Consider the following 72089-nt stretch of genomic DNA (forward strand, 5'->3'; position numbering starts at 1 on the left):
CTTTGTGTTATACCACTTCAATAAACACTTATTTAGATAATAAATAAACAACTAAATTTAACTTAAAGTCCACTTCAATTGTATTCTTTCTCTCTTTCAAAATTTTATATTTGTATAAATGTCAGACTGAAATTATTTTATTTTAATGGCCTGATGATGGAATGATTACTCCAAAACTGGTAGTCATGGATAAATATTTATTAAAGTAGTATTACACAATGTGAACGATGAATGATAAGGAGAGTGTTATCATTATGTCGTCCGACTCCGTGGTGTAATGGTGAGCGTGTTCAGCTACCGTGCTGGAGGTCACGAGATCAATTCCCAGGGGGCATGAAAATAAATATTTTACGCTTTTATATTTATTTCAAATTTCCCTGGACTGGTCTCAGAAGCGCTAGAGTGATCTTCTTGCCTTCGTGTAAGTAACGATCAAGACAGCATTGCGTCAATACAATGCAGTGCCCTATGCACCATTGGGTGCGGAAAAGGGTAAGAAGAAGAATTAGAACATAACTTGGTAATTATATATACAAATTTTATTGTTTTATTATATTATAAGAACTCATAGTTATAAATCTCAAAGTATTAAATATGTAATGTACCTACTAATATATATATTTCATGTAATAAAACGAAATTAATGAAGAATGATATTTTTGCCCCGTTGTGGATAATTATATACTATATTTATTAGAAATATTATATTTGGTGTATATAATGAACTATTCACACATATTTAAACATAGAGTATATATTACAATGAAACAAATATATGGATAAAATGCATTTTATTTCATGTTTTTATATTTTAAATATTAAACCTTCCTCTCCCAAATCATCTGAAAATAACGAATGCTCCTAAGAGGGATATTTGAAAGATTCTAGTCGTATCCATAGAAATATTGCATGTTATAATAAAGGCAGTATTTGAAAGAACCCAGTCGTATTCATAGAAATATTGCATGTAATAATAACGCAGTATTTGAAAAAACCCAGTCGTATCCATAGAAATATTGCATGTAATAATAAAATGCAGTATTTGAAAGAACCCAGCCGCATTCATGGATATATTGTTTCATACTCGTATATTTAATAATAATAGGGGGTATTTGAAATAACCCAGTCGTATTTGAAAGACTTTAGTCGTATTCATGGAAACATTGCATGTATTAATAAAAGGCAGTATTTGAAAGAACCCAGTGGTATTCAAGGAAATATTTATGTTATATTAAATGGTAGTATTTGAAAGAAACCAGTCGCATTAAGAGAAATATTGTATGTAATAGTAATAGGGAATATTTGAAAGAACCCAGTCTTATTCATGGAAATATTGTATGTTATAATAAAGAGGATATTAGAAAGAACCTAGTCGTATTCATGGAAGCATTGTATGTAATAATAATAGGTGGTATTTTAATGAACCCAGTTGTATTTGAAAGACCCTAGCCGTATTTATAGAAATATTGTTTTACTATTGTAATTACGAGGGGGGGGGGGTATTAGAACCCAGTCGTATTTAAAAAAATTGGTATTCATGGAAACATTTTATGTAATAGTAATAAGCGGGTATGTGAATAGAATGAATGAGGAAAGAACGGTAATACTTGAAAATGGACAAGTCAGGAGTTTGGTCGGCAGGTATATATGAAGAGATTCTCATGCATGCAGAAGAGACGAATAATGTTTTCTAAGGTAGAGTGGATATTTTTTGTGTTTCATTATCATTTTGTGTTTCATTATTCAAGTGGATAATTAAAGCCTGAAAAATATTTTTAAAAAACGTTTACTCTCAACACATTATCGTAGACTTAAATCTGAACATTTGAAATCAACACAACTTTGCAACTGTGGATCAAATCGCATCTTATATAAACAAGTTTGCCTCGAGGGTACAGCATTCGAGGCGACACAATAGTTGTACGAGAGGCAGTTATCTTTAACGAAGAAATTCCCAGGTTTGGAGCATCTCCCAAAAGCGTTCAGTCCACTGTCGTATTTCGGAACACCACACGCGTTAGATGTAGTATTAAACTGTTGGTTATTGGCGCAAGCGTATATGTTTGGTATCAACACACTTGGGTCATCTTCATTTGAATACAGACAAATATAGTAAAGACTGTGATCATTATTGACCACACCCATTTCTCCTAATTTGCCACACTCTGAAACAGAACTACTGCAAGACGTATTGCTATCCAGAACGGTACTGCATTTCGCTGTTTTCGGATTGTAAGCGAATCCTTGATCACAGGTAAGAACGATCGGGTTTTTTTGAACTCCATCTGCGGGGTTCTCGTTGTCTGTCGGAATGCACATATGATACTTAATGCAGCTAAAGGGGTGAGGAAAAAGTCCGATTTGGTTGCAAGTGAATTTGTAGCCGGATTCTTTTTCGCATCCAGCGTTCGGTTTGGAAGTGCAGCTTCCCAATTCTGATGAGCAAGTCTCTCCTGACGAGCAGTTGTAAAGAGGTGTTTGCAACCACTTGTCACCGTTGAGTTGTACGCAGTAAGAAACCAAATGACAGTCAGAACAGATGAAGCCAGGCTTAGAGCAGTTTTTTTCGACAGCATCCCTCGCTTCGAATCCAAAAGGGTACATTTCGATGGGTCCAAAATCGCCACTGATTCTTTGAGGCTGTACAGGGAATGAGAGATCGTTTTCTCGCAAGCATTGTACCTGAAGAAACCAAAATACAGCTTGTTTAAAAAATGTTGATATAATAAAATATTTTGAGTATAAAATTGACAATATAACAAAGGAACACATTAAACAAAATTTATCACATAACTCTTTTTGATTCGGTAGTCAGTTTGTGGTAATATCCATCCATTTTAATTTTACTTGGCAAATAGCACTATTTCTAAAAATCTTTTCGTTTCGATGCATTTAGTATCATTTCCATACACCGATGTCACAATAGAATTTAAGACATAGTGCTATTTACGAAGTAAAATTTACATAAAAGTAAACACACTATTTTATTAATTAAATTATTTAAATAACACGTGGAAAACTAAATGATATTCAATAATGTTATATGCATATCAAATAATTATAAATATGAAATCATTTTAAAAATAATACTTTTTGATGGAATTTTACCTGCAGAAACAAAGATGACAGTAAAATATAAATTTTCTCAAACATTTTTCACTATTAGGTATGGAAAACCGTTCTTAAATGATGCTATTTTCTCGAGAATTGCATTCATATTTATAGTCATCTATAATCTGCATTCGTATTTGACCAAACATTAAGTTAAACAAGGAAATAAGTAAAATTTACAATTGTTTACTAATATAGTTTTATGACGTATGTACTAAAACTCGACTCGTATACGAACATATATATATTTTTTAGTTGCATTTTATTATAGTTATAAATCTTTCTAATCTAATGACAATTATGACACAACGTTATTAAAGTTTTAACCATTATTTGACAAACTATGACACTGTGAACCCAGTAAATACAGATTAATTCTCGTAAATTAATTGATTTACACAAATGAGAATCCTAAAATATGAATATTTGAAGAAGTGGGATGCAAAAAACTGGTGCAGTTGTACGTAAAATTCATAAAAGTGGAAATATCTCGAAAACAAAGACATCAAAATACGTGGAGTATTTTTTGATATATTATTTTAAGAAATGAAAATACTGTTTTTTGATTTAATAACATTTTTATTGAAAACCAACTAGTTTCGGCAACAACCCGATGCCCTCTTCAGGGTTTATTTAAGAATATGATCCACAATGTTAACGCTTTCAATATTAAAACTTTATTTTTTTATTGCTACATACATCTAATACAATTTACCATTGGTCTTTTAACAGTGAGCAAGGAATAAGTACACACGCTTGAGTTCTAATATCATAATATTGATCCGCAGCACAAGCAACATTAGAAGGAAGACTCCCTATAGAACTGCACTGTGTGTATGACATGCAATTGCTACCGTAAAACTTTCCACTGCCCAGGCATCTCCCGTCTGCTCCTACAGCCTTAGGGGGAGTGAAGTCAATACAGCTCTTGGAGGCTGTATCAAAGAACTCATTGTAAGGGCAAACCAAGATCTGAGGGAAGTATTTTTCGCCTTCCTTCAGGCAAAGGTAATAGAGACTGGGATTGTTTGGCACCGGTCCAGTTACTCCAGACGCTGTGCAGTTTGGCGAGAAGACGGGACAGACTCCGTTGACCATTTTCTTCCGGCATAAAGTGGTCAGAGTGTCGTAGTAAAATGCGTTGTCGCACTTTAGAGAAATTGGCTTCTTGACTACGTGGCCATCGCTATCGGGGATGCACACGTGGTACTTCTGACAGTTGAACGGATCCGGAAACGTACCAGTTTGGCGGCAGGAGAACTCGTATCCTGGTATGACGGAATCGCAGGATGGGTTATTTCCCGCAGTACACTTTCCGGTTTCCTCCAAGCACGTCTCTCCAGATGGACACGCTTCCATATCCTCTTTCAGCCACTCTCCTCCTGGCATCTGAATGCAGAACGTGACATTTTTGCAGTCTTCGCACATCAAACCGGGCTTCGTGCAACTCTTTCCCTCGCTTCTCACAAGCTTTCCCTCGGTTTTGTCAGCTCTGTACGTGTACACATCGAATGCGCCGAGATTATCACCGCCATCCTCACTAATCCCAAATACCTGCAAATGTATATAATATTGATATAATACGTGATAATGGATACTTACACCCTCTTCTAGACGAACGGAAGGTCTGTTAATGACAGTCAAAAGTTCGGCTTCCCCTGAGAAGTTTCTTAAGTGATTTCTTCCCAGCATCGAGAAAATGTTGAGAAATTTCTGATTGGCCCATTGGGGTTATAGAATCCTCGAAAGACATAAAATGGAAGACTAAAAAAATCACGTATGCTACAGATAGATGATTGGAAGTCATGGCCTAGGTGACGTTGTCCATGATAGAAGGACCTACAACCTGAGGACGAGGAGAGCTGACCCCAACAGTCTACAAAGACGATAATTTGGGATGGAGCCAAGAAGAAGGGGTTATAGAATGGTGAATATAACACTAGGTACTAGTACATATATCCAAACGACCTTGTACGTTTCTGTAGAACTTTTTCAAAATATTATTTTGAATATTTTTGACATCTTAACATAGATAAAGAAAGATATGGAAGTCTGGGTATTTCAAGGCTTATGAAAAAAAATTAAATCGCTCCTAAATGGAGAAAACCCAGATTTGTGAACAAGTATTTGGACACACTCAAAATGTTGTTATTTAGTATCAATTTGAAAAATGTACTAGATGCAGAAGATGTTGGTAATTAATTTCTTGAGGAATACTTACATTCAGTCCACATGAAATAAATGCTAATAAATAAAGTAAACACGCCATTTTAGACATCTTGATGTTTGTCTAAAATTACCTAATAAAATATTAAGCAAAAATGCTTCGCTTTATATACAGCAATGCTCAACAATATCTAAAGCCAGTTGTTTCAAATACATATGTTTTACATATATATATATATATATATATATATATATATATATATATATATATATATATATATATATATATATATATATATATATATATATATATATATATATATATATATATATATATATATATATATATATATATATATATATATATATATATATATATATATATATATATATATATATATATATATATATATATATATGTATAAATTTATTACAAAAAAACAAAAACAATAAATAATAAGTGTAAGTTTATGCTTATTACCTTATGTTTTCTCATTTATTTCTTTTAAATATGCTTCTTGTGCCTATTTATTATACCTGTTTATTGTTTTTATATTTTGCCATGTGTTAGTATTACTTTTGGTTATTTAAAAAAAACGTTACTTTATTATTTGTGTTCCAGTCTTGTTAACCTCAATCCCATGTCCCAAAATGAGAAATAGAAATTACTCATCGGGTATATTATATGCATATATGATTTATGTATGTAATGTGTTTTGAAATAATAAATAAGTCCCCCTCCAAGCACAAGAGCTTAGTCTCTTTATTGGAAAGAACTGCGTTATTAATTTTAATATTGTAAAAGTACAAATGTCGAGAAATTTCATTATAATTATTTTTTTAAAACTTTTGTTACATATTCAATAAAAAAAATATTTAAAAAAATTAATAGATGTGGAGCTAAGATAAGAATGTATGTCTGGACAGGCAAGTGTGCATCCTCTCTGCCTAACCCTTCAGAGAAGCGGTGTGATGTTGATGTTTGTAGATGAGTTGGGCTCCCCTGTGATAGACGAAAACAAAGAAAAAATAATTGTGATAATTTTTAAATTATCGTTCTTCAAAATCTGTTTTTATTAATCATAATTAAAATATAAAACTGATTAGCATTTCGAAAATTAATCTTTTTTATCATCACATCAGAATATAATGATGACAGATAAGTGCGGAGGATTTATTTTTACTAACCATCACGCCCCTTCCCCGCAGGGAGAGGCAGAGAAAATAGAACGCTACACAACCCTGACTTTTCAAACATTCTTCGCCTCTTCCACATTTATGCATCTCCTCATACATACTCGACGATTATTTCAACTCCTGATACAAACGCTTTCAAGTATTTGACCTAACTGATCGTTCCAAAGTTCCTACGTTTTCCACGGTCTTCCTCTGCTTCTTTTCCCAACTACATTTGCCTCATAATTTGTTTAACCGTTCTTTCCTCACTCATACGTTCCACATGTCCAAACCATCTCAACACACCTTTCTTAATTTTATCGATAATGCTTATCACAGCTTTGCATTCTTTCCTTAATTCAACATACGAATCTATCAAACATCACATTTTGCCGCACATTTATTTGATGGATCGCATTTGACTGTATTCAGTCTGCTTTCATCCTTCTTATGCCAATTCCATGCCTCGCTTTCATACATAAGGGTTGGAACCATTTTTTATTTAAAATTATTTTCAAATAAAAGTACCTACATTGGAGGGCTTGTTGGTGAAAAGCAACATATTCCAACCAACCAAAAACCGACAAGTAATACTGTTTAATAGCTTAAGGCTTATACAGTGGCTCAAAATTAATCATCGTACGTCAATCATATTTGAAATTTGTGAACTAGACAGCTGCAGTATACAAAAAAACTGGTAAAATGGGCACAAATGTGCATCAACACTGGCAGCAGACACTTGACGGATATCATATTTATCATAAAACAAAAAAAAATAAGGTCCAAATAAAGATTTTCATTATCAAAAACCTTTTTTTTAGTTCAATAAAAAAGTTTTTTATAAATGAAATTGGATGATAAATTTTGCGCCACTCTGAATCAGTTTGTATACTGCAGCTGTCTTGTTCACAAATGTCAAGTTTGATTGACGTACGATGCAGTTTTCAAAAATTATAACATCTTCCGATAGGATCATTAATTTTGTGCCACCCTGTTAATGCGTTTGTTATTAGAGGGCAAATCATGCTTATATATATACGAAAAAAACAACAAAAAAACATTTCAATACACATAGATGAAGAAGACTATTGTAGTGTGGGTATTTACAGGACTTATGACCTGTAATAGGCTGGTTAAGTGATCACTTTACATTCGGGTAACATTTACATCTTTTAGATATTTAAAAATGTTACAGCATAATTCAATGATTTTTTTTTTAAAGTAATAACCTGCAAGGCCTCTGTTTTTTTAGGCTTGCCTGCAGGTAGGATAGTAAGGATAGGGAAGGCAAATGTGAAAAATACCTCACAAACACCCAGGCCAACTGAATATAAATATTTCTTGAATTTATTTTGCAATTGGCGGGAATGGAACCCGTGACGCCATTTTCGCAGTCGAGCGTCTACCCACGCAACGGCGCCTGTCAATTTATTTTTAAAACCTTAGCCTGTGTAAAAAATCTTTTGAAAGCAATGAAAACACTGTTTGTTGCGATAATGTCCTTGCATCTCCTTTGAGCAGCAACCATCCGGAGAATGTGGAAAGAAGGGGAAGAGGCCTATTTCCAGCAGTGGAGGTCAGAGGGCTCATTAAGAAGAAGAAGATGAAGATCTCCCTTAAAAGTTTGATCGATCCAGGTTTATTTGTCGTTTATTTAAACATGTTTCCAGTTTCTCATCCTCTTATTGACGAGAATCTGGAATCGTCTCGTTGTGCAAGGATTTTATTTATTGATAAAAATTCTTTTAAAAAGTAAGGCATCCATAAGAATATTGCGTATAATTTCCTTGCATCTCTATTGAAAATTTGCTAAATTTTCTCATTTTCTTAGCGGTTATCAGAGTGAAAAAAGTGGTGATTTTTATCAGGTTGCATAATTCTTGGGTGTAATAATAACAAAACAAGTTAATTATTTATTTTTATTTTGTGTGCCATATATATATATATACCTATTATTACCTACAGAAAAAAGTACCTACCGTCTTTTTTTTTTAAATTTTTAAAGTACATATTTGCTTAACTTTTTTTTCATTTTCATGTTTTTGATTTTTTTGTTTTATGTTTAAATCAAATATTTGTGCTTTATATTAGCACTTTTAATGTATTTTATATCTGATATCTATTGTAACCTTGCCAGTGCCCTTTTTTATGACCTAAAATAAAATGTATACCCACACACAGGCAATGCTTTTGTGGGATTTTTTTTGTTATAGTAATATTATATATTTTTTTGTACTTGTAATTTTAATATATCGTGAAATGCAAAATAATTTACAATAAAGAAAAAAAATACCACTACCTATTAAATCTATTTTGACGCACGTTTCGATGCATTCTGCATCGTTTTTGAACACCGTATGCACATAAAATGACGCGCAACGTCAAACACGTGTTACAACGGATTTTAAGAAATAGTAATATTTACCAAGTGAAATTTAAATTAAATCAAATGGATCATAAAGTGACTGCCGAATCAATTTTAAAAAATTAATAGTCCAACAAACTGCAGTCAAACTGAGTGCACTTCTCTTCTTTGTGGTTGTAGTACGTGTTATTAGCGCATGTTTGGTTTGTAGGCGGTACACCGACATTCGTGCATAAGATGTAGCTGTGACAGTCTGCCGGGTCGTAGAAGGATCCGACCTTTGCGCATTTCCCTTCTGTGTCTACTCCCGTTTCTAATACGTCGATGCATTGTCTGCTAGAAATATCGTACTCCTTGTCATTTTCGCAGGCAAAAATATGCGGGAAGAGTGGAGCATTGGCAGGTTTGAAGCAGATATAGTAAAGCGACGGGTTGCCTTTGATCGCTCCTCTGTCTCCAACATCCTTGCACGCAGGGACCGGATCAGGGCAGTCGCCGTTAACCAGCTTCTTCCTGCACAGATTTGTTCTAACGTCGTAGTAGTAATTTCCTTGGCAGGTTAGTTCCTTTGGCTTGATTTCCATCCCGTCTCCCGGGTAGCACATGTGATATTTCTGGCAGTCGAACGGGTCGGGGAAGATGCCCAGCTGGTAACACGTGAACTCGTATTCCAGGGGTCCGTCACACGGGGGGTTGTGCGTGGTGACACATGTTCCGGTTGACATTTGGCAGGTTTCTCCAGTCTTGCAATCTGGCAGCTCGATAACTATGAATCCATCTCCTATCGGAACGCACTCGAACACCTTGAAGCAATCTCCACACACTGTTCCTTGTTTTGTACAGTTGACTTCAGCGGATGGGGTAACTCCTCCATAATAATAATCATATTCATATGTAGCTCCTCCTGTTATTTCATCGGGATTTATAAACTGATATAGTTCTTCCTTTTCTGACACCTAAAAAAAGAATTTTATTCATTGATAATTTTTTTTTAAGTTAAGGATCTCCTTTTTCTTCTTTTTATAGATCCTCAGGATCAGATCTGTCTGTGCTTCCGCCTGTCACTCTTGGGATATTGACTGTCAGCTATCTCTCTACCTTTTTGGAGGTCTGCCTGGGAGTCAACATCCTTCAGGGTTTCCTCGAAGGGTATGGTATCCATAAGATAAAACTATTTCAAACATTTTAAGTGTGTCCTAATACTTGTTCACAAAGCTAGATTATCTCAACTTTGGAGTTATTTTATACATTTATGACATCTCAACATAGATGAAGAAATATATGGATGTCTGTTATGAACTCATACGTAATGTGTCACGAGTTTAATCAACAAATATAGCAGTGTCGAAAATTTAGTAGTTTAGTTGTCAATTATGGGTAGAACTGATGAAAGTGATCATTTTACCAAGCCTATGATGGTCGTAAGCCCATTAGATGACCAGGCTTCCATATTTTTCTTCTATGTTGAGATGTCAAAAATGTAAAGTATGCATGTATTAATCAAATCAATACAAAAACCAGAAGTTTTTAAAATAAACTACCAATCAACTACTAGAGGTACTTACATTTAATGCGAAGGTAACTGATGCTATCAGTAAAAGCAAACACACGGGCTTGCACATTTTGATCAATTGTATAATTCTTCGACTTAGGAACACTTGAATGCTTATCGGAATGTTTTCCGTTTTATATTATATCGCACTCACATAGGTACATCAAATGTCTTTCATATATGCCAGGTATTTTAAATCTGACATATGGGACAGCAAAAAAATATACAGTTGTATGACAACTTATTATGGCCACCTTATGAAATTGACAATATTCAAGTATAATCCTCTTTTTTTTATTATGAAAAAATAAATTATTGTATTTAATTTATATGGAGGTGTAAAATACATTTTGGTCACGTAATAATCGGTGCATTTTTAAGCTGTTGGTAACACTGCCTTTCCTAAAAGCCAATTTATAAGCAATTTTTTCTCAGTGCTCATGTGGATTTTGCTCGAGAGTTTTTATACAATTGCTTAAGTTAAATTTGAAGTAAGTATTCAAATCAGTTGTTTTAATATTTTGTGAAAATTTTTCTAAATCTGATAAAGTATAGTTTAATAAATAATTATATTTTATATGATATTTGATTGAATATGTGTGTTTAAACAAATTGTCAACTATTGTACCAAAATATTTTCTTAATTTTTAGACTTGGGCAAGAAATAAGACTTTTCACCTCAAAAAAATTTTGAAATTCACTTATTGTCCACAACATTTTGAGTGTTTCCATATGTGGGATTATCCATTTAGGATTTATTTTTACAACGACACATCAACATAAAAAATATGAGTCATGGTATATACAGAGCTAATGGCTAGTCACAGTCGGGAGGCTTTTAGTATGTGAGATATTTCGGGTAGAATCCTACATACATTTAAAAAAGGGCAAGTGATTTGTGAATTTTTGCCATGTCAACCGCTGAGGTGTGAGAAACACAATGTTTTTCTTTTGCAAATGTGCTCATTTTCCGTAATTTATGTCTTCAACTTATCAACTAATGATGCGTAGCATGCTCCTCGAATAGTTTTTTTTATAAGTAATCTAAGAAAATAACTCAGTGTTTATCCCAAAAAAAAGTCGCCATCACTTTTTCAGTCGAAGGTCGAACAGTTTTGCCCTTTTTGGAGGCCAATTAATTCCCCCTTCGCAGTCCACTGTTTAAACTGTATTTTTGTTTCTGGAGTAGAATTGTGTATCCATGATTCATTTACAGTTATTTATTTATTAGATAAAAAAAACTAACTAACCATCACGCCGCTTCTCCGCAGGGGTAGGCAGAGAGAATAGAGCGCCACACCACTCTGTCCTTACAAACATTCTTCGCCTCTTCCACGTTCATGCATCTCCTCATACATACCCGCCGATTGTTACGATTGTTACTTTCAATTATTTGGCATACCTGATCGTGCCATGTTTTTCTCGGTCTTCCTCTGCTTCTTTTCCCGCTAACATTCGCCTCATAAATTTGTTTTACCGTTCTTTCGTCACTCATTCGTTCTACATGTCCAAACCATCTCAACACACCTTTCTTAATTTTATCGATAATGCTTATCTCAGCTTTGCATTTTTTCCTTATTTCACTATTCGTACATCTATCATACATCGTTTTGTCGCACATTCTTCTGAGAGATCGCATTTCGACTGCATTCAGTCTACTTTCATCCTTCTTTTGCTAACTCCATGTTTCACTTCCATACATAAGAGTTGGAACCAGGACTCCGTTGTGCACTGCCAGTTTAGCTTCCGTTTTTATTTGCTTTAACTGATTTCAGTGCACCATTAACTATAACATTAGATAATTATTAATATATATTAATAATCAAATCAATAAAGACCGGTGCAAATATTCGTTTGAACACGTTTTTTGAGTTAAGACAGCAGCAGGCACCTCGGTGGTTGAAGCGCTACGTGAGCGCAGTCAAGGGATAACTGGAAAAGAGTCATTGCTTCCACAAGGGTCATTGCTAAAACCCTCAGTAATGAGGAGTATTATTATTATTGTTAAGCAAATATAACGATTGCACTAATTATCGGTTCGCTTAAATCAACGGCTATCTTCCGTTTAGGATAAGCGTATAAATACGTGATTGAAATTGAATTTTTTTCTAACTTTTTACAATTTATATTTGAATCATTTTATGATTTTCCATTTTATAATTTAAATGTAACTTTGTTATAAACTTACTATTAACATATTTTACTATAACTTAAACTAACTAACTAACTAACAGAGGTACTAACCATCACGCCGCTTCCCCGCAGGGGTAGGCAGAGAGAATAGAGCGCCACACCACTCTGTCCTTGCAAACATTCTTCGCCTCTTCCACGTTCATGCATCTCCTCATACATACCCGCCGATTGTTACGACTCCTAACCTGACCACTTTCAAGTATTTGGCATACCTGATCGTGCCATGTTTAATACCATTATAACTTAATACTATCTAAAATATTTATGAAAGTATTAATCAGTCTTGATAAAGAAGTATATATATATATATACATATATATATATATATATATATATATATATATATATATATATATATATATATATATATATATATATATAAATATATATATTTATGTATATATATATGTATATATATATATATATATATATATATATATATATATATATATATATATATATATATATATATATATATATATATATATATATATATATATATATATGTATAAATTTATATATATTTTTTAATTATCTTCCTTAATATCTCTTTTGGTCGAATATAATTAAGATTATCAATCATTCAGATATCTCAACGTCAATCAAAACAGATAATATTGTAAAATATGTTTTTCTTCGTTAAATCCATAACTATAGTTTTTCATTATAATCTAAGTTGATATTTTTTTATTAATCGTTGATAACTTCATTGGGATTTCCGGAGTAGAGGCAAGTTAGAGAAAAAAATATGACTAACTTACCGTAACGCCGTTTCTCCGCAGGGATAGGCAGAGAGTATAGAATGCCACACCAATCTGTCATTGCAAACAATTATAACCTCTTCATCTTCATTCATGCATCTCCTCTTACATAATTGTCTATTATTGCAACCCCCTGACCTGACAACATTAAAATATTTAAAACACTTGATCATACCAAGTTTTCCTCGGTCTTCCTCAGCCTATATTACCAACCACATTTGCCTCATCAATTTGTTTTTACAAACTTTACAAAAAAATAGAAAACAAATATCAATTATGAAATTTGGAATGTGTCCAAATAAAATAATTTAATACAATATATAAAACACTTATCCGCACCCAAATAGTGCATAGAGCACTGCGCCATATACCGCATTGTTATCTTGATCGTATACACATGAAGGAAGGATGATCAGCCCTCCGCTTCAGGTACCAACCAGTCCAGGGTATTATTGAATAAATATTACAGTGAGAAAATCTCTTACATATATTTTAACCCCCCTGGGAATCGAACCTGGGACCTACAGAACGGTAGCCGAGCGTGCTGACCATTACACTACGGAGGCAAATGAAATAACTGGTCAAAATATACGCTGCATATAATTGAGAATTATGTGTCTTCCAATTTATAAAATAATCCGGTCAGGATATTGCATGCGTCTAAATAAAGGGTCTCTGCTTAATAAAAGCTTTCTCAAATCAACTAAAGATGGCTCTCGTCAAAAAGCGTCATAAGTTTTTTTAGGAGTTCCAAATACATTTAGGAGTTGTCAGAGAAATTTTGAGTAGTGTGGTTGTCAATCATAGGTAGAATGGTGAATGTTACACCTATGCAGCCTATGACAGGTAATAAGCCCTGTAAATACCCAAACATCCATATTCTTTTTCATCTGTGTTGTAATTTTAAAAAAACTATGATTTTTTACAAAAAAAATGTAGTGAACATGCATATATTATACATAGATAAAGTAACAAATATGTAAGTTTCTGCTAAATAAAAAGCTTACTTAAATTAACCACAGATGCTGCCCATAGCCAAAGATTTTACTCATGAAATGACGTGTACACTTGGCTTCTTCTACATCGATATTGAGATGATTTAAAAATGTGTTTAAAGAAAGTGTGCTAAAATTTTACTTCTTTATTAAAATTATTTAAAAAAACACTTATTTTTATACCACTAGAGTTTATTTATGACTACTATTTCGGAAGCTAAGCTTCCATCCTCAGGTCTAAATGTAAACTAAAATATAATTAATAAAAAACTGTTCTATAAATAAGAAGAGGGAAAAGTTAGGGGGAGGGGGGGTTAGTCAAGGGGGCGGAGTTTGAAAATAAAGGAAAAAAGGAAAGCAAAGGTGAATAATTTTGAAACAATATATTATTTGTTAAATTATTATTATTAGAATTTTGTTTTTTTGTTTTTTTTCAAAATTTTCTAAATAATTCATAATTTTGCCTTTGTGTGGTACAAGGTATAATAATTTAAGCTTATGAGGGTGGAATGAGTGTTTTCTTTAATAATTTAACGTGTCTTACCACAAAGTAAATGTCAAAACAATAAATAATAATATTTATTTATTGAGAATATACATTCATATAATATTTGTTTGACTAATCACTTGTCGATGAAAACAACTGTAGTTTTCGAAACTACATAGTCGTGTGTAATGAAATAAAAGTCATTATTTTTTGACATCTCATCAATGATGAGGAATAATATGGAAGTCTGGGCATTTACGGGGCTGACGACCGCCATAGGCTGGTTTAAGTGATCACTTTACACACGTGTAACATTCACCAATTCTACCCATTATTGACAACCACCTACTCAAATTCTTGGAAGTTCTATATTTATATAGTTCATATAAACCAATTCTTGTTCTTCTTGAACTTCACTTGAGACATCTATTGGTGTAATGTAAATTAATTGGAGATAATCCAGATTTGTGAACAAGTATTTAGACACACTCAAAATGATGGAAATAAAACTCAATAGGTGGTATTATACAAAAAATATATATTGGAAATGAATTAATTACAAACTTTGAGTGAAAGGGAAATGCAAGGGTAATATTGGGTGAAAAATAGAAACAAGTTATTAATATTAATATTCCAACAAACTGCAATTGAATTCCGCGCATAGGCGCGTTTTGTGGTTGAAATACATGTTATCGGGACATGTTTGCTTTTCGGGAGAGGCGCCTACTGAGGTACACGTGATGAAGTCGTGACAGTTCGTCGGGTCATAGAATGCCCCAGCCCCTGTACATTCCCCGCTGGAGTTGACACCTGGGTTTGGAGACACATCGATGCACTGCCTGCTGACAACGTCGTACTCCCTGTCATTTTCGCAAGCGAAAATGTGAGGGAAGAGAGGACTGCTCGTAGGTTTAATGCAGATATAGTAAAGCGACGGGTTTCCTTTGATCGCTCCTCTGTCTCCAACATCCTTGCACGCAGGGATCGGATCAGGGCAGTCGCCGTCGACCAGCTTCTTCCTGCACAGATTTGTCCTAACGTCATAGTAGTAATTTCCTTGGCAGGTTAGTTCCTTCGGCTTGATTTCCATCATTTCTCCCGGGTAGCACATGTGATATTTCTGGCAGTCGAACGGGTCGGGGAAGATGCCCAGCTGGTAACACGTGAACTCGTATTCCAGGGGTCCGTCACACGGGGGGTTGTGCGTGGTGACACAAGTTCCGGTTGACATTTGGCAGGTTTCTCCAGTCTTGCAATCTGGCAGCGCTATAACTAGGAACCCGTCTCCTATCGAAATACACTCGAATACCTTGAAGCAATCTCCACACATCGGTCCAGGTTTGGTGCAGTTTACATCAGCGGACGGTGATACTCCCCCGTAAAAATCGTCATACTCATAAGTACCTCCTCCCGTGATATCATCGGGATTTACAAACTGAAGCACATCTTCCTTTTCCGATATCTAAAAAAAAATCATCTTTAATAATAACCAATTCAACTGTATTGTAACATTTTGACAAACTGGCAGTGCACAACGAAGTCCTGGTATGGAAGAGAAACATGAAATTAGCAAAAGAAATATGTTAACTGAATACAGTTAAAAAGCGATCTCTATGTATGTTAGATGTTTGAATCGTAAAATAAGAAAAGAATGCAAGACTACAAGAAAATGCAAGAGATAAACATCATCGATAAGATTGAGATGAGAAATTTGTGTTGAAATGGTTTGGGCGTGTGAACGAATGAGTGAAGGAAAAACAGTAAAACAAATTTACAATGAGAATGTAGATGGAAATAGAAGTCAAGGTAGAACGAAGAAAACTTGACATGATCAAGTAATTCAAATAATTAAAAGTGATCCGGTATCATCCTTGTGGTAACTTATGGTCTGGAAACTTTATCCGCTAGGACTATAGTAAATCAAGATGTCCAACAATCCATACAGAGACAAATGCTACAAGGCATAAGAGAAGTTGAAAACAGGAGTAGTGGAAAACTTGGCATGACAAAGTATGTCAAATACTTGGGCATGATCAGGTCAGGTGTCGAAATAATCGTCGGTTATGTATGAGTAGATGCGTGAGTATAGGGGAGGAGATATATGTTTGCAAAGACAGAAATGATAGTTTTAAACTTATTCAAATATAGAAATAAGAAAGGTAAATGACTGTTTGATATATCGCTCAATCCTTTCAAGAACGTCATAAATAAAAAACTTCGTTTTTCAAGAGAACGTTTTTAAAGTCTAAAAATATAATACAATCTATTCAAAATAAATATCAAGCCACTTTTTGAACTTTTTACTGTGCAACAGATCTTTTTAAGTAAAATTTAAAGGTTTTTTCTCCGTTTCAAAAATATTTAGTGTATTTAAAAAAAATAATTAAATAACACCTTTTCTTCAAAATACAAAAACAACACTTTCTGCCCTGTAGCGGGTAAATATTATATAAAAAAATATGCCTCTTTTTCTGGGATATTACGTCATTTACAGGTACATTTTCTGGGCATTCCGAAAACATGCACAACTGAAAATTGACGATTTTTGATATATGAAAGGAGTGAGCGATATTATATTAATATACTAAGCAATACCAAACAATTCCAACAGAACTTCAAATATTTGGGAACAAAGTATTTATGACGTTCTTGAAAGGAGTGAGAGATATGTACAATCGCAATTTTGAAATGCACTTACACTCAGAGCAGAAGAAACTGATGCAATGAGCAAAAGTAAACACGCGGTTCTAACCATTTCGGTATTTTGTCTCATCGTTTCCTTAAAAGACACTACTTTGATGTTTTCAGGAAGCTTTATATATATACTAGTTTCATACAAACACTCGGGTACATCCAATGCATTACATTTATTCCAGGCGTTGTAAACCTGAAATTTTAAAGATATAAGAACGCACCATTTTGATTGTGTCCAAATACTTGTTAAAAAATCTGGATTAACTCCAATTATATGAGTTATTTATCCCTTATTTACAGGAGTGATCACATTGCCTTCACGTGAGTAACGATTAAGATAACACTGCGATAATACGATGCAGTGTCCGATGCAGAATGAAGGCAGAGAGGAATAAAGAGATAAGGCGTAGGACGCAGCAAATCTTGGTCACAACTGTCGTCAAGAAAGGCGATTGAGTTGGCTTGGCCTTTATTGATAGCTGTCATTTCGCAAAAAAATGCCTTTTCTGAAAACTTCGTGCTCTGGTCAAGGGCCAAAAGTAGTTTGGAATATATTTTTAAAAAAATTACTTCATGTGCAATCCAAAATACAACTTTTTAGACCCCTTTCATAGTTAAATTCACAAAAGGTTAAACAAAAAACTCATCACATGACACTCTTTACGTTCTAATAAACAAAGCTTTGAATTTTTATTAATATTTATAACACAAAAATGAATGTCTCCAAGATAAAATTATATTTATACACTTATCACTCACTCCTTTCAGGAACGTCCTAATTAAAAAAAAACTAGATTTTTCAGGAGAACGTTTTTAATGTTTAAAAATATAAAACAATGCATCAAAAATAAATGTCAAGCCACTTATTGAACTTTTTACTGCTCAACAGATCTTTTTAGGTAAAAAACCTGAAGGTTTTTTCTCCATTTTCAAAATATTCAGTTTATTAAAAAAAATTAAACAATACCTTTTCTTCAAAATGCAAACACTTTCTGCCCTGTAGCAGGTAAATATTAAGTTATAATATGCCTCTTTTGCTGGGATATAGTACATTTTCTAGGCATTCCGAAAACATGCACAACTGAAAATTGACGATTTTTGATTTATGACGTTCTTGAAAGGAGTGAACGATATATACAAAATAAGAAAAAAAGTATGTCTTGAATTTAAAAAAATATGATTGATCTTTCCTGGCTAATCTATGGAACAAGGTAAAATGTTGTTTTTTTTTATTATTTACCTTCCTTGAATTTTGATATCACTGATTATCATTAAGATTTGCTTTAAAAAATAACAGGAAGTACTTTATGAAATATTTTGTATTATTCTAACATTTTATTTGCATTAAAACCATATTATCAAATATAGTGTCGATGTTGGAAAATTGAAAAACATAATTCTCGGCTGATAAATTAGCGACATTGTGATTCATCGTTTTTAAGCCTCTGTTGGCAAAACGTCGTAGACGCCAATGTGATACATGATTTATTAATATTTATATGTATATATATATGTATATATATATATATATATATATATATATATATATATATATATATATATATTATTTATATATATATATATATATATATATATATATATATATATATATATATATATATATATATATATATATATATATATATATATATATATATATATATATATATTTATATATATATATATATTTATATATATATATATATATATATATATATATATATATATATATATATATATATATATATATATATATATATATATATATATATATATATATATATATATATATATATATATATATATATATATATATATATATATATATATTATTTAACCATATCTGCAAGTCCACAAACTGTCTCCAGGTTTTCTGTCAACTGCCAGCTCCCTTGCATCCTTCCAAGTCAGGAACGCGTCCCTAAGTTCAGACGAGAGCTGCCGACGAATTATCAGCAGTGGTCGTCCTGAGGCAAGCTTGATTAAGGCTTTTGAGAGGCATTCGGAGTACATGGCCAAGCCAACTGAATCGCCATTTCTTGACGACAGTTGTGACCAAGATTTGCTGCGTCTTACGCCTTATCTCTTCATTCCTCACAAAGTCAAACCACCGCATGCCTGAATTTATTCGCAGACACCTATTCTCAAAGTTAACTTTGTACTGCCGTGTACTTAATACACGGCTGGTCTGGGCATTTGTAAGGTGCCATGTTTCTCAGCCGTATAATAGGAGCAATGAAGGCATTGTATAGGCGGCATTTGGTCTTCACCGAGTATAAATCTGATCTCCAGACAGCCTTCATACTGTTAAATGCGGACTCTGCGAGCCCTAAGCCCACTTCCAGTTCCTTTTGAAGGCTGTCATTTTCAGTTTTGTATACTTCCGAGTACTTGAAACTCTCAACCCTTTCAATGCGCTGTTTACTCAACGATAAGGGTTGCTGGTTACATAACATATTCAAACTATTTTTTCTATATTTGATATACATATTTATTGAAACGGAACATTTTTTTATTATTTTTAACACAGATGAAGAAGAATATGGAGGTCTGGGTATTATCATAAGCTGGTATAACTGATCACTTTATATAGATGAAACATTCACCATTCTACCCACGATTGACGATCACACTACTCAAATTTTTAGTACTCTTAGATATATGACCAATAAAAGAATTCTCAATCCAACAGAGATGGCTGTTGTGAACTCATAATATGTCATGTCTATGTCATGAAATTATAGATACAACTAGGAGTTTCCAAAATTTGCGTATTGTTGTCGTCAATCATGGGTAGACTTGCACTTTTGTAAAGTGATCACCTGTAATTACCCAGATTTCCAATTTCATCTTTATGGCAGGCGTTGTGGCGAGTTGGGTAGACGCTCAACTGCGAAAATGGCGTCGCGGGTTCGATTCCCGCGACGCCAGTTTCTGGGAAGATTTATTTTTAATTGGTCTGTGTGTTTGTGATGTATTTTTCACATTTACCTTCCCTATCCTTACTATACTACCTGCAGACAAGCATCTAAAATAGACGCTTTGCGGGTTATTCCTTTAAAAAAATTGAGATGTCAATAAAATCTAAATATAACTCTTAAGTAGAGAAAATCCAGATGCTTAAACAAGTATTTAAACACACTTAAAAAGTTGTGGAAAAAAAAACATGTTAAATTTTAAGCTTAACGAAAATTTAAAATCTTGTTTTCATGCGTTTTTTAGTATGTAAAAATAAACTGGGGTTCGGATCTTAGATACATCAAAATAAAAAGGGTCTCTGCTAAATAAAAGCTTTTTCCATCTAACATAGATGGCTGTTGTGACCTTAATCAATTAATTATCATGAAATTAATTATAAATTTAGAAGTTCTAAAAGTTTAAGTAGTCTGGTTGTCAATCATGGGTAGAATGGTAAATGTTAGAGTTGACCAGCCTATGATTTATATCAAATAAAACAACTTTGTTTTTAACCACTTTTTGTTGGTACATTTTTTTCCGACCGGTTTTGACAAGAACCTTGTCATCATCAGGGTTAAACATGTACTAATTAACCCTGATGATTACAAGGTTCTTGTCGAAATCGGTTGGAGAAAAAATATACAATTAAAAAGTGGTTGAAAATAAGGTTGTTTTATTTTATAAGGTTTATAAAACGTGCCACAAAGTTGCGAACAAAATCTGCAAAAACATTAAAGAAAAAAAAAGTTCTAAAAATTGTTTGAAACAAAAATTGACATGTTACTAGAAATAAGGATATAATAAGACTGCCATTTATAAAAAAGAGTCGCAAAATTGTTTAATGTATAAGGGTTTGAAAATGTATGATGAGATGCCTGAATGTATGAAGAATGAAAAGGGTCTGAAAGAATTTAAAAATTAATGTTTTGTTTACTGTATGGAAATGCAAATATTTTTGTATGTAGATGTAGTAAATTAAGTGTAAATAATAGTTTTTATTAGTTGTAATACAAGCTAACTTAAGAAATAATAAAAAAAAAAACTGAGTAGTGTGGTTGTCAATCATGGGTTGACTCGTGAATGTTGCAGATTGTCTTGTAAATACTCAGACTTCCAAATTCTTCTTCATCTATGGTAAGACATTAAAAAATGTATGTATAATAATTACTCATATTATTTCGATTTCAAGGACACAATTTTATGCGTAATTGAATACATAATCCTTTTCGAATTGATTACATCTTTTTCTAAATAAAAGCATTTCCATGTACTGTTTAAAAGCATATTATATCGATATTATCTAAACTAGGAATTTTCGCTTTGGTGCTATGCTTTTGGAACTTGATAAAGGATGTATGAATTATTGCTAAGCACCTTTACACTTTTGATTGTAATCAATCACTTCGAGCACTTTGATTATTTTATCCTACATTATTTATTAATTAATTGTTTTTTTTTTTAAATGTTATTTTTTAAATCAGTATAATTATAATTTAAACTTTTTACGGCGAATCTATGAAATTGCTTAACACGTGAATAAGCAAATATGTTTTTGATTTTTCTCAGTTGCGACAGAAGTTTTCCTCTGATTGGACTGATGATGACACACACACACACGCTCACATTTATATATGTATGTGTGTATGTATATATATATATATATATATATATATATATATATATATATATATATATATATATATATATATATATATATATATATATATATATATATATATATATATATATATATATATATATATATATATATATATATATATATATATATATATATATATATGTATATATAAATATATACACACATATATATATATATATATATATATATATATATATATATATATATATATATATATATATATATATATATATATACATATTATTATTGACAACCACACTACTAACATTCTTGTAACTTCTATATACATTGTTTTGAATTCGAAACATTTTGCTTGAAATCTTTTTGTTTCTGTGTTTAACTATAATTGGCTTGTTTAATGTATTTCTTTTGATTGTTTTGTTTTACATATGTTGCTGTTGTCAACCCAAATAAAAAAAATAAAAAAGAGAAATTTGTGAGATTGGAGTTGTTGTTTGTTGGGGAAGGCAACGCAGACGACAATGGTATGCGCATGTGAGGAGAATGGAACCATCATATCTTCAAGGTAGATGACTCCCGGGCAGACCAGCAAAGAGATGGATTAACAGCTGGGAATCGACCTCGTAGGCTAATCCCCCTTAAAAACAGGCCACAAGGCCTATGCCAAGAAGAAGAAGACTTTTTTAAATTGATTTCTTATCGAGAACGTTTATTAAGTGCTTTATCTCGTACTTTTATGAAACATCCTTGTTAAGATACGAAACACTTATATCCTAATTATCAGAAATTTTAAAAAGGTAGATAATTAAAGATTTTATCATATATTTTCACTCCAGCTAAATCTATATAAGTCTGCTGGATTGTAAAAAAGTGAATACTCTTTTTTTATAATTAAAACTGACCGCGAACGAAGGAAAATGCTGAAGTTTATCTATTTATTGTTGGCATTATGTTCTCTTAGTACAGCAGTAAGTCTTTCATCTGCACATAATGTTCTCTTTTAAAAGTAATCTAACAACAAGTTAATAACTAATAACAAGTTCTCGAATTCTATGATTTATATTATCAATCTTCTTTATAATTGGTTTGTTTTATATTATTAAACTTTTATCCATGTTCACATCATTTTTATTGAATCCAAATAGTTCACAAATTTAGTAGTAGTTTTCACATTTTTGACATTTCAACATAGGTGAAAAAATATTGTTGAAGTCTGGGCATCAACATGGCATTTGACCTATCATAAGCTGATTACGTGATCACTTTACACATGGGCAATATTCACCATTTTACCCATGATTGACAGCCAAAGTACCTACTGAATTTTTTACATATATCATGACACTGTAAATGTGAAATTGTTCACTAGAACCAGTGTCATTAGGTTAATGATATACATGTGTAAATGATCCGAAAATTCGAGAAGCATGGTTGTCAACCCTGGTGAATGTTGCACGTGTGTAAAGTGATCATTTAACTGCTCTTTGACTGGTTTTAAGCCTTGTGAATACCAAAACTTTCATATTCTTCTTAATTTATCTTGTAAAATGTAAAAATAACTCCTAAATGGAAACCCAGATTTATGAACAAGTATTTGGAAACGCTCAAAAGCTTGTGGATATTGTATGTATTTTTATTTCATTTTAGGTATGCGGATATACTCCTGATTATCTGAAAGATATACCGGTGGAGGAAATCGAAGATGGCCTCACGTACGCTTTTGATTATGACACTGGTCTTACTCGTATAGATGAGACGAACTGCACCAAACCAGGTACAATTTGTGACGGCTGCTCTAAGGTATACGAATGTATCGAAGTAGGGGAAGGGTTCATCATCGTGTTCATCAACGACTGCCAAGCGGGAACCACGTGTCTCGACTCCATAGGAGACTGCACAACCAACTTTAACGAGAAATGCCAGGACGTCAGCTACGATTTCACCTGTCGCCAAGTCGGCGTCTTCCCGGACGCTTTCAATTGCAAAAAGTACCACATGTGCGTACCGAATCCAGAGACTAAAGTGGTCAACCCGATATCTATCCAGCACAGATGTAAGGACGACTTCTACTACGACCCTCTCACGACTCTTTGTCGCAACAAGATGCTGAGCAACAACTGTCCCAACGTCGCTACACCCTGTGTGACCGCCGGGCAAACTGGATTCGTTAAGTCCAACCCTTCTCTTTACTTCATTTGCCTCAGCTCTGGTCCTGGGATTTTCACCCCTCAGATGTTCTCTTGCCTGGAAAACAAAGTCTACGATTTGGAAGCTAGGATGTGCGTGGACCCTACCCCCGCTGCTGCTACGGACAGCGATGGACTCTGCATCAAGGCCGGGAACTTCTACGACCCGAGGAGTTGCCTGATAATTATTTCCAGTGCCTTGCGGTTGGCGCCGCGCCAATCAGGAAGGCGTGCCCAGATGAAAAACGATTCAATCACGCTGTCGGTGATTGCGTCGATATCACGTGGAATGATTTTGGGCTTTCTGTTTGATAAGTTTTCGACAGTATATTTTGATCCATTAAAAAACCTGTACCTATCATCATTACACTTGTGTGCATACCAATTTTAATAAGTTTTTTTTTATTAAATGAGTACTACTTAAAAATAAAACTGTTTCATTTATATCCTGGTAATAGTTAAATACATATAAATATAGGCCATGTTTATAAATATATATATATATATATATATATATATATATATATATATATATATATATATATATATATATATATATATATATATATATATATATATATATATATATATATATATATATATATTTATATATATATATATATATATATATATATATATATATATATATATATATATATATATATATATATAAATATATATATATATATATATATATATATATATATATATACATAATATTATATATATATATATATATATATATATATATATATTATATATATATATATAATATATATATATATCTATATATATATATATATATATATATATATATATATAAATATATATATATATATATATATATATATATATATATGTATATATATATATATATATATGTATATATATATATATATGTATATATATATATATATATATATATATATATTATATATATATATATATATATATATATATATAATATATATATATATATATGTATATATATATATATATATATAAATATATATATATATATATATAATATATATATATATATATATTATATATATATATATATATATATATATATATATATATATATATATATATAAATATAAATTTACATTTTAATTAACAAATGTAATATTTTGTATTTTTGACGATGTTACATTTACATTAATAAACTCAAATGTGGCGTGTGAACAGAACGAGGACGGCCGAAAAAAACTTGGCACGGCCAGATCAAACAGAACCAAAAACTGGGCTTTTCATAAGTCTACGTAATCGGAGGGCAAGTATGACTAGATGTATGGGCGAGAAGGAAGCTAGGAGTGTATGTCAGGACAGAAGAGTGTGGTGTTCCATCCTCTCTGCCTACCCCTACGGGGTGATGATAGTAGTGTAACTCAAAAGTGGTCCTACAAGTGATTTTTTCACACAATATTTTGTGTGTGTCCAAATCTTTGTTAACAAATCTGGGTTTGTCCATTATGAAGTTACTTTTACTAATATTTCAACATAGATGAAGAAGAATATGAAAGTGTAAGTATTTACAGGGATTACGACCTGTCATAGGCTGGTTTGAGTGTTACCATTATGCGCGTATAATGTTCACCAGACTGGCGCCGTGGCGTAGTTGTGTAGACGCTCGACTGCGAAACCGGCGTTGCGGGTTCGATTCCCGCCAATTGCCAAATAAAATCAAGAAAGATTTCTTTTTAATTGGTCTGAATATTAGTGATGTCTTTTTCACATTTACCTTCCCTGTCCTTACCATCCCATATGCAGACAAGCCTCTAAAAGTAGAAGCCTTGAGTTATTGACAACCACACTACTCATATTTTAAAACTCATATATTTTTTCTACAATTGACACTTTCTTTCATATGCGATTTCTGTATACCTCACTCTCTAACCCTTATCCGCACCCAATGGTGCATAGGGCACTGCATAATATTGACGCAATATTATCTTGATCGATAATTATATGAAGGCTAGGTGATCACTCCTGCGCTTCGGGGACCAGTCCAGAGTAATATTAAATAAGTATTAGTGAGTAAATTCGCTAATATTTATTCTCACCCCCCCTGGGATCGAACCTGGGACCTCCAACACGGTAGCTAAACACGCTGACCGTTACACCACGGAGGCGGACAAACCACTCAGCGCATTCCACGCACATTTTTTTTATGAATATACATGCAATATATTGGAACTAGATATAGTACAATATTGTATATTGTCTAGTATATTGGAATTTTTTTTTTTTTTTTTACTTATTTCCTTTGATAACTCTTTTCTCTTCAAATCCATATACATATATATAAATATGTATGCTGTTTTAGAGGTATACGATTTCAAATTACCCGCAGTAAATTGATGGTGGCACCCGTTGTGTAACATGTTGCACTATCTTGTTGAAACCACAGCTCTGTCACATCAATACCATTCAACTGAGGTACCAAGAAGTCTGTTTCATAGTTCTGTAGCGCTCTCCGTTGAGCGTAACATTCTGACCAGCATCGTCTTAAAATAATATGGGCCAATGATTCCACCTGCCCATAAAGCACACCAAACAGTGACTGTTTATGGATGTAAGGGCGTCTGACAAAGGCTTCTAGGTTTTCTCCACTCCGAATTCGGCGATTCTGCTTATGACGTACCCATTTGACAAAAAATGATATTCACCTCATCGGTGAAGAAAACCATGTTTCTTTAATGTTTTTCGTAGATACTTTGTGGCACATTTTATAAACTTTATAAAATAAAACAACTTTGTTTTAACCACTTTTTATTGGAACACGTTATCCAACCGGTTTCTACAAGAACCTTGTCATCATCAAGGTTTATTTACTAAATTCTAAAACATTGAAGTACTCATAGTTAATTACCCTTCCCTTACCTGATGATGACAAGGTTCTTGTCGAAACCGGTTGGATAAAGTGCACCAATAAAAAGTTTTAAACAAAGTTGTTTTATTTTATAAAGTTTAACAAGACTTTGCGTTGAAAAAAAAGATCAAGCTGAATATTATTTTCTGCCCATTCACTAAACTTACGATTTGCATGGTCGCTCAGTCTATTTGAAAATGGCAAAGCGTATCAACTGTCAACTGTCAAATTAACAGTTTTTCAAAACAATGCTGCCAGTTTAAAAACCAAACCTTTAAAAATACGCCCTTTACTTCAAAGAAAAAACTTTTTTGATAACGTCAAATGTTACCTGGGTTTGAATAAATTTAATTTGCGGGCTATCGATGATCCAACCTTAATTAAAATTCAATGTAACACCCAATATCGCAATCTTTCATATCTTTTAAGTAAGGAGTCGCGTTGTTACATCGTTTAAATCTATCCTAGAAATTTATCTTAGCCATCAAAAGATACTATCTGGATTTTTAACATCCTTTCCATTAGTTTATCTTGACTAAAAGTTATTGTGAAATATTATCTGAACGTGACACATTTAAAAAAAAACTTGTTTAAGATAAAAAAAAGATAAGATCTAATATTTTTTAGAACTATAAATAAAAGAACTTTTGACTTTGAGGGAAATAATTTTTTTCTTGTTTTACGGGGAGAGGCTGTCCAAAATGAACCGGTTAATTTCATTAATTTTGCTCATTTTGTCGGTTGCATTTGCCGTAAGTTTCAAATTTTTAGGTTTATTGAAATCAGAATTTAAAAAAAGCTTTATACCGACATTACCTGGTAGAACTGCATTTGTTATAATAAAACAACAATTTAATCGTTTCTTCGACTTTAATCAAACCAATCTGATGGTGTCGGTAACGACAAAACCTGGTCATTGGTCTAATGAAAGAAAAATGATAGATTAGTTGTTTCTTGAATGTTTTTTTAATGATACTTTGTGGTATTTTAAAAAAAAAACTTTTGTTTTTGATACTTTTCTATATCTCTAGGGATAATTTTACATGCGCATACCCGAAAATTATAAGGTTCTTGTCGAAACCGGTTGGAGAAAAGTACCAAAAATAAAAGTGGTTAAAAGCAAAATATAACTTTTATCTTTATTTTATAAAGTTGTGAAGATGTTGTTTTATTATTAAGGAAAACTTAAATAACAATCTGTTTCTTTTTCTTCAGGTTTTAGCGTCACCGAGTTATCTGAATGACGTTCCAGTGGAAGATATCGAAGAAGGTGCAACATATACGTTCGATTACGACGAAGGTCTGAAGCTGGTTGACTCTGACAACTGCACCAAACCTGGACCAATCTGCGATGGGTGCGACAAAGTGTACGAATGCATCGAGGTCGGAAGTGGCTTCATTCTAGAGTTCTTGAACAGCTGTCCGGCAGGAAGCGCTTGCTTGGCATCGACCGGAGCTTGCACAACCCAGCAGAACCCAAACTGCAGTCTTATTGACTACGAGTTCACGTGTCGCCAAATTGGCGTCTTTCCCGATTCGTTCAACTGTAGAAGGTATCACATGTGTGTGCCTCAGGGGAACACGACAATCGTCGAACCCAAGTCCATAGTCCAGAGCTGCACCGCCAATTATTACTTCGACCCGAAGACTACACTCTGCCGAAGGAAGGTGGTGGATAACATATGTCCCAGTGTGGCGATGCCATGCGCGTATGCGGGTGAGATGGGAGCCGTCGAAAGCAACCCTGCGTTGTACTATATTTGCCTTGGAACAGACACCGAGACCACATTCTCCCCTCAAATGTTCTCCTGCCTCGACGACAAGGTGTTTGACTTAAAGTCCAGGATGTGTATCGACCCTACACCTGTCTCTGCTACTGGATCCGATGGAAAATGCAGGACAGAAGGGCTATTCTACGACCCGACGAGCTGCTTCTACTACTTCCAATGCTCTGGTCAGGGCTTTGAACCAATAAGGAGGGCGTGCGTAAACAAACAGAGGTACAACTACATTTCTCAGAAATGTGTTGACATCACCTGGAACGATTTCGATTTTCATGCAGATGTTCTAAACAACCAGACTACAGTTGACAACCCTGTACTTACAAACGGCGAATTCGATAGGCTTATGAATGCGCTGTAGCGGGTACGCCGAGTTGAAGAGGCGAGCGGAGGATAGAGAAGGGGAGGGCCTGACCATTAAAGAAGCAAATCAATCATCACACATAATGTATGTAACCCCCGAAGAAGAATGAAAGAAATTATGATGTAGAAAAAACTTTTTTGTAAACAATAATAATTATATACTGATTAAAGTTATATGATAAGTTTAATTTGATTTTATTTACATTTTTAACAGCTCAACATAGATGAAGAAGAATATGTAAGTCTGGAATTTGAAGGGCTCACTGCTGTCATAGGCATGGTTAAGTGATCACTTTACACGTGTAACTTTCATCAATTCTACCCGTGATTGACAACCACATTATTAATTTTTTGGAACTCTTGCATATGTTGATCAAACTCGTGACAAAGAACATACATGTGAATTCACAACAGCCATCTTTGTTGGAAGAGGGAAAGCTTTTATTAGTCCAATTGTCTCATAACCATACAGTAAAACAAAATTACGTCATTATATAGAAAAATGTAGATATTCGTTTATACACACAGATATGTATATATATATATATATATATATATATATATATATATATATATATATATATATATATATATATATATATATATATATATATATATATATATATATATATATATATATATATATATATATATATATATATCAGTCCAGGGTACCAGTCTAGGGTAATATTGAATAAATATGACAGTGAAAAAATCACTTATATTTATTTTACCCCCCTTGAGAATCGAACCCGGGACCTCCAGAACGGTAGCCGAGCGTGCTGACCATTACACTACGGAGGCGGACCGTGTCCGCTAAAACTAAACTACTACTGAACTAAACACGTGTGGCAATAAATATGTATATATATATATATATATATATATATATATATATATATATATATATATATATATATATATATATATATATATATATATATATATATATATATATATATATATATATATATATATATATATATATATATATATATATATATATATATATATATATATATATATATATGTAATAAAATAACTAGGTACCTACCTATACATTTTATTAAGTACTTACAAAAAGTACCTACATAAAACAGTTCTACCACCAGATGCCGCATGCGTCGCTCAGAATAAAACAAAAGACTTCCGATAATATTATTAACTGTCAGAATCAGATAGATAGATAGATAGATAGATATAAAAATTATTATAAAGATAAATTAATTATAAACTTTAATTACAAAGCAACACATTGTTTATTTTATTATTATACACCCACTTTACATATTATTTACACTTAATTTTCAAAAGGAAAATATTACCACGTTATAAAACGACAATTTCGTTAATTGGAAATGGATTATGAAACATTAGATGTATTAAAACAATTACTACAATATGTTCGGAGTGAGAGAGAAAAATTAGAAGATGATCAAAGAAAACGATTAGAAGATGATCAAAGAAAACGATTAGAAGATAAACAAAGAAGTCGTAGAAATCTAAGAGCTAGTGATAAAATTAAAGATAAAAGTCCATGTAAGATTTGTGAAAATTTAAATAAGGGAACTCGATATCACCCTGAAGCAACGAGCTGGTTTAAAACAAAGGAGGATGATAAGATTAATAATAAAAATGAAGATTTACAAATTACACAGAAACAGTGCTTGAAGAATGAAAATAAAAATAATATGAAAAAAATTTCTACAAAATATAAAATAAAATATACTCCAGAAAAGAAGAATTTCGAAGCAGATTGTATGAGCAGGAATCCAGTATTAAAATCGAAGGAAAATGCAAATGAAAAATTAAAAGTTGTAAATTTGGTTAAAATAGAAGATATTTTAAAAGATCAGAATAAAAATGAAGACATACAAATAACACAGAAACAGTGCTTGAAAAATGAAAATAAAAATAAAGTAGAAAAAACCTCTACGAAAGATAAAATAAAATATACTCCAGGAAAGAAGAATTTAGAAGTAGATTGTCTAAGCAGGAATCCAGTATTAAAATCGAATGAAAATGCAGATGAACAATTAAAAGTTGTTAATTTGGTTAAATTAGAATATATTTTAAAAGATCAGAATAAAAATGAAGACATACAAATAACACAGAAACAGTGCTTGAAGAATGAAAATAAAAATAAAGTAGAAAAAAATACTACAAAATATAAAACAAAATATACTCCAGGAAAGAAGAATTTAGAAGTAGATTGTCTAAGCAGGAATCCAGTTTTAGAATCGAATGAAAATGCAGATGAACAATTAAAAGTTGTACATTTGGTTATATTAGAAGATACTTTAAGAGATCTGAATAAAAATGAAGGAATTCAAAAGAAAAAAACAAATGGACTGAAAAAAACTGTGTCTACTTTAAAAGGGTCAAGAAAAAAAAAAAAAAAAAAAAAGAAAGAAAGAATAAAGAACGGAAAGAAAAAGAAAGAAAGAAAAAAAACAAGAAAGAAAAAAAAAGAAAAAAAAGAAGGAAAAAAAAGAAAGAAAGACAAAAAAAAAAAAAAAAAAAAAAAAAAAACTTTACCATATCACTAAACTTATACCAGTCCCTTCACTACAAGAAGATGATCCGGAGGACGAGTGAAAATTTTACTATGAATTTTCATCCCCAAGGGGGGAGATGTAATAAAATAACTAGGTACCTACCTATACATTTTATTAAGTACTTACAAAAAGTACCTACATAAAACAGTTCTACCACCAGATGCCGCATGCGTCGCTCAGAATAAAACAAAAGACTTCCGATAATATTAGTGATATACCATATTATATAATATTAGATGGGACACAGTACTTTGGCAATTATCTGTTTCTGTTGATGCTTGTGGTTTCATCGAAAATGCAAAAAAAAAACAAAAAAATTTTCACATACCTAATATACAACCGGCAAATCTGTGTTCTTTATTATAATTATTTGTTTTTAAATTAAACACTTGTATAATACCCTCTTAATGAGTTTTATTTCACTATGCACGACAAACATGGAAAACTAACAATTTATTCATAATATGCTGTTTTAAAATTTTAAATCCCTTACCGCACCCCAATAGTGCATAGGGCACTGCTTCATATAAACGCAGTGTTATCTCGATCGATTACACATGACGGAAAGGTGATCAGCCCTCCACTTCAGGTACCAGTCCAGTGTAATTTTGAATAAATATTAGAGTGAAAAAATCACTTATATTTATTAAACCCCCCTGGGAATCGAACCCGGGACCTCCAGAACGGTAGCCGAGCATGCTGACCATTACGCTACGGAGGCGGACAAGAACAGACAGTTTTAAAATACGTTACCATTATTATTTATGTTTCCTTTTACGAAAAGTCACGTTCCTAAACCCCCCTCCCCTCTATTTATTACCCTAGCAACCTCTGCATATACCTAAATATGTTTTCTTGAATGTTTTACGCAGATACTTTGTGGCACATTTTATAAACTTTATAAAATCAAACAACTTTGTTTTAACCACTTTTTTATTAAAAGTACACTTTATCCTACCGGTTTCGACAAAAACCTTGTCATCATCAAGGTTTATTAAATTCGAAAACATTAAAATACTCATAATAAATTACATTCCCTTACCAAAAAGTTTTGGTAAGGGAATGTAATTAATTTGAGTATTTTAATGTTTTTAATGTTTTAGAATTTAACAAACCCAGTTAGATGACAAGGTTTTTATCAATACCGGTAGGTTAAAGTGTACTAATAATAAAAAAATGGTTCAATCAAAGTTGTTTATTACTAATAATAAATAAAAAAAAAGTGGTTAAAACCAAGTTAAAGGTTAATTTTATAAAACCTTAATATGTTTTACTCAATAGTTTTACTTTTCACTTGTAGATGAAAACATTTGTTAGTTTTCGAAACTAGTCATGTGTAATGAAATAAAAGTCATTAAGTGTATTGTGCAAGTGTTTATTTTTTTTCAATCAACATATATATATAACAATAAATCATATTTAAATGCAATCAAATTCGAGGCACCACGCTGCAGTAGGATTGAAATAAAAATCTTTGGGGCATGTCAAAGGAGAGGGCGTCGCCCCGATATACGCACACTCGAAATATTTCTTGCAGTCGGTAGAGTCGAAGAAGTACCCTCTGCTCTTGCATTTACCGTCTGGACCGGTCCCGCTTGGAGGGTAGGCAGACTCCTCACACATCGACGACGTGTTGTTGTATTGCTTCCCATCGGAGCAGGCCTGTATCCGGGGAAACAGCACATCGGAAACTCGTTCGCAGGTATAATACAGGCTGGGGTTCATCTGAACAGCTCCCGACTGGTTCGCGTAAACGCATTCGGGGATGAGGGTACAATTGGGGCTTCCGGAATCGATCGGCAGTCGGCAGAAAGTGCTCAAAGGGTCGAAGTGAAACCCCTGGTTTCTATTACACTCCCTTGCGATGGAAGGCTCTCCGATTTTGGGGCATATGTGGTAGCTGAAGCAGTCGAAAGGGTCGGGGAAGATACCGATTTGCTTGCAGTCGAAGAAGTACTGAGGGAGGCAGTAAGGATTTGCTTCCGACGTGCAGTTTCCTGTAGAGGGTGAACAGGAAGTTCCTTGTTTGCAATCGTAAAGGTCCTCTTTCAACCAGTCGTCATTGTTAATATTTATACAGTACGCTACGGTTGAGCAATTGCGACATACGATGCCAGGTTCAGTGCATGGGGAGTCTTCGATGTCGTATAAGGAACCCGCATATACCTGAAATAGATAAAAAAAAAAAAACAATATTGAGTTTTTTAGTACTACAAAGCTTTGAAACGGAATTAATTTTTTTTAATGTATTTTAAACCTTATTATTTTTTGACATCTCATCAAAGATGAAGAAGAATATGGATATCTGGGCATTTACGGGGCTGACAACCGTTATAGGCTGCTTTAAGTGATCAATATTGTTGATGTCTATTTGACTAGTCGATAAAGATAATTTATATTATTTGATTTAAAAAAATGTATTGTAAGTTTAATATATGGCTATAATTTAATGTCCATGACAGTTTATTTTTATTTTTAGATTAATTAAGTGAAAACCTCTAATAAGAATGCTATTTTTTTAATTTTATAATATTATGTTATTTTTGTTAAATATTCTGTTGGTTTTCCAATAAATAAAAAATAAATAAAAATGAAAATAAGTAAAAATGTTTTGTATGGGTTTTATAAACAAAAGAGGTCCCGAACTCACTTCACGTCAAGCTTTTACTAAAAAATATATTCAAATATCATTGAAATATAATTTAAAGCAACTTAACCTATCATTTTGACGAATTAGATAACTCACATCACTTTAAAATTCGTTTAATTTATTTTTTAGCATTTTAAAGTCTTCATTTTTTTTATGTCTGTAGGAAGGTTGTCCAAGTACCTACATATTTAGTTCCCAAATATTTGAAGTTCTGTTGGAATGGTTTGGTATTGCTTGGTATATTAATATAATATCGCTCACTCCTTTCAACGTCATACATCAAAAATCGTCAATTTTCAGTTGTGCATGTTTTCGGAATGCCTAGAAAATGTACTATATCCCAGCAAAGGCGGCATATTTTTAACTTAATATTTACCCGCTATAGGGCAGAAAGTGTTGTTTTTGCATTTTAAAAAAAAAGTATTGTTTAATAATTTTTAAATATACCAAATATTTTTCAAATGGAGAAAAAAACATTCAGGTTTTACCAAAAAAGATCTGTTGCACAGTAAAAAGTTCAATAAATGGCTTGATATTTATGTTTAATACATTTGATTATATTTTTAAACTTTAAAAACGATCTCCTGAAAAACCAAGTTCTTTTTTATATGTGACGTTGTTGAAAGGAGAGAGCGATATGTGTCTTTGATACTTACAATTTTCGATGAATAAGCAGATATAACAACCAAATATAATACGTTCCGCAGCATTCTCGCCCGATATGTGTATACTGATTGAAAGATTACACTCAAGTGCCAATTATTTTTAGTTTTCTTATTATTTATAAAGATCAATGTAACATTTTTATACCATAGATATATCATAATTTGATTATTGTAGCTAAGAGTTTGATGCGTGTCTTGAACATGATCCACAGTGTTGCCATTTGGTTGTATCTATTATTTTTTGTCATATCGCCCACTCCTTTCGAGAATGTCATAAATTAAATATAAAAATAAAAAATCAAGTCACTTATTAAACTTTTTAATACACAACATCTTTTTAGGTAAAACCTGAAGGTTTTTTTTTCATTCCAAAAATATTAAGTTTATTTTAAAAAAAAAGTTAAATAATACATTTTCTTCAAAATGCAAAAACAACACTTTCTGCCCTGTATCGGGTAAATATTAAGTAAAAAATATGCCTCTTTCGCTGGGATATAGTACATTTTCTAGGCATTCTGAAAACACGCACAACTGAATATTAACGATTTTTGATTTATGACGTTCTTGAAAGAAGTGAGCGATATCAACATAGATGAAGAAGATTTTTTTGTATAATTTATATTTGAAGCACTAACTGTGATTTTCCATTAAATAATTAAAATGTAACTTAATTTTGCGTCACCTGTATGATGAATTAATACTCAAGTCAGATGCAAAATGCATCGAAACACGTGCCACGATAGATGATTTTATACGTAGTGGTTATTACCACGTGCCACGATAGATGATTTTATACGTAGTGGTTATTGGATATTTCCAAGGGAAATTGAAAGTTAAATATGCCCAGACTTCATTATTCATCTCCATCCTTGTTGAGACGTCAAAAAATAATGTAAAAAAATACTCTATAATTTATATTTGTAGCACTAATTTTGTGATTTTACATTTTATAATTAAAATGTAACTTTGTTTTAAAATCACTATAAATATTTTGTCATTTATTAATTATAATGTCTACCGGGTGCGAAGCTAACCGCTTCTTTAAAAATCAGTATTGATGAAGAAGCGGTTAGCTTCGAAACCGGTGGACATTATAATTAAGTTATAATAAAATATTTATAGTGTTTTTAAAACAACGATACATTTTGATTATGTGATTATAAGATTTTTTTGAACTATCTAACGTGACTGTGAAATCTAGCTACGACTTATGCAACACCGCTAATCTTGGCCCTACTAAGGTTTCAACTTTTAAGTTTTTAGCCTATGCCTACTCGTGAGTGGATTTACTCTTTTTGTTTATATGTAGTTACTATAACTTCGTGTAATCCATGAGTGAAAATTCCAGGCAAAAACACTCGCAATGAAGAAGAAAATAGAAGTCTGGGCATTTACGGGGCTTACGACCATCATAGGCTGGTTTAAGTGATCACTTTACACACGTGTAACATACACCAATTCTACCCATTATTGACAACCACACTACTCTAATTCTTGGAAGTTCTATATACTTATATGAACCAATTTTGAAACATTTTTCTTGAATCACTAGAACTTAACTAGAGACATCTATTGTTGAGATGAAATGCAGCTTTATATCGATCGTATGTCTTTTCAATATAAGGGTGGCGATATAAGTATAAAAAAAACAATGAGTGTAAGTTCCTCTCCAAGCACAAGAGCTTAACCTCTTTTTTAGAGAGGATAGGTGTAACTAGTATTAAGATATATAAAAAGTAGAAATGTCTAGCAGATGAATATATATTATTTTTACATATATTATTATTCTTACACATATTGTATTATTTTTATTATATCAAATAGATAAATGAATAAAAAATACGATTGTTATATATTAAAATTTGAAAATTCTTTTTTAATAGATAACAATCATTTGAACAAATATTTTCTGATTCTTGTTTTGAATTTTCGGTAAGTCGAACTAATGTGAGCTTCTACCCTCTCTCCATTCTCCGTCCCAAAGGCACAAGTCTTAAATTAGACTAAGCTTTAAGTAACGTGTCTGATAAAGATGCGAAATGTGTCGAAACACGTGTCACGATAGATTTTTGTTAAAAGTGCTATTAACCAAATAAAATATATATTTAAATAAGTTGTTTCAAGTTTTGTACTGACATTTCTTGGTGTAACTGGATTTCATAAAATAAAATAACAATTCTATAGTTTTTTCCGCATTAATTTTATTTAACCAGCAATTGAGTTTCGTCGTAACTGACATCATCAGACAGGTGTTGTCGGTTACGACGAAACCCGGTTGCTGATCAAATAAAATTAATGTGGAAAAAACTACATGGTTGTTATTTTATTCTTTTAAATGGATGAATATACTAAGTGACTGTCGCATCAATAAATGTTTTTTTTTTACTAAAATATATAATTTTTACTCTTCACACCTTTTTTATTATAGATTAGAACTTAAAGTATGATTTGAGATAATTGATGACGCCAATACACTTGATACAAAACTAATTGGTTAATATCTTAATTATTTTTTGACATCTCATCAAAGATGAAGTCTGAAAATATCTTAATTGTTTCACCCATATTTCAAAGAGATGGCACATAGAAATAACGATGAAAAAAATGTGAAATATGTAACTCGAGGTATTAAAAATAAAAATAACACTTCCACAATATCAATTTTGTTTATTGTATTTTCGTTTAAGCTATTATATTTACATTGTGTTAATTTAAAAATCCAACGACGGTCTAAAACGGTTTCTCTATATCCTGGCAAGTAAACTCGACGCATTTCTTGAGTATGTGGTTGAAATGCATTTTAGATGCGCACAGTCTCCTGATTGCAGCCACGTCAGCGGCAGTACATTCGTAATAATATAAACAGCTCGCTGGATCGTAGAATAATCCGGCGGATTTGCATTTACCGCCAACTGTCGCCTCGACTGGAGTGGGATCCACACATATCTTCGTCTCTTCGTTGAACACAAAGTTGTCGGGACAGGAGAATATATGAGGATAGGAAGTATTTGATGCTGACGAGTCTTTGTAGCAAACGTAATACAAAGCCGGGTTACCTTTGATGGGTCCAGTTTCACCGGATCTATTACAAGGTGGAGCGATTTCGGGACAAAGATTATTCACAAGTTTCTTACTGCAAAGAGTGGTCTTGACGTCATAGTAAAATCCTGCGTTGCATTTTTGCGGAAGTGACTCGGGTTGAACTTGTTCGGGCTTTAGTGGATCCGGTATACACAGGTGGTAGAGTTGACACCCGAAAGGGTCTGGGAATAGTCCGACTTGGTTGCACACAAATTCGTAATTTGGGAGGCTGCAATCCAGGTTGGGACCAGAGGTACAAGCGCCTGTGGCTGCAAGGCATGTTTGGTCGCTCGGGCAATCTTCCTGGTGTTCTACAATCCAGCCGGACCCGATTTGAATGCAAATCCACACCTCTCTGCATTCGAAGCATATGGGTCCTGGTTTTGTGCAATTTGCAGCGCTCGGAGCACGGAAAAGTTGGTTTGTTTCAATGTTATACGTGTATGTATTCCCATCTTCAATATCCTCTGGAGAAATATACTTAGTGTAATCCGTCAATCCGGATACCTAAAAAAATATATGTTTCATTAATGGATTCGGCAGTCACTTTGTGGTAATATCAATCCATTAATTATTTGAATTTAATTTTAAAAATACCACCATTTCTTGAAGTATATTGTGACACGTGTTTTTAAGCGTTCCCCGTCATTTTCAAACATTTGAAAGAGATGCAGAATGCATCACGACGAGTCATTATACATTTTATTTTAATTTTGAAATTTGAAATAATAATGTTATTTATTATTAGATTAATATATTATTAAATTAAAACCAATATTTTTAGCTTTTCCACTTTATTTTTATTTGACCAGCGACCGGGTTTCGTCGTTACCGACATCATCAGACTTGATGTCGGTAACGACGAAACCCGGTCGCTGGTCAAATAAAAATAAAGTGGAAAAGTTAAAAATATTGGTTTTAATCTAATAATATATTAAAAATGCAATTCCATCACGAAGTGTCAGTGGATAATATAAATCTATAAAAAATGTTATTTTATTACTTACAATTGTTGTTGAAAATATCAGCAGAATCAAACAGATAATTCGGGCCATTTTTGGTGTCTTACTGAATAAAATTTTATCAAATTATTTCAGTATCACAATCATATCCTCTTTATATATATATAAAATCAGTAGATTTCGAAAACAATCAGATATTGTTAAAAGTTTTTCCTCTCATAATTATCGATAAGAGTATAAACGGACAAAAAAAATAAATACACACATAAATATATAAATATATATATATATATATATATATATATATATATATATATATATATATATATATATATATATATATATATATATATATATATATATTTATATATATATACATATATATATACATATATATTTATATATATATATATATATATATATATATATATATATATATATATATATATATATATATATATATATATATATATATATATATATATATATATATATATATATATATATATATATATATATATATATATATATATATATATATATATATATATATATATATATATATATATATATATATTTCTATATATATTTATGTATATTAATTTTAAAGCAGAAAAATATTTATGTTTTCATTATTCACACAAATATTTAATTTTCATACAATTTCTGTAAACCTGAGCGGCTCATTATTAGAAATAGGTATTAAATTGTGGTAGAGTGGGTTTGAACCAAGAAACTCTGACTTAAGAGTCCGCGACACTAACCACGGGACCACAAACCGACACATTTATGAATGTATATATTCATTATACAAATATATGAAAACATTTAAATTTATTCACATAATGTGGAAATATGTATTAATATATTTTTTTGATAACTCAATATAGAGAAAGAAGAAAATTTCTCGGCATTAACGGGGCTTACGACCATCATATGCTGGTTTAAGTGATCACTTAACACACGTGTAACATTCACCAATTCTACCCAAGATTACAGCCTATGACGGTCGTCAGCCCTGTAAATTCCTATTCTTCCATATTCTTCTTCATCTATGTTGAGATGTAAACAAAATAATGTAATTTTCTTTTATTTAGTTTTATAAATAGATATTGCAAGATTTGAAATAAATAAATAAATAAAAATTAATACCAATACAGTTTTAGAAACTGCTTTTTAATGATAAGTCGACTTAAATCATTCAATTATCAGTGTCGATAAAGCCTAAGTATCTAACGTAGACATGTTAAAACCTATTTTATTTGTGTGTGCTATGTAGACTCCATATGCTCCACCTAGGAAGCGGATATGGTTTAATATATATTTAAATATATTAAAATAATCTGTAGTCTATCCTCAAATACTGATTATACACAACGGAGTCCTGGTTCCAACCCTAATGTATGGAAGTGAAGCATGGAGTTGGCAAAAGCAAAATAAAGCATTTGTTTTATGACATCTCATCAAAGATGAAGAAGAATATGGAAGTCTAGGCATTTACGGGGCTGACGACCGTCATAGGCTGGTTTAAGTTATCGCTTAACACGCGTGTAACATTCACCAATTCTACCCATTATTGACAACCACACTACTCAATTTCTTGGAAGTTCTGTATATATGAACCAATTTTGAAATATCGTTCTTGATCACTAGAACTTCACTAGAGACATCTATAGGTGATATGAAAATAAGCTTTTTATTGAGCACAAAATCTTTTATTACTATGTGAGGTCAGAATCCTGGATTGTAATCACATACATGAAAAACGCCAGAAAATATTATTTTAATTTTTATTATTTTAGCTTATAATTTGACCAGTTAATTTATTTACAACATTTTGAGTGTGTTCTAATGCTTGTTCACAATTTCATGTATGAATAAAAAGAAGTATTTGGACACACTCAAAATTTTGTAAAATTAAAACAGATTGAATGCAGTCGAAATGCGATCTCTCTACAGCTATCTAGTTCACAAATCGCTCACTCCTTTCAAGAACGTCATAAATCAAAAATCGTCAATTTTCAGTTGTGCATATTTTCGGAATGTCCAGAAAATGTACTATATCCCAGCAAAAGCAGCATATTTTCAACATAACATTTACCCGCTACAGGCAGAAAGTGTTGTTTTCGCATTTTGAAGAAAAGGTATTGCTTAATAATTTTTTTAAATTTAATAAAAATAATAAATCCCTTACCGCACCCCAATGGTGCATAGGGCACTGCTTCATATAAACGCAGTGTTATCTCGATCGATTACACATGAAGGAAAGGTGATCAGCCCTCCACTTCAGGTACCAGTCCAGTGTAATATTGAAAAAATATTAGAGTGAAAAAATCACTTATATTTATTAAACCCCCTGGGAATCGAACCCGGGACCTCCAGAACGGTAGGCGAGCATGCTGACCATTACACTACGGAGGCGGACAAATTTACTCAATATTTTTCAAATGGAGAAAAAACATTCAGATTTTACCTAGAAAGATCTGTTGCACGGTAAAAAGTTCAATAAGTGGCTTGATATTTATTTTAAAAACATTGTATTATATTTTTAAAGTTTAAAAACGTTTTCCTGAAAAACCAAGTTTTTTTTATTTATGACGTTCTTGAAAGGAGTGAGCGAAATGTCAAATATAATTAACGTACAACGCTATTCGCTAAATTTAAAACATTTTCCGATAGGGTCATTAATTTTGTGCCACTCTAAATATTATATGTGTTTGATTTATGACGTTCTTGAAAGGAGTGAGCGAAATGTCGAATATAATTAACGTACAACGCTATTCGCTAAATTTAAAACATTTTCCGAAAGGGTCATTAATTTTGTGCCACTCTAAACATTATATATGTTTGATATATGACGTTCTTGAAAGGAGTGAGCGAAATGTCAAATATAATTAACGTACAACGCTATTCGCTAAATTTAAAACATTTTCCGATAGGGTCATTAATTTTGTGCCACTCTAAACATTATATAAAAACGATATCCTTGAATAGACCTATATGGTGAGTCATTGTTTTGAAGTATTTTTATTTGTCGTAAAAAACAAGCTTCTAGATTAAATTGTTATCATTTAGAAGATGGTATCTTGAATCATAATACTAGTTACGTCAATTAGGAAAAAAAACATTTTTAATTTTTAAATCAAAAACTCTATCTAAAAGTGCTGGATGATATTATCTTAAAAAATCATAAGCATGTCCTCTTATCAATATTTTTCAATTTCCTGTCATTACGCTTAAAAAACTTTTAACTTAATAAAATTTCTCAGAACGCTTATCATTTGGGCAGAATGCAATAGAATTTTTGTAAATTTTTTTTCCGTCGAAACTTGTTTATAAATTTAACTTAACAAATTACAACATATTGCACACGTAGATCAAAACTGTATCAACTCAAAAATTATGTTTGGTTTTAGATAATCACTAATTCGGATTCTACAAACGAAGACGCATACATATATCAATTCATCCGATTTAATTAGCCCACGAGCTACCATGTGGCGATCACTGGTTTAGCACATACCGCTCACTCCTTTCAACAACGTCAAAAATCGTCAATTTTCAGATGTGCATGTTTTCGGAATGCCCAGAAAATGTACTATATCCCAGCAAAAGGGGCATATTTTTAACTAAATATTTACCCGCTACAGGGCAGAAATTGTTGTTTTTGCACTTTGAAGAAAAGGTATTGTTTCATTATTTTTTTAAAATTTACTAAATATTTTTCAAATGGAAAAAAACATTCAGGTTTTACCTAAAACGATCTGTTGCACAATAAAAAGTTCAATAAGTGGCTTAATATTTATTTATAATACATTTTATTCTATTTTTAAACTTAAAAAACGATCTCCTGAAAAATCAAGTTTTTTTATATATGACGTTATTGAAAGGAGTGAGCGATTTGCAAACTAGATGGCGTTAACAGATTCAAACGCCAAATTCACCATCTAATTTTGTTTTAACATAACTTTTTTACTAAATAAAAAAAAAATTGTGATAGAAATCTTTATTTGGTAACAATTTTTTGTGAATTAAAAAACATGATATCCGTCAAGTGGCTGCCGTCAGTTGTGATTCATATTTGTGCCCGTTATATATTTTTTTTTATATACTGCAGCTGTCTTGTTCACTATTGTCAAATATAAGTGATGTATGACGCCACTTGCAAAAATTATGACATCTTCCGATAGGGTGATTATTTTGCCCCACCCCGTAAGTAGTTTTTTCGCATGTATATTATTTGACGAGTGGCTATGTATCATCGTTACCGTATTTTACGTTACGTTATTTTATTATATAAAATATTGTTTTTTAAAATTTGTTTTACACGTGATCACATGTGAAGTCAACACATTTGGACAACTTTCCGTTGAAATACATTTTCGCGGGACACAGTCGTTTAACGGGAAGTCCCCCCGGGGCTCCACACTCGTGGTAATTCAGGCAGCTATTGGGATGGTAGAACAACCCTCGAGCCGAGCATTTCCCGCTGGCGTCCAGCCCGGGATCGGGAAGGGGGTTGTCCTCGCAGGATCGCGTTGTCTCGTTGTAGACCTGGTCCCGCGGGCAGAGGAACATCTGGGGGGTGGAGATGTTGGCGTCGGTCTTCAGGCAGATGTAGTGCATGCTGGGATGGCCGGGGATGCCGCCTCGCTGACTTGGCAGGGTACAGGGCTGTATGAGCATCGGGCAGGACTTGTCGGCCAATCTCACCCTACACTGACCGGTGAGAGGCTCAAAACCATAACCTAAATAAGAAAAAAAATCATTCAAAAGTCTCTTAGAGTTTATATAAAAATAAATAACAACATTTTGAGTGTGTCCAAATACTTGTTCACAAAATATGGATTATCTCCAATTACAGGAGTTATTTCCATATTATTGTTTGATATCTCATCAAAGATGAAGAAGAATATGGAAGTCTAGGCATTGAGATGTATCTCACCAATAGATGCCTCTAGTGAAGTTCTAGTGATTCAAAAACAAGGTTTCTAAATTGGTTCATGTATATATAGAACTTCCAAGAATTTTAGTAATGTGGTTGTCAATCATGGGTAGAATTGGTGAATGTTACACGTGTGTATCACTTCAACCAGCCTGTAACGGTCGTAAGTCCCGTAAATGCCCAGACTTTGATATTCTTCTTCATCTATGTTGAGATGTCAAAAAACATAAAATTTTACTGTGAAATTACATTTAATAACTTCCAATGTCGCTGACACTGTTGTCACAAAGTAAATGCTATAAATATGAATAATATTGAGAATTTTATCGATAATATTGGTCTCAGCCATGCTTTTTTTCTTATTTCACCCTTCGAAGATCTTTTCTATAGAGAGCAGAAATGGAGTAGGTATTTTATTAAGTCTGAACATCGACAACCTAAAAAGAGTTTATTATACTATTGTACACTCACTACTATAGTATGGCATTATTGGATGGGGAGGCTCATACAACAACATACTGAACTCTGTGAAAATAGTACAGAAAACAATAATTAAAGTTATTTTGAAAAAAAACATATCCAACAAAATTATTACATACAAAATTTCAAGTCCCAAACATAGAAACCATTTATAAAAAAACCGCAATTTTTCAAATACTAAAAGGTGACAAATATTTGAATTTTAGAAAAAGTTTATCTTCGAGATTCTTAAATGATTTTTCAACTCCAAAATGCAAAAATAAGTAATCTCAACAAAACTTCAAATATTTGGGAATTAAATATTTCAATAAACTCCCTAAAGAAATATAAAAATAGAAGATATAAAAATTCTTAAGAAAAACAATTATGCCCATTACATATAAATCTTTAAAAAATATATGAAAAAAGACTTATACCATTAATTATATAAAACATTAAATCATTAGTGTAAGTCCCTCTCCAAGCACAAGAGCTCAGTCTCTTTTTTGGAGAGGCACATCGAATCTAAAACTAAATGTTTGCCATAATATGTATAAATGTTTAGAAAATGTACTTAAAAATGTAACTATATTAAATAAAAATAAATAAAAAAAAGTCATAACAAGAAAACCTTCTGGACACGTGAGTTCAATCGCCACAGGATTTATGGCTACGTCACCAGATCCTGGAATGCACATCAGGTATTGGCATCTGTTGAAAGGGTGGGGGAAGACTCCTAATTGCCTGCAGACTAATTTGAACTTGGTGATGTTTTCGTCACAAGTAGGATTGGGTTCACTTGTACAGTTTCCCGTGGCGTCTAGGCAGCTGCCATCCTCACAGCTGTAGAGTTCTTGCTTGAGATAGTACCCTCCGAGGTCTATGCATTCTGATACGGTCGAACAATTCTCACACATCAGACCCTCCACAGCGCACTCCTTCCCTTCGCGGGATATTTGTCGTGTCAGCGGATTGAAGGATATTGTTGTGCTGTTTGCATCCACCTGGAATCAAATAATGAGTTCCTAGAGAAAAAAAAAACAAAAAAACACTACCCTTAGCATTCATTGTTCATTCATTCATTCATTTGATCCCTTATCCGCGCCCCAATGGTGCATAGGGCGCTGCATCATATAAACGCAGTGTTATTTTCGATCGTTAACACACGAAGGAAAGGTGATCAGCCCAACGCTTCAGGTACCAGTCCAGGGTAGCATATAATAAATATGAGAGTGAAAAAATTACTTATATTTATTAGACCCCCCTCTGGGAATCGAACCCGGGACCTCCAGAACGGTAGCCTGGTGCAATGACCATTACGTTACGTTTCTGTGACGTTATTCAAAGCCAACTTACGAAAATAACGTTTTTTTCGAAGGCGCATTTTCCAAAAGAAAATTATGAATGAAGATATTAATTATACCGGCTGTTATGAACACAAAACGAGTCTAATACAATCTTTTATAGGGTGACTTTGTTAAATTAGATATTCCTCCCGTCTGACAAAGATCCATTCATTGGTCGGAACAAGTTGGGAACAACGAGGTATTAAGTAGGGCTGGGGAGTCTAGATGCTTACTAAATAAAGTAACACAACAGCGAGACAAATGGTTAGGCCATAATATAAAACAGTCAAGCCTAATTTTTACAATTGCGGAAGGCTTAAATTACAGAAGACAACCCGATTGACCTACATAGACCAAATTGTCTCCGACATGCGTTGTAGCGGGTACGCCGAGTTGAAAAAAGTACGGAGGATAGAAACTGGTGGAGACTGACTATTAAAGAAGCAAACCAATTATCATACACCTTTGTTTTATAACCCACAAAAAAGAATTACTGTAGATGTTAATACTTTCTTCTTCCTCTTTCATTTGCCTTGTCAGGTCCCCTCAAGTCGACACTTGAGAGTATGTATCGGTAGTGTAATGGCAAACGGGTATATCTGTCAAATTTTTCATTTTCTATGTTTGTTCCACAAAATGTCTAAAATAGTGTATTCCATAATTTAGCAAAAGGATATAGCTGTAGTTGCAATACTTATTTAGTTTTATTAAGATATGTACATATGCCATCCGAACAAAATATTTATTTTAAAAGGTTGTTTTTGCTCTCCTGTAAAATTTGGTCTGAGACAGATATACCCATTGCCTTTACACTACCGGTATGTGTCCCTATCTTAGGCAGCTCTGAACAGTGTTTCGATTGATTTCGATCCGAAAGATACAAAAGATACTTCATGGGAAATGTGTAACATAAACTGACATATCGCTTACTCCTTTCAGGAACGTCATTAAAAAGAAACTTGATTTTTCAGGAGAACGTTTTTAATGTTTAAAAAATGTAATTCAATGTATTAAAAATAAATATCAAGCCACTTATTGAACTTTTTACTGTGCAACAGATCTTTTTAGGTAAAAGCTGAAGGTTTTTTTTATATCCATTTGAAAAATATAAAGTAAATTTTAAAAAAAATCAAACACTACCTATTCTTCAAAAATCAAAAACAACACTTTCTGCCCTGTAACGGGTAAATATTGAGTTAAAATATGCCACTTTTGCTGGGATATAGTACATTTTCTGGGCATTCTGAAAACATGCACATCTGAAAATTTACGATTTTTGATTTGTGACGTTGTTGAAAGGAGTGAGCGATGTATGTGTCCCTATCTTAGGCAGCTCTGCCGAATTTCGAGCCGTTGGATACAAAAAACACTTCAAGGGGAATGTGTTACATAAACTGACATATATTTTTGGTATTAATATCGATGTCAAACTTATAATGTACATTTTTTAAATGACAAAAATATCACCCTCGGTGTAACAAGGCTTTTATTTTCAGTACGGTATAAATAAAATACCATAAAATAGTACATGAAATATTTTCAAACTTACCATGAATGCACTTCCAAGGAACAGAATAATGTACAGGCTCTTGCACGTCATTTTTTATTTGCTCAACACTAGATTTTTGCACTATTTAAGAGCGATTTCAAATCTTTTATATTCAGCTTCATAGCATCCAGAGATATTCAATCACGTTTTTAATTTGTATAATAAACTGTATAAATAAAGTACAATGTAAATTATTACTGCACATGTTAAAATCACTTAAGTACATTGAATTGTTTAGCTATTTAAGTAAGGCGATTCAGTTGGATTGGCCATGTACTCCGCATGCCTCCTGAGAGCCTTAATCAAGCTTGCCTCTTTTACAAGGCATCAGGTTCGCGCCGCCCAGGTAGACCACTGCTGACAATTCGTCGGCAGTTCTGGTCAGAACTTTGGTATGCGGATCTAACTTGGGAGGATGCAAGGGAGCTGGCAGCCGACAGAAAAACCTTGAGACAGTTTGTGGAGTCCATATGCTCCACCTAGGGAGCGGATTTGGTTTAATTAATTAATTAATTTAAGTAACGTTAATAATAATAATAAAACCCTTAGCTGCACCCCAATGGTGCATAGGGCGCTGCGTAATACAAACGCAGTGTAATCTTGATCGTTACACATTAAGGAAAGGTGATCAGCCCTCCGCTTCAGGTACCAGTCCAGGGTAACATTGAATAAATAGTACAGTGAAAAAATCACTAATATTTATTTTACCCCCCCCTGGGAATCGAACCCGGGACCTCCAGAACGGTAGCCGAGCGTGCTGACCATTACACTACGGAGATGGACAAGTAACGTTAGTCCATTTAATCTTCACGTTAGTTTTGAAATGCCATAACTAGGCGAAACAATTGTCACAATACATTTTTTTTGTTTTTTTTAACAATAAAATACAACCTAGTAGACCGAAAAACCCGTGTTAGATTTAACAATGAATATATTAAAAATATATAATAATAAAACACCTAAAGTGATCACATAAACCAGCCGATGACGGTCGTCAGCCCCGTAAATGCCCAGGCTTCCATATTCTTCTTCATCTTTGATAATAAAAAAACACCTACTCTAGGCAACTGAAAACTGCTTAAATGTGACTGCTTAGATGGTCAGCTGTCCCAGCGGTCCCTTAGAGATAAAATATGGGGTTGATGTAAATACACAAATTCCACAAATGTGGAAGCCTGTGTGTAACAGACACCAATAGTAAGAAAGACAATTGAGATGGTAAGGCCATATCGGACGCAGAGAACCTAAATATATTGTAAACCAGGCAATCGCCATGGATCTTCCTCTAAAGGCATCTAGAGGAAGGATCTGTAGTATCATGGGTAACATGAATCGAAGGCATGGCCTAGGTGACGTTGTCCATGATAGAGGGACCTACAACCTGAGGACAAGAGAGCTGACCACATTAGTCTGCAAATATGTTAAGTTGGGATGGAGCCAGGAAGAAGAAGAAATCTTCTTTACCGTGTGAATTCGTGGCACCATCTACGGTTGAGTTAAGTAACTTTGTTTTAATTAGCAGAGACCTTTCAGCAGCAAGATTCTTCCCGAATTATTTTACACATGTACTAGGTCTAGACCTGACGCTTTGAAAACAACGATTTTAATATGTTATATTATTTTTCCTTTTTATCACCAAATTCATACTTCCATACTCTTTTTCTTTTTTTTTTCAAATCAAAATATTAAATTAATACATTTTTTTCTATCCTTGAATAATATAATATGAATAATATACTGCAATAATAATAGTATGTTCGAAGTCTTCTCACGCTTAAATTACCCTGATTGGTATAAACAAGAAAACAAATAAACAACATTTTGAGTGTGTCCAAATACTTTACAAATCTCGATTATATCTAATTATATGAGTTATTCATCAAATTATTTTTTGACATCTCAACATAGATGAAGAAGAATATGGAAATCTTAGCATTTACGGAAATGATTATATTTATGTGATTATAATACAGGATTCGGACCTCACGTACAAATATAAGAGTTTCTGCAAAAAAATCTTCTTCGTCTCACCAATTGTAGTGATTTTTTACAATGTTTCAAAATTGGATTATAAACATCTATATGGACTACCAAGAATTTGAGTAGTGTGGTTGTCAATCATGAGTAGAATTGATGAATATTACACGTGTGTAAAGTGATCACTTAAACCAGCCTTCGACGGTTGGAAGCCCCGTAAATGCCCAGTCCTCCATATTTTTCTTCATCTATAAAGTTTTTCGACGATAAAATTGCAATGTTTGATATTCCTGTCTGCTAATATCCAATTTTGCGTTATCAACTGTGAATGGATATCGCCTACAACATTTGTATATTACTTTTAACGAGCGTAGCTAATATCCTTCCTACAAAAAATCTACCAGCTGTCACAAGGTAAGGTGTTATTTATTATTGTAGAAATTACAATTATTGTCAATTATTGTCACATTGATGCATCGAACCTGAACGCTAACTTCATTTGTATAATTTGGCAACCTTCTTCACGCTTTTAATTCTGTCGGCTGAACAGCATTCGACTAGAAAACAACCTTTTGAGATCGCGAGTTAATTTTCAACATATATTTAAGTATATATTTTTATTTCTGAAAAATATGGAAGTCTGGGCATTTATAGTGCTAACGACCATCATAGGCTTGATTAAGTGATCACTTAACACACGTGTAATATTTACCAATTCTTCCGATGATTGACAACCACACTACTTAAGGTATTAAATCTTCTAGATTAGATATATACGTATGTCCAAATACTTGTTCAGAAAACTGAGTTTTTTCACTCACATGTAGTTTTTACATTATTAGGAGTCATTTTTATATTTATTTTTGAAATAAATAAATGTAAGAAATAATTTCTGTTATTTTTCAATAAGTGGAGAAAATCCTGATTTAGACACACACAAAGTGTGTATGTATGTGTGTGTGGGTGTGTATGTATATTATAATAAAGTTAAATTTATTTTTAATTTTAATTATTTTACTCCTACAAGTATGCGGGATGAAATTGGTTACTGCTAATAATACTTACCATTTACTGAGTATTTAAACACCAAGGTCAATCCCTGTGTGTTATTTTTTTAAATTATTTTTTCCTTTACATATATATATATATATATATACATATATATATATATATATATATATATATATATATATATATATATATATATATATATATATATATATATATATATATATATATATATATATATATATATATATATATATATATATATATATATATATATATATATATATATATATATATATATATATATATATATATATATATATATATATATATATATATATATATATATATTTATATATATATATATATATACATTTATATATATATATATATATATATATATATATATATATATATATATATATATATATATATATATATATATATATAAATATATATATATATGTATATATATATATATATATATATATATATATATATATATATATATATACACATACAAATACATAGACACATATACACATACAAATGGAAAGAGTCTCTGCTTAATAAAAGCTTTCCTTATCCCACCATAGATGGCTATTGTGATCTCGCGTATACTGTATTATGGGTTTGGTCAATATATCTTGAAGATTCAAGAATTAAGTAGTGTAGTCGTAGAATTGGTGAATGTTACACGTGAGTAAAGTGATCGCTCAACCAAGCCTATGACAGTCGTTAGCGCCCATATTCTTCTTATACCCAGACTTCCATATTCTTCTTTATTTTTATTAAGATTTTAAAAAAACAAAGAAAATGAATCAATACATTTTCGTTATTAATAATGAAATGAAACGCAAATATTTGTAAAAATAAATTTTATTTACAACGCTGGATTCTACTCAACTACACAAACATTACAAAGTTATTTCGTAATCGACAAAATATAGAATATTTAAGCGACTCAAGACGTTGTCATGCTTGATGACTTAATAACATAAAAATCGTTAAAACTCTATGTAATGTTCTCGAAGGTAAACAATGTTGTTTAAAATTTGAAAGGGTCTACATTAGCGCATGTGAAATCTACACACATTCCCAACAATTCGTTGAATCTCTTTCTGTCTGGACAGATCCTCAATCCAGGCAAGACTCCTGCTCCGCCACACTCGTTATACTGCAGACAGCTGTTGGCAACATAATAGTTTCCCCTGGTGACGCATTTCCCAGTTATGTCCAGGCCGGTACTGCGCACGACATCATTGCACAAGAGCTTCGTGGTGTTGTAGACTTGGTCTCTCGGGCAAGTGTATATCTGCGGAAGCAAAACACCATCTTTGTTCCTCAGGCAGATGTAGAACATGCTCGGATGGCCGGGGATGATGCCTCGCTGCGAGGAGTTGACGCAAGGCGTAATGAGCATAGGGCACGTTGTGTCAGGCAGCTTGATCCTGCACAGAGACGCGTAGTGGTCGAACGCCCATCCAACAGGGCATGTCAAGAGCTTCGATACTTCATCTACCCCAGAGAGATCGCTTTTCGGTGCGCAAGAGTAGTATTGGCATCGGTTGAATGGATGAGGAAAGAGACCGTTTTGTTTACACGTGTGGACGTAATCTTTCATGTTGGAGTCGCAATCTGGATTAATATCGGTCGAGCAAGTTCCGGTTTTCTTAGAACAAGGCGTTTTGGCATCGCAAGGGTTTTCACTCATTGCGTAATCGCCATTTCCGATATCAAAACATTCGACGCTCTTTAAGCAACCATCGCACGTGGATCCAGGCTCTGTACAAGGCAACCTGGATATGGAGAACGTTCGGGTTTCCGAATCGAGGAGAAAAGTAGCTGCATCCGCGATACCCTGAAATCGAATCAATTCATTTAACTCTAACCACTCTGTAGGCCAGAAATTCTGGCCGTATGATTCTAGTAGGCAGCTCCGTGGGCCACAATGTCTGGCCCGGCGCAGGTATAACTTTGATAACTGATTTCTCTACAACCCAAGTATATTCTACCAAAAAATATTTCAGATAAATACAGTTAATCTTAATTAACCAAAATAAGGGAACCAAAATATCTATGTTAATGATAGAAAAACGTCGCATTTTTTTTATCAGAGTAGCTGATCAGTTATGAGAAAAAATGGTCAGAGTGGAAAGGGTTAGCAACAATCTAATCTTATTTTTATTTGAAGTACTAACTTTGTGATTTTCCATTTCATAATTAAAATATAACTTTGTTTTAAAGTCACTCTAATTATTTTATCATATATTAATTATAATGTCTACCAGTTTTGAGGCCAATCGCTTCTTTTTCAAGACTGATAAGTATTAATAATAAGTACTGACTAATTAGCAACTGAGTAGTGTTAATCCTAAAAAAATTAATACGAAAAGCCATGAACTACAACATTTTGAAACAATAGAAATTCATAAAAATATAAATAACGATAAGCACATAATTAACAATTTGACAATGACTAAAGCATGCCCCTATTGTCTAAGAAATAAAAATAAAAAATAAAAATAAATAAATAAAAATAAGAAACAGCTCCTACCCCCTCTCCAACCTTCAACGTCCCAAGGACCAAACTCTAAAATTTTAAATTTATATTTAGCTTCACATACGTTTTTGAAAATGATGTCAAAACACGTGTCACAGTAGATTAAATAAAAAATAGTACTAAGAAAAAGTGGTATTTACTAAGCAAAATTTTAATTTAAAATTGAAAAAGCTAACTATTTTTTAAAAAAATTCTGCGTAAGGACACATCAAGCCCTGAGCGCGGCTCTACGCATTCTGATTTGAACGCTTGAGATCTGGGGATTAATGTAGCAAATTAAATATAGTTTAATTTAGAAAATACCACATTTTGTGTATTAAATAAGTACCTTAAACTTAAATTGATAGATTTTACCACAAAACGACTGCCGAATCAATTAATGAAATAAAATAATAATAATTAATTCTTACCAAAAAACAAGCTCCGAAGAGCAACACTACCAGTTGCTTTTGAAACATTTTCACAAGTTTTTCTATCCTGTATAAACGGATGATATCTTCATTCGAGTATATGAAATATGAAAACAAATTTCACTATTTATATCAAATTTCCCAAGGTATCCCAGGAATATTCAACTATTTTTTCGAAGGAAATACTAGTATTTATTTTTTGGACAGTTTGTACAGCGTTGTTTTCCCTTATTTTAACAATTGAAATGATTCAATTTTTAGGATATTTATTCTTAACACCAATTTATAAAACATAAAAACAACGATTGTTTATATTTATTTATGTATATATATATATATATATATATATATATATATATATATATATATATATATATATATATATATATATATATATATATATATATATATATATATATATATATATATATATATATATATATATATATATATATTGTCCGCCTCCGTAGTGTAATGGTCAGCACGTTCGGCTACCGTTCTGGAGGTCCCGGGTTCGATTCCCAAGGGGGGTAAAATAAATATAAGTGATTTTTTCACTGTCATATTTATTCAATATTACCCTGGACTGGGTACCTGAAGCGGAGGCCTGATCACCTTTCCTTCATGTGTAAACCATCAAGATAACACTGCGTTTACATGACACAGTGCCCTATGCACCATTGAGGTGCGGATAAGGATTTTATTATTATTTATTATATATATATATATATATATATATATATATATATATATATATATATATATATATATATATATATATATATATATATATATATATATATATATATAAATATATAATATATATATATTATAATATATATATATATATATATATATATATATATATATATATATATATATATATATATATATATATATATATATATATATATATATATATATATATATATATATATATCCTGACTCCATCCTTACTTCGTCTTGGGGCCGTCGAAGGTCAGCTCTCTTCGTCCTCGAGATGTTCTATCATGGACAACGTCACCTAGGTCATGCCTTCAAATCATGTAATCTTTGTGTAGCATCAATGAATTTTTTTTTGTTTTCTATATGTCTTTCGAGGAAGGTATCAATCAATATTATGGGTTTCACAAATCGTTTATATACTAAAGAAGATAAAAGTCTGAGAATCCCAGGGCTTTGGTACGATCTGACAATTTTATTGTCTGACTTTCGTAAACCGTGGAACGCCAAGACTTCCACCTTCATTCGTACAAAAAAGATTGATGCTTTAATGAACGGGTAAATAAATTGAACATTTAAATAAATCTGGACTTTGTTTAGATAATCTTGATTAATAAGAAATAAGTAAAGCAAGTAATAAAGACCTATCCATAATAAATAACCAACTAAATTAAACTTCAAGTCTACATTTAAATATATTATCATTGTGATTCATTTGCCTTCTTTCTCTCTTTCAAAATTTTATGTTTGTAGAAATTTCAGACCGTAACAATTTCATTTTAATGGCCTGATCATGGAATTATTATTCCGAAATTTTTAAGTGGCATTACACAAAGTGAACGATGTATGATAAGGAGAGTGTTATATTACTATGCCACAACGTTAACAATGCTTTTAATATACAATATATATTTATGCTTCCTCTCGAGGTGAAACACCCATTATACAATACTTTATTTTATTTAAAGTTAACTAGTTTAGTACATATTTCGTGAGAGTTGGTTATTCCTGTAGAAAAAAGTAGTAGAGGTAAAGAAAACAAACAATACTTAAAAAAATAAATTTCCTTTGTTAAAGAAAGCCTCAATCAACATATTTAACCTTCGTTTAGTTTTTCTTATCTATACCAAATATTTGAGTTACCTTCAAAAATATTTTTTAGCGTAGAACATTTCTTTCTAATCAGGATTTATCCAACTATGCTAGTCAATTAATTACTTACTTGACTCTTTCCCACATGTATCCTTAAAAACGTAAGAAAAACGAAAATTTCAGTTTTCATATTATTTTTATACAAGCCACGCATTTCTGTGACTAAGAATGATGAAACGCTTAAAAAAATAGAATAGAACACACATTTCTCATTAAATATACTGTCAAGAAGGACACTGTCTGCCATGAAAATTGTGTAGCATTGAGATAATTGCTGTTATGTGATGGCGATACCATTGCGGTATAAAAAGATATTTTGAAAAATTGTATCTGCATATATAATATAAATGCAATGTTGCGTCAATTTTTCAAAGCAATCGCTGAACGACTTCATGGACATTTAAGATTGTAAACAAGCGACCATGGGCATGTTTATTCATATATATATATATATATATATATATATATATATATATATATATATATATATATATATATATATATATATATATATATATATATATATATATATGTATATATATATATATATATTTATATATATACAATATATATATATATATATATATATATATATATATATATATATATATATATATATATATAGATATATTTATATATATATATATATATATATATATATATATATATATATATATATATATATATATATATAGATATATATATATATATATATATATATATATATATATATATATATATATATATATGTAAATATATATATATATATATATATATATATATATATATATATATATATATATATATATATATATATATATATATATATATATATATACATTTATACATATAGGTATTATTTAAGAATATGGTTTATGCAATCAAATACGTCATTGCTGAATGCTGATGCGATTTTATTTTCGATGGATTCCGCATCATTTTCAAACACCGTAATACGATAGAGAATGCATCGAAACACGTGCCGTTTTTTTAATAAATAGTGGTATTTACCAACCATCGAGTAAAATTTAAAATAAACTGTATAAATATTACCATTAAGCGACTGCCATATCAAATAAAGAAAAAAACATTGATTTTAAATAAAAAATTATTATTAAGTCGCATAAGTTCAGCCTGTTGAAAGGGTGAACGCACAATTTACGGGCTTAGAGGAGCCTGTCACAGAATGTTTGCTGAAAGATAAATATATGATTTTTACGCAAACCATTTCCTGAAGATTACACACAGACAATTTATGTTTTCATAATTAGTGATTATACCGTCTGCTGGCACAATTTTATTTTTCTATATAACGGTGAAAGGAAATATTTGCTTCCTTCGTTATATCCGGTAAGCCATACATATTATTTATTATATTTTGAATATTAAAAGCGAATATAAAAATATATAATATTATTATATAAATATAAAAATATATAATATTTATATATAATATATAATATTAAGATTAAAAATATATAATATTAAAAGCGAACTTTGTGGATCATTGTAATATATTTTGGAGAAATAAAATACTTTGTTTTTTTATCCACTCACATTTTTTATTAAAAACCAACTGGTTTCGGTAACCACCTTTTGCCCTCTTCAGGGTTTGTTTTAAGACTCATAAAATAAAATAAATATGTATTAAATAAAATAAATATAATAAACAATAAAGATGTGAGTGGATAAAAAAACAAAGTATTTTATTTCTCCAAAATATTTTATTTATATATTCTTGCTTGCTTCGTGGAATAATTTATACAAACATCTCAATATACAATAGATGAAGATGAATATGATAGTCTGGGTAGTTACAGGGCTCACGACCTGTAACAGGCTGGTTTAAGATATCACTTTAGACACGTGTCCGCCTCCGTAGTGTAATGGTCAGCACGCTCGGCTACCGTTCTGGAGGTCCTGGGTTCGATTCCCAGAGGGGTCAAATAAATATAAGTGTTTTTTTTTCACTGTAATATTTATTCAATATTACCCTGGACTGGTACCTGAAGCATAGGGCCGATCACCTTTCCTTCATGTGTAAACGATCAAGATAACTCTGCGTTTATATGACTCAGTGCCCTATGCACCATTGGGGTGCGGATAAGGGTTTATTATTATTATTAGACACGTGTACCATTCGACCACACTACCCAAAAACATTTGTGTGTGTGTTTGTATAAGTATATGTTTTTTGACGTCTCGACATAGATGAAGAAGAATAACGAAGTCTGGGCATATTTAACTTTCAATTTCCCTTTGATAATACTACTTTTTATTAAATAATCCATCGTGTCACTTGGCACTATCGTAGCACGTGTTTCGATGCATTTTGAATCTGACTTGAGTATTAATTCATCATACGGGGTGACGCAAAATTAATCACCCTATCCGAAGATGTCGTAATTTATGCAAATGGCGTCGTACGTCAATCATATTTGACATTTCGCTCACTCCTTTCAAGAACGTCATAAATCAAAATACTTGATTTTTCAGGAGAACGATTGTAAAGTTTAAAAATATAACACAATGTATTAAAAATAAATATCAAGCCACTTATTGAACTTTTTTACTGTGCAACAGATCTTTTTAGGTAGAACCTGAAGATTTTTTCTACATTTGAAAAATATTTAATTTATTTATAAAAATAATTTAACAATACATTTTCATCAAAATGCAAAAACAACATTTTTTGCCCTGTCGCGGGTAAATATTAAGTTAAAAATATGCCTCTTTTGCTGGGATATAGTACATTTTCTGGGCATTCCGAAAACATGCACAACTGAAAATTGACAATTTTTGATTTATGACGTTCTTGAAAGGAGTGAGCGATTTGTGAATCAGAAATCTGCAGTATACAAACAGTATTTGTGAATGACGTATTTGGGATCCCAGTGGTAGGTACATAAATTTTATTATAGGTGACTGAACCTGAGATGAGACATCTATCGTTTTCATATGAAAGAAGATGGAATTCAGAGCATGACTTGCGACTTGACATGTGACTGGTTTAAGTGATCACTTTATACACAGGTAAAACGTTCACGACTACACCCGTCATTGAACATCCATATTCCGATATTTTTTAACAGATGTATGTATATTTGTGGAGGTCCTCATTAAAAATATATATTTCCAATTTGTCACGAAAAATTCGTTTCAATGCAAATCTGTTTTGTTTACTATATGTTATCGAAATCTTAATTAAAGTTGCGACAAAACGTGACCAATCCTGTGTTAAACCAACATGAACTCTATATTATTTTTTGACATCTCATCAAAGATGAAGAAGAATATGGAAGTTCGGGCATTTACGGGGCTGACGACCGTCATAGGCTGGTTTAAGTGATCACTTTACACACGTGTAACATTCACCAATTCTACCCATTATTGACAACCACACTACTCAAATTCTTGGAAGTTCTATATATATGAACCAATTTAGAAACTTTGTTCTTGAATCACTAGAACTTCACTAGAGACATCTATTGGTGAGATGTAAAAAAATAATATAAAAAAATATATATTTTACGTTTTGTTAGTTGGTCACATTTAAACAGAAACTCTTATATTAGTATGTGAGATCCGAATCCTGGATTATAATCACACACATGAGAAACGCCAGAAAATACCATTTTCATTTTTATTATTAAGCTTATAATTTGACCAGGTAATTTATTTACAACATTTTGAGTGTGTCCAAATATTTGTTCACAAAATCTGGATTATCTCCAATTACAGGAGTTATTTTCATATTATTGTTTGACATCTCATCAAAGATGAAGAAGAATATGGAAGTCTGGGCATTTGAAGTTCTAGTGATTCAAGAACAAAGTTTCTAAATTGGTTCATATATATAGAACTTCCAAGAATTTGAGTAGTGTGGTTGTCAATAATGGGTAGAATTGGTGAATGTTACACGTGTGTAAAGTGATCACTTAAACCAGCCTATGACGGTCGTCAGCCCCGTAAATGCCCAGACTTCCATATTCTTCTTCATCTTTGATGAGATGTCAAAAAATAATATGAAAATAACTCCTGTAATTGGAGATAATCCAGATTTTGTGAACAAGTATTTGGACACACTCAAAATGTTGTCAACATGAACTCATTAAATCGCACCAAAACGTACCAATTTTACGTACTAAAATTCCTGATTACTTATATTAAATCATTTATAATGGGAATGTAACGTTTTGCAAGCGCCTTCAGTTGAGATATTTATCAAGCTTACTGCAAGTGAACAATATTTAAGTTTTATTAAAATAAATAGATGGATACTAATGATTGATGAAAATTTTTATTTATTTATTTTAGGTATAATCAAATAACAAACGGCATTTTTTTATTACAAAATATTTCAAAAGAAATCAATGTTTTTTGCGGTTGGAAAATACCATAGTTAAATGTGTTCTCTTTAGATACTTTTAACCCATCGGCATACCAGCCGCCATATCTTGGCGGCTAAGAATATTTTACATTCGCGTATCAGCCGCGGTTTAAGCCACATCTCCGTCCGTGGGTAGTTCATATTAATAAGATGCTATCGTGAGATATCTACAAATCAGTTAAGAAAACTTTTAGTTATGCATTATTTATTATTATTTTTATAAAAATTTACTAACGGTGTCTCTGTAATGATGAAACTATCATTTTGATTAAAATATCAAGCTAAATTAAAAAAAAATCAAAACTCTGCATCTCAGGCGTAATGTTTTATTTTTTCTCAAGTTTTCTTGTCAATTTATTACATTTCTGATCTAGACACTCGACAAATTTAAAATGTGTATCATATTTATTGGTAAAACCGTTATAGTTATAATTTTATGAGACTATTTTATTTTTATATCTCGGTTGAATTTGAACGCCTTTGATGCTTCAAAAATATGTGTCACACGCGAGCGTAATGATGTGTTGGACTGATTTATACCACAAAAATCAATATGTTTAAGGGCGTGCTACCTTTGTCTGCATTTAAAGATTATTTCTATTTTTCTTCTCGTTTTATCAGGTGCAAAATATTAGCGCCTCATTGTTTGACAAACCATATCTTCTCCCCTTCGGGCGGGGCAACCTTTTTACTTTCGGGGATACATTCAATTATTATTAATATATATACACACTTTAAACAATAATTACACTGGCCAACAATGATTTTGTAACTGAATTTTTTATGACTGCTTTGGACTACGTCAATCGTTCATATTCAAAGTCTATATGGTGACAAGCTTGTATCACGTCAAGTTTTGATGTTACAGTCATATTATTGTTTGTATGGACCACATATGTACATTGAAACCGTAATAGTGGTTGGTATTTAGCCATGTTTTAGTCTAAGGTCTAAGGGATTAAAAAAAGTATTGATAATTATGGAGTAACAGTGGAAACTTATTTATATTGAATACGATAGCATTATATGATTTATATATATATATTTTTACATAAATAATTAGATAAACTTTGGTCAATATCAGAATTAAAAATATCCAAAGCTAAAGAATCTGACGTGCTATATTTTTTTTGCTTTTGATTTTGAATTTAGCTATGCAAAGTGCATAAAGATCAAGTATTTTCATGCAAGTTACAAAATAAAAGTTGTAAATTGTTGGCCAGTGTTATTATCTCTATTGTATATCATAGACTTTTTAACCGTTGTCTGGAGGAGGGTTATACTCCCATCGACCGGTGAAGGGCTGTTTTAATGCTTCTCTACTTGGGAAAGGGTTCTAGGGTATAATGTGGGAACTACAAAGCTATAAGTCAATTGAGTGCTTTTGGTATGAGGTATGGACAAATCCTTATGGGAAGAGTAAGAACTAAAACAAAGGATAAAGTGTGGGATGTTCAGAGTGAATTTATGTACTGATTAAATTTTTATTTTACAATTTACTAAGTGCGCCATACTAGGATAAATTTGTGATATTTATTTGATAAATGTTCAAATCATAAAGGATTTTTTTTTAGACATTTGGACATGAAAAATTGTTATTTATAATATTCGAATGGGTCGACTTGAGAGCATTTGAAGTCCACACACATCCCTAAATGATGGTTGAATCTCTTCCTGTCTGGGCAGATCCTCAATCCCGGCGTATGCCCTGGACCACCGCACTCGTTATAATGCAGGCAGTTGCTGGCTACATAGAAGTTTCCTTTCGCGATGCATTTCCCATCGTCCCCGATACCATTGTTGCGTACGACATCGTTGCACAAGAGCTTGGTGGTGTTGTAAACTTGATCTCTTGGGCAAGTGTACATTTGCGGAAGCAGAACGTTGTTTTGGTTCCTCAGGCAGATGTAGAACATGCTCGGATGACCGGGGATGATGCCACGCTGAGAGGAGTTGGTGCAAGGCATGATTAGCATGGGGCACGTTGAGTCAGGCAGCTTGATCCTGCACAAGGAAGCATAGGGATCAAACGCATATCCAACTGGGCACTTCAACAGTTTTGAAACAGGATCTGCTCCTGAGAGATCTTCCTTCGGTACACATGAGTAGTATTGGCATCTGTTGAACGGATGCGGAAACAGACCGATCTGGTTACACTTCAGAACGTAATCTTTCATATTTGCGTCACAGTCCGCATTCATGGCCGTTGAACAGACTCCCGTGTTTGGGGAACACGTTGTTCCGTCGTCGCACGGATTCACGTTGACTGCGTAGTTGCCGCCTCCGATGTCAATGCACTCGATACTAGTGGTGCAACCGTCGCACGTGGACCCTGCCCCTATTGCGCTACAGTCAACGTTATTATCTCTGGCGAACGAGCCTGTAGCTGGATTGAAGGAAAATGTAGCGCCATCGGTGACAGTCTGAAATTAATTAACAGAACTAAAATAAAGAAAAAAAACATATGTCACACGTGTATAAAATGAGCACTCAAACCAGGTTATGACAGATCGTAGGCCCTATCATAGGTTGGTATAAGTAAAGCCCTGTAAATGCCCAGATTTTCATGTTCTTTTGTTAAAAATGCCATAACTAGGCGAAACAATTGTCACAAAATTAATTTTTATGTATTTTTTTAACAATAAAATACAACTTAGTAGATTTTAATAAAGCTGTATTTGATTTAATATTTAATACATAAATTAAATTGGGCATACGAGTTTTTTTTTTGGTGAAATATTTGTGTTTTTATAATTTACAAAAATACTTCAATTTTATACTATTTCTGTGAGTATCAAAGTGTGGTAGAGTAGGTTTGAACTGAGAAACTCTAACTAAAGAGACACAAGAACTCGTATCAGCCCACGTAGGTTATACACGATCAAAATCTACTTGATAAAAATTGACGAATGGTATGAATATAACTAATAGTAAAAAAATATAAATTTTTATGTTAAAAAAATTAATTATGAAACCCTCACCCATAGGCAAGTTGCAAAGACAAAAATCACTGTAATTTTTTGATACATTTCAATGTCGAGTATTTCACGATCATGTATGCAAGAACAACGTGTATGAGAGGGATGACAATCTCGCTGTATATATAGTTTCATGTATCCAGGGATTCTCAATTTCTTACATTATTTTTAACATCTCAACATAGATGAAGACTTATGAGTGAGTTTGCTCTTTATGTTTAAATTTACTTAATTTTACGTAATTCATGAGTGAAAATTCCAAGCAAAAAACATTCATTGAAATTGATAGTACAACATTTTGAATGTCCAAATACTTGTTCTCAAATATTGTTTCCTCTCCAATTTGGGGTTATTTTTGACATCTCAACATAGATGAAGACTTATGAGTGAGTTTCCTCTTTATGTTTAAATTTACTTAATTTTATGTAATTCATGAGTGAAAATTCCAAGCAAAAAACATTCATTGAAATTGATAGTACAACATTTTGAATGTCCATATACTTTCTCAAATATTGTTTTATCTCCAATTTGGGGTTCTTTTTGACATCTCAACATAGATGAAGACTTATGAGTGGGTTTGCTCTTTATGTTTAAATTTACTTAACACTTGGGTGGGCAAATTTTATTCCTTATAATTAGTTCAAATTACTTACGTGAAATTATTAACAAGCCATTTTATAATTATAATGTAAAAATAAATTCAAAAAATACTCGTGGTAAAAAGATAATCGTGTGGGAAGCATATATCTCACGGAACCTTTTCAGACACCTAATTTTAGTCGGAATAAAAATCATCATATTTTTAATAAATTAAGTATGCGTAAAAAATAAAGATAATACACAAACATTAAATAATAAATAATAAAACCCTTATCCGCACCCCAATGATGCATAGGGCACTGCGTCATATAAACGCAGTGTTATCTTGATCGTTTACACATGAAGGAAAGGTGATCAGCCCTCCGCTTCAGGTACCCAGTCCAGAGTAATAATATTGAATAAATATTACAGTGAAAAAATCACTTATATTTATTTTACCCCCTTTGGGAATCGAACCCGGGACCTCCAGAACGGTAGCCGAGCGTGCTGATCATTACACTACGGAGGTGGACGTTACATTACATTAAATTAACAAAAAGGATATATTTTAATATTTAAACATTAAATAAACAAAAAGGATATATTTTAATATTTTTCCATGGAAATTTTTGAAACATGAGTCCACGCAAAGCGGCACCTCGCACCCGCTGCAAATATACAAGTATTTGGTACGTTTTTCGATTTTTTTAATCTTTTAGATATACATACATATTGAACAAACTCGAAACACAGTGTGCGACATTTCACTAAAGACATCTATGGTGGGATGAGGATGGGGATGTGGGACGATTGAATTTTTCAATTGAGGTAATCCAGATTTGCGAACAAGTATTTGGACACACTCAAAATTTTGTACTCTCAATTTCAGTAATTTTTTTTGCCTAGAATTTTCACTCATGAATTACATTTTTTTACGATTTACAAAAAAAAATTGATAATAGTAAGATTACATCTCCTGGAGAAAAATGCAGTGAGATTTAATAAAACAAACAAAATAATCTGGAATTATTCAGAATTTCATTGTTTAATGTCTGAGTCAAGAAAATTCACTTTCTTCTGATTTTTATCTAATTTAAATATTGACATTATTGTTTGAAAATATCAGAGAAAAACATTCTAAGCGTGTATGGAAATTTCGAGAACAAATTTAAAAAAATAATTCGGAAAGGAAAATAAAGTTTTTATAACACTCTCCTTATCATTCACCTTGAAAGTTTTTATTTTTTTACAACATTTTGAGTGTGTCCAAATACTTGTTCACAAAATCTGGATTATCTCCAATTACAGGAGTTATTTTCATATTATTTTTCGACATCTCATCAAAGATGAAGAAGAATATGGAAGTCTGGGCATTTACGGGGCTTACGACCGTCATAAGCTGGTTTAAGTGATCACTTTACACACGTGTAACATTCACCAATTCTACCCATAATTGACAACCATACTACTCAAATTCTTGGAAGTTCTATATATATGAACCAATTTAGAAACCTTGTTCTTGAATCACTAGAACTTCACTAGAGACATCTATTGGTGAGATGTACTTCTTTACATCTCACCAATAGATGTCTCTAGTGAAGTTCTAGTGATTCAAGAACAAGGTTTCTAAATTGGTACTTCTTTACATCTCACCAATAGATGTCTCTAGTGAAGTTCTAGTGATTCAAGAACAAGGTTTCTAAATTGGTTCATATATATAGAATTTCCAAGAATTTTATTTTTTGTTTATTTTTACCGTTAGCTATAATTTGTAAAAAAAATAATTGATATTTTTAAGGAATCAATGAATAAGTATTAGTTCATACTGATGAAGAAACTGTTCAATTCGAACCTACGATAGGGATGTTCACAATCGTTCCTTTATGTATCAAAACTAAAACTAACCATCAAGCTGCTTCACCGCAGGGGTAGGCAGAGAGAATAGAATGCCACACCAATCTTTCATTGCAAACAATCTTCACTTCTTTCACATTCGCGCATCTCATCATATATCAATAAACCCCTTATCCGCACCCCAATGGTGCATAGGGCACTGCATTATACAAACGCAGTGTTATCTTGATCGTTAACATAGAAGGAAAGGTGATCAGCCCTCCGCTTCACGTACCAGTCCAGAGTAATATTGAATAAATATTAGAGTGAAAAAATCACTTTTATTTATTTGACCCTCCCTGGTTATCGAACCCGGGACCTCCAAAATGGTAGCCGAGCTTGATGATCATTACACTACGGAGGTGGACATACAAACCCGCCGATTATTCCAACTCTTGACCTGACCACGCCCAAATATACATATTTGATCATGCCAAGTTTTCCTAGGTCTTCCTCTGTTCTACTCTGGACTTCTCCTATTTCCTATTTATTTATTTATTCACTCATTCGACTCACATACCCAATCCATTTCAATGTACCTTTCTTAATTTAATCCATAATGGTTTTATCACACTACTTAATCAAATTTATTTTAGATAACATTTTCACATTAGAAAATCGTTGAAAATTATTTACCAAAATGGTTTTATCATAATACTTATACATTTATTTTAGATAACATTTCCAAATTAGAAAATCATTGAAAATTATTTACCAAAATGGTTTTAATATTTACCCGCTACAGGGCAGAAAGCGTTGTTTTTGCATTTTGAAGAAAAGGTATTGTTTAATTTTTTTTAAATTAACTCAACATTTTTCAAATGGAAAAAAAAAACATTCAGGTTTAACCTAAAAAGATTTGCACAGTAAAAAGTTCAATAAGTGGCTTGATATATTTTTTTAATAAATTGAATTATATTTTTAAACTTTAAAAACGTTCTTCAGATTTTTTTTTTGATTTATGACGATCTTGAAAGGAGTGAGCGATATCCATAAAAAATTGACTTATTAATTAATTGATTTTTACCCAAGCTGGTTAATGGAGAAAATGATCAAACAAGTACATAGTTTTATTATCATATAGTTAATAGCAAATGATAAACGTTGTTTAATTGATATTCACGGTTTATTTCAACATATTTTACAGAACTATAACTAATGGTTAGAATAACTACTTCATAATAAGATCAGTGGTTTCCAATCAGTTTTTCCTGCGTACCTACCACATTAAGAAAGACCTCAAACTTTGTTATCGCGGGAACCTCTTATAACATTTACTATTAAAAACATATTATTACGGTGATATTAAAACAGGATTCATTCCTCGCAAGGACGGTGTATGTTCCTGCTCCACAGATGGGGGCTGAAGTCGTCTCCAGGATGCGATTGTGGAACAGAGAACCAGACAGTACAGCATTTGTATTAGTGGAGCAGTGCCCCGTCAGAAGGCCCTCTTGATCTAAAACACCTTCTGAAGCTAAGCAAGGGGTGGTCTAGTGGATGGAGAGTCTGGACCTGCGCCTGTAACGTACTCTGTACTTTTGGACACACGCCATATGAAAAGTAAAGTAAGTATTTTGGAAAAGCTTGTATTACAGCTTAATTAATAAATAATTCATAAATTGACCGGTTTTATTTATATTATATATTACGGCAATCGTTACACGCATAAGTGTTTTTTTTTACTGATTAAATTATCTTATTCAAGAGATTCCTGCTTGTACTCCTTGATGCAGCTTGGCAGACCCCTGGGGTAACGCGTACCACTAATTGGAAAACACTGACTTCTAATTTATATTTTTACTAAGAAGCTTTTGAGTCTATTATCAGGTTCGTTTGATCAATTACTGTTTAATATTTCTTTAATTGTGAGCAGGTGAAGTCTACGCATTTGATGAGTTTATCGTCCCAGTACATTTTGGAAGGACACAGGCGTTTGATGGGAAGGCTGTCTACTGTGGTGGTGCATTCGTTATAGCTGAAGCAACTGGAGGGGTCGTAGAAAAAACCCTTGGCCATGCATCGTCCCTTATCGTTGAGTCCTGTATTCTGAATGGTATCCTGGCAAGTCCTGTTGACCTCGCTGTAGACCTGCGTTCTCGGGCAAAGGAACAGCTGGGGTAAGGATATGAGCTCCTGGTTTTTGAGGCATATGTAGTACATGCTGGGATGTCCGGGGATGATTCCGCGCTGGGACTGGACAGTGCAAGGCTGGATGAGTAATGGGCAGGTGGAATCGTTGAGTTTGACACGACAGAGGGTTGAATAAGGATCGAAGCCATATCCGGGAGGGCAGTTCAGCTCTTTAGCGACAGGATCAGTGGTGTTTTCAGTGGATCCTGGTACGCAAGCCAAGTATTTACACACATTGAAAGGGTGAGGGAAGAGTCCGACTTGATTGCACTTGAGGGCATATTTCAAAATGTTCGCGTCGCATTTGGGGTTGGGAGTTGAAGAACAGTTCCCGATGGAATCCAGGCAGCTTTGGCCGACGCACGTATAGGCTGGCTCTTTTATAAATGTTCCCGCAACATCGATGCATTCGGAAACGCTGGTGCAGTCGTCACACATCAAGCCAGGTTTCTTGCATTCAATATCCTCCCTGGTTAGTGCACGGGTTATGGGGTTGTAAGAGTATGTTAAGCATTCCGCAGTCGCCTAAAATTAAAGAACAACATTTAGTCTTTGTCGCATATATATATATATATATATATATATATATATATATATATATATATATATATATATATATATATATATATATATATATATATATGTATATATATATATATATATATATATATATATATATATATATATATAGTTATGTCGTTTTCCCGCAGGGATAAGCAGAGAAAATGGAACGCCACACTCTTAGCTTTCTTCACATCTAGTCACACATGCCCTGAGAAAAATATATTTTTCAAAAATGACGACTTTTTGTTCGTTCCTTTGTGCATAGTAAAATAATATTTTCAAGGCCGTTCTAGGACGCCTGAGGTGTTTGAACGGTACGTGTTCTGAATTTCAGGCAAATGTTCTGAATGTCAGGCGCATGTAAAACAATTTTCCTTCACACTCATAAAAACTGAAAACATAATAATTGGTTGGTATACTTTGCTTGGATAATATATAGTAAGCTACCATTTGCCACAAAAGATCATAAAAATTATTGTCTAATTTAACTAGTACAAATACTCAAATAATAAATAAATTGATAATTTTTGTAATTTATATTAATGCCTCGATACGGAGCTGTTTCAATAAAGTAAAAATTAAATGACATGTAAAATATGAAATTAATAATTTAATTAACCCTCTTCCTTCATTACAACTTTGTGTGGGTCGTACAAATAGCTAATTGCCAAGAAATTGTTTTTTTTTATTTATTTTTATATAGAAAATTGCATTTATTATTTACCTTGCTTATTATGTATGCAAGGTTTATAGATCATTAAGGAATTTCTTTTTCGAACTATAACAAATAAAGATGTTTTATACCGTACAGGTGCCGTGGCGTAGTTGGGTAGACGCTTGACTACGAAACTAACGTCGCGGGTTCGATTCCCGTCAATTGCAAAATGAATTCAAGAAAGATTTATTTTCAATTGGTCTGGGTGTTTGTGATGTATTTTTCACATTTACCTTCCCTATCCTTACTATCCTACCTGCAGTCAAGCCTCTAATAGAGGCTATGCGGGTTATTCCTTTTAAAAAAAAAAAAAATTTTAATAAATTTAAAAATATATATATGATTGTGTATGTCGTATTGTATATTGTGTATTGTGTATTTCGGAATGATTATTTCAATACCGGTAGTCACGAATAAATGTTTATAAAGCAGTATTACACAAAGTGAACGGTGAATGATAAGGATATGATACCTATTTCTTATAATGAGCCGCTTAGGCTCACAGAAATAGTATGTAATTTTAATATTTGCGTTAATAATAAAAACACAAATATTTCTCTTTTAAATTAAAAAAAAAGTTGTATGTGTTTTGGGAATAGTCGGGATAATCTAGTGTATGTCAATCAGGAACTCTTCAGCATTTGCTCATTGCTCGTAATAACAAATCGTTTAAAAAGTACTGATCTTACAAATTTCTCAAGTTAGGATAATCGATAATCTTTCTGTTTCTAATTCCCTACATAAATCCTAGACTAGATATTTATTAAACTTTAAAAAAATATATAAACGCAAGGATCAAGTGTCGTTATAAACAAGTGATGAACTTACCAAAAAGCAGACTGCTAGCAAGAACACGGGGCTTAGATTTCGACGCATCGTTGACAGGTCTAGTCTCTATAACCTAGGAATAGAGCCTATTCTATTTCGACCTTGTACTGTTTTTATACTGCTAGATTTTACTATACAGGGGTTTTCAAACTCTTTTGGTTTTTAATTCATCTCTGTTGTATTATTAAATATTAATTTTTAGAAAAAAAACATTAATTATAATTTTTTTTAAATAAATATTCCCCTTTTTTTAAAAGGAATATTTTTATATTCTCAATTATATTAATAGTCAAAGCATTTACTTTGTGGTTAGTCATTTTGACTTGTTTATTTTTTTACGAAAATGGTAATAATATTAGTATATAACCACTCACCGAGATTTTTATGTCTACCGGTTTCGATACGTACTCGTCTCTTCGTCAGGACAATCACTACCACAGCATGCAAACAATACCACCCTTCACCACCATAGCACCATTTACACACTCAAAACTACACAAACACATGCGATTTTTGGTCGACCCGAAGACCAACATGCAATAAAGGTTTCAGCACAAACATGCGTTACATGCACAAATATATTTTTGCCAATAATTCCTTTACAATATGTTGAGTTTTTTACTCAACCCTACTCAAAATATTGTAAAGTAATTATTGGACTTTTTTGAAATATTGGTTAAGTGAGTGTAGTTGGATAAAGGCCGAGAAAAACTTGGCATGATCAGGTATGTTAAATACTTGAAAGCGGTAAAATATCAAAGTTACATTTTGAGTGCCTTTTAAATAAAATGAAATATGGCAGACATTTGATAAGCGTCTGTTAATATATCACACCGAGTACTTTTTTATATAAGTTTTTAATAAATCATTCTTTACCATGTTAAAAAAAAATACAGTTAATTAACATACTCGTACATATAAAAATAATAATAATAAATTTGGATAACTTATTAAACACCATTTTAGTATAATATTACACACATCAAAGACGCTTCACTGCGATTGAATTGGAAAAAGGAGATAGTGGAAATGATTGAGGAAAAGGCGTTTTTAATTTTTTTCTTAAGTTCATCCCACTCTCACTATTTCTACTATAATATTAATTTTCACTATGTTACGGGTAATGCTAGAATACGAAGTAAACCTAAGTTTAACTTTACATTACCCAATCCTGTTGGGTAATGTTCGAAAACTTACAAAAATAAATTGGAATTTGCAATTTACCTAAGCATACCTAGGTCTAATACTAGCAGGGTAATGTTAGGTTAAGTTAGGTTGTTTAAAATACTACATATGCAAAATGTTTGGTACTTGTTTATGACTTTTTTATAATAAAACGTATAAATTAAAATAATTTGTTTAAATGTCCTTTTGCTCCTACTCTGTACTTTTATTGCCTACGTTTTTCTTACATTATCCAATCAGCATTGGGTAGACCTAGGTGTTCACGTGTAAGCTGGGAATTCAATTTTATTTTTATTAGTTAACGAAGTCAACCCAACAGAATTAGATAATGGACAAATCAAGGTTTATTACTTATGGTGAAATTACAACATTTTGAGTGTGTCCAAATACTCGTTCACAAAATCGTACGCAATATAAATACACAATTTACAATACGTAATACACAATCCATAATATGAAATACACAGTACGAAATACACAAGATACAATACTCTCCTTATCATTCATCGTTCACATACTAATATAAGAGTTTCTGCTTAGTAAAAAGCTTCTTTACATCTCACCAATAGATGTCTCTAGTGAAGTTCTAGTGATTCAAGAACAAGGTTTCTAAATTGGTTCATATATATAGAACTTCCAAGAATTTGAGTAGTATGGTTGTCAATAACGGGTAGAATTGCTGAATGTTACACGTGTGTAAAGTGATCACCAGCCTATGATGGTCGTCAGCCCCGTAAATGCCCAGACTTCCATATTCTTCTTCATCTTTGATGGATCTCAAAAAATAATATGATGAAATTATATTACTGTCATTTATTAATGATATTACTTAAATACTTATTGTAATTATTTGTTCATTCACACTGCAATCAATTGAAAAAAAATTTTTTTTTCGTTTATACATATCGCTCACTCCTTTTAACAACGTCATATACCTATCAAAAACTAGATTTTTTAGGAGATCGTTTTTAAAGTTTAAAAATAACTATACTATAACTATAACTAATAACTTTACTATAACTATAACTAATAACTAACCACTTATTGAACTTTTTACTGTGCAATAGATCTTTTTAGGTAAAACCTAATTGTTTTTTCTCCACTTGAAAAATATTTACTATATTTAAAAAAATAAGTAAATAATACGTTTTCTTTAAAATGCAAAAATAACACTTTCTGCCCTGTAGCGGGTAAATATTAAGTAAAAAATATACCGCTTTTGCTGGGACATAATACATTTTCTGGGCATTCCGAAAACATGTACAACTGAAAATTGAAGATTTTTTATTTATGACGTTGTTGAAAGGAGTGAGCGATATGTATAAACACTTTCTGCAATCTAATTTTAATCGTTAAGGTTCGAACATTAACCAGTTTCACTCGTCTTTTTGGTTGGTTGGAAGATATTGCTTTTAAGCAATAAGAACGTTAAACAAAGTTTTTTCCGCCTTTATTTTATTTGACCATTGATCTGATTTCGACGATACGGACA

The 72089-nt window shown here is 32.2% G+C and overlaps 6 protein-coding genes across 6 annotated transcripts; 1 reads left to right on the forward strand and 5 right to left on the reverse strand.

Annotated features, from left to right (window-relative positions):
• Positions 1 to 15352: 15352 nt before the first annotated feature.
• LOC148306131 (uncharacterized) lies at positions 15353 to 17574 on the reverse strand. The gene is made up of 2 exons (XM_088265566.1): positions 17505 to 17574; positions 15353 to 16268 (listed from the first exon to the last, which is right to left on the reverse strand). Exons 1-2 carry the CDS (start codon positions 17559 to 17561, stop codon positions 15432 to 15434), a joined length of 894 nt encoding a protein of 297 aa, XP_088121692.1. The 5' UTR covers positions 17562 to 17574; the 3' UTR covers positions 15353 to 15431.
• A 2620-nt stretch (positions 17575 to 20194) lies between these two features.
• Positions 20195 to 29282, forward strand: LOC148306132 (uncharacterized). Its single transcript, XM_088265561.1, has 3 exons — positions 20195 to 20203; positions 23727 to 24530; positions 28356 to 29282. Exons 1-3 carry the CDS (start codon positions 20195 to 20197, stop codon positions 29280 to 29282), a joined length of 1740 nt encoding a protein of 579 aa, XP_088121687.1.
• A 3933-nt stretch (positions 29283 to 33215) lies between these two features.
• On the reverse strand, positions 33216 to 35226 carry LOC148306133 (uncharacterized). Its single transcript, XM_088265565.1, has 2 exons — positions 35149 to 35226; positions 33216 to 34008 (listed from the first exon to the last, which is right to left on the reverse strand). Exons 1-2 carry the CDS (start codon positions 35200 to 35202, stop codon positions 33262 to 33264), a joined length of 801 nt encoding a protein of 266 aa, XP_088121691.1. The 5' UTR covers positions 35203 to 35226; the 3' UTR covers positions 33216 to 33261.
• A 7965-nt stretch (positions 35227 to 43191) lies between these two features.
• LOC148306134 (uncharacterized) lies at positions 43192 to 47582 on the reverse strand. Its single transcript, XM_088265564.1, has 3 exons — positions 47500 to 47582; positions 45236 to 45608; positions 43192 to 43948 (listed from the first exon to the last, which is right to left on the reverse strand). Exons 1-3 carry the CDS (start codon positions 47548 to 47550, stop codon positions 43524 to 43526), a joined length of 849 nt encoding a protein of 282 aa, XP_088121690.1. The 5' UTR covers positions 47551 to 47582; the 3' UTR covers positions 43192 to 43523.
• Positions 47583 to 51345: 3763 nt separating this feature from the next.
• LOC148306135 (uncharacterized) lies at positions 51346 to 53559 on the reverse strand. The gene is made up of 2 exons (XM_088265559.1): positions 53458 to 53559; positions 51346 to 52345 (listed from the first exon to the last, which is right to left on the reverse strand). The coding sequence occupies exons 1-2, from the start codon at positions 53503 to 53505 to the stop codon at positions 51533 to 51535; spliced, it is 861 nt and encodes a 286-aa protein (XP_088121685.1). The 5' UTR covers positions 53506 to 53559; the 3' UTR covers positions 51346 to 51532.
• A 7285-nt stretch (positions 53560 to 60844) lies between these two features.
• On the reverse strand, positions 60845 to 62798 carry LOC148306136 (uncharacterized). The gene is made up of 2 exons (XM_088265560.1): positions 62704 to 62798; positions 60845 to 62145 (listed from the first exon to the last, which is right to left on the reverse strand). The coding sequence occupies exons 1-2, from the start codon at positions 62749 to 62751 to the stop codon at positions 61318 to 61320; spliced, it is 876 nt and encodes a 291-aa protein (XP_088121686.1). The 5' UTR covers positions 62752 to 62798; the 3' UTR covers positions 60845 to 61317.
• Between the last annotated feature and the right edge of the window lie 9291 nt (positions 62799 to 72089).

Source organism: Brachycentrus maculatus, unplaced genomic scaffold (assembly GCF_059751285.1).
Source record: "Brachycentrus maculatus isolate JH-2025_06_01 unplaced genomic scaffold, ASM5975128v1 h1tg000251l, whole genome shotgun sequence".
Classification (NCBI taxonomy): Eukaryota; Metazoa; Arthropoda; class Insecta; order Trichoptera; family Brachycentridae; genus Brachycentrus; species Brachycentrus maculatus.

Bases quoted from the DNA above. Each gene is read 5' to 3' on its own strand.
- LOC148306134 (XM_088265564.1), bottom strand. From the start codon at position 47,550: ATGACGTGCAAGAGCCTGTACATTATTCTGTTCCTTGGAAGTGCATTC. The intron at 45,609-47,499 runs GTAAGTTTGAAA...ATTTGATTCCAG, and splicing joins TCCTTGGAAGTGCATTCATG to GTGGATGCAAACAGCACAAC. The intron at 43,949-45,235 runs GTTTTCTTGTTA...TTTCTTATTTAG, and splicing joins TGAACTCACGTGTCCAGAAG to GTTATGGTTTTGAGCCTCTC.
- LOC148306132 (XM_088265561.1), top strand. The intron at 24,531-28,355 runs GTGATTGCGTCG...CTTTTTCTTCAG, and splicing joins ACGATTCAATCACGCTGTCG to GTTTTAGCGTCACCGAGTTA.
- LOC148306133 (XM_088265565.1), bottom strand. From the start codon at position 35,202: ATGCTGCGGAACGTATTATATTTGGTTGTTATATCTGCTTATTCATCG. The intron at 34,009-35,148 runs GTAAGTATCAAA...TATCTATTTCAG, and splicing joins CTGCTTATTCATCGAAAATT to GTATATGCGGGTTCCTTATA.
- LOC148306136 (XM_088265560.1), bottom strand. From the start codon at position 62,751: ATGTATCAAAAAATTACAGTGATTTTTGTCTTTGCAACTTGCCTATGG. The intron at 62,146-62,703 runs GTGAGGGTTTCA...AATTAATTTCAG, and splicing joins TCTTTGCAACTTGCCTATGG to ACTGTCACCGATGGCGCTAC.
- LOC148306131 (XM_088265566.1), bottom strand. From the start codon at position 17,561: ATGGTTAGAACCGCGTGTTTACTTTTGCTCATTGCATCAGTTTCTTCT. The intron at 16,269-17,504 runs GTAAGTGCATTT...ATTTTTTTTTAG, and splicing joins CAGTTTCTTCTGCTCTGAGT to ATATCGGAAAAGGAAGATGT.
- LOC148306135 (XM_088265559.1), bottom strand. From the start codon at position 53,505: ATGTTTCAAAAGCAACTGGTAGTGTTGCTCTTCGGAGCTTGTTTTTTG. The intron at 52,346-53,457 runs GTAAGAATTAAT...ATTCGATTTCAG, and splicing joins TCTTCGGAGCTTGTTTTTTG to GGTATCGCGGATGCAGCTAC.